Here is a 60,948-nt window from a genome sequence, read left to right on the forward strand (position 1 = left end):
GTGATAGCAGAATATCATAGAATAGGTGACTTAAAAATATTAATTAATTTCTTACAGTTCTGGAGGCTTGGAAGTCTAAGATCAGGGTGCCAAAATGGTTAGGTTCTAATAAATCTCAGTGGCCCTCTTCCTAGTTTGCATGTGGCCTTCTTGCTGAGTCCTCACATGGCAGGAGGAGAGGAAGAGAAAGAGATAGAAAAAGAGAGAGACACAGACACAAAGACAGGAAGTTCCCCCCCATGTCTCTTCTTATGAGGGTACTAATTTGATTATGAGAGCTTTGCTGGGATGTCCTAATTACCTTCCAAAGGCTCTGTCTCCAATACCACGTCACAGTGGGAATCAGGATTTCAGCATATGAATTTTAAGGGAACATAAATGTTCAGTTCATGGAAATTATTACAGGTTTTGAATTCAATGAAATAAACAAGCTGATTGTAATAGCATTAGACATTGAGTTTTCAATAATGATTCAGGGAAGGTGCATTGCACTTATTGATAATTCTGCACAAAATGTGTATTCACAAATATGTAAGAAGAGAATTCCGATTTTGGTAACATGAATAACATATCCAACATAGACTCCTCACCCCCTCAAAAATGCACAATAGTAGAAGTTAACAATAGCAACAACAAATGCACACAAATGAATAGGTGTACTCAGGAGAATTAGTAAAAATCCCAAATTTTAGAAAAAAAAAAAGAGAGAGAGAACTCAAAAGAAAAAGGTAAGCAATTTTATTAACCCTGTAACATCCTAGGGAGGAGAAAACCCTGATATAGGTCCTATAATCTAGTACTTAGGGTATGTTTCTTAGGGATAGAAACACAGTGGTTTAAAGCTGAAACTTGGGGCCCTGAGTAAAGCTAGAAGAGCATTAGAGCAGCCTCCTTCATGTAAGTGAGACTAAAAACAATCAGTCCATAAAAAAGCAAGGAAACTTGACTCTGATTGGGTCTTGGAGTGTGAAAAAGTCTCCAATTAGCAACCGAAACTCAGCCTATTCCACATGCAGGTGTGGAGTCAAATTTTAGCTATCTTCTATTAATCTATATATTTGTCAGCTTGAATTACCACAGCAAAGCACTTTAGTCTGCTTAAGCAACAGAAATTTATTTTCCCATGGTTCTGAAGGCTGGAAGGCCAAGATCAAGGTTCTGATCAATTCGGTTTTTGATGAGGGCTTTCTTCCTGGCTTGCAGTTGGTTGCATTTCACTATGTCCTCACATGGTTTTTCCTTGGTGCCTGCATGTGGGTAGGCAAAGAAAGAATGAGAGATGATCCACATAATTAGGAAATGCAAATTAAAGCTACAAAGTCATACCATTTCACATTCACTAGAATATCTATAATAAAATAACAGACAGTATTATTAATGGTGAGAATGTGAAGAAAATGAAACTCCCACATATTGGCAGAAATGTAAAACTGGTACAGCCAGTTTGGAAAAGTTTAGCGGTTTCTTAAAAAGTTAATCATAAACTTACTGAATTAGTTTCCTACAGCCATCATAACACAATACCACAGACTAAGAGACTTAAATAATGGAAATTAATTTTCTCACAGTAATGGAGGTTGAAAATCCAAGATCGAGGTGTTGGTAGTTTTGGCTTCTCTTGATGCCTTTTTGACTATAGACATTGGGCTTCTCATTGTGTTCTCACATGGACTTCTCTTCCTCTTTTTATAAAGATACCAGTCATACTGGGTTAGGGTCCCACTCTTATGACCTTGTGTCACCTTCATTAACTCTTTTAAGATGCTATCTCCAAATATAGCCACATATAAATTTTGGCAGAACACAATTTAGTCCATTACAAATACAATCCAGAAATTCCACCCCTACTTGTTTACCAAAAGGAAACGAAATAGATGTTTACACATATATTTTACACATATAAAGACATGTATGTGAATGTCACAACAACATTACTCTTAGTGGCTATAAACTTGAAATAATTTTAATGTCTGTGAACTGGTGAATACATAAACAAAATGTGATCTATCCAATGGAATAACAGCCATAAAAAACTACTGGTCTATGCTACAACATGGAAGAATCTCAAAGCCATGGTGAGTTAAAGCAGCCCCTCACAAAAACCTATGTATTGTATGATTACATTTACATGAAATATCCAGAAAAGACAAATCTATAGGGACAGAAAATAGATCAATATTTGCCTGAAGCTAGTTGTGGTACTAGGAATTAATCACAAAAGTGCACAAAGGAACTTTTGGGAGGGATATAAATGTTTTAATGTCAGATTGTGGTAATGGCTGCTCACCTCTATAAATGTCCTAAAAGTCATTGAATTGTACACTTAAAAATGAGTGAATTTTATGTTATAAATTATACCTTAAGCCGGGCGCGGTGGCTCATGCCTGTAATCCCAGCACTTTGGGAGGCCGAGGTGGGCAGATCACCTGAGGTAGGGAGTTCGAGACCAGCCTGACCAACGTGGAGAAACCCCATCTCTACTAAAAATACAAAATCAGCCGGGTGTGGTGGTGCACGCCTGTAATTCCAGCTACTTGGGAGGCTGAGGCAGAAGAATTGCTTGAACCCAGGAGGCAGAGGTTGTGGTGAGCCAAGATCGTGCCATTGCACTGCAGCCTGAGCAATAAGAGTGAAACTGTGTCTCAACAACAACAACAACAACAACAACAACAAAATATATATATGTATATGTATATCTTTGGAAAGCTGTGAGGAAAAAGAAACATTTAAGGAATGAAATAGTATAGGTGTTCATAATCCTTGCACTTTCTCATTCTCCTTCTCCATATGCCACATTCCTTTCTGAAAATGACCTGCTTATTTTCCAAGTATTTCTGGTCATTTAAAAAAAAAAAGCCAACTTTGAAATGAGCTATTGATCATGAGCCCTTGGTCTCAAGAGAAATTACACAGTCAGTGGTGACTTTCTCTTATGGAAGCATTCATTATATGGCATCTTTCTGTTTTGTTTTGATTCAAAACTAGACAGTGAATTTCTTTCAAAATGTTAAATAAACATATTTTTAAGCATTACTTTTCTCTGGTGGCAAATTAGAAGTCAAATGCAATATGCAGTTCTCATTAATGACCAAGGACACACTAGACATCATAATATAGGTAAGATGTAAATTTATTTTCTTAATAAATTACATGTTGACAATTACATTCATTTATAAATGTTCCTCCCAGATGTTTTCCCTTAAAGGAAAAATCATAGACCATGAGATGGTCTTTCACATTCATATTTCAATTAGAAAATTTCAAGTGACTGTGGAAAGGTTAATGCCACTATGATGCTTTCTCAAAGCCCAAAAGTCTTCACAATCCCTTTGGACCTGGCCCCATTTCCCAAGCCAAAAGTCATTTCCATCTGTATTCTGAGAGTTTCACTGAGCTTTTAGATTTGTATTGTGCTACTTACAATTTCATACAATTTGGATACACTTTTGCATCTAGAGGCAGTTTATGTCTTAGGCCAAACCCTGAACTTAATTAACTTACCATAAACCTTCTTACCTTATAGCTATATCAGACCATAACACCAGTGCCCAGTTTGTGAAATAGATGTAAGGCATGCAGTAGGAATCTCTTTGTGTGTCAGCTAATGAGGCATTCTTTTCAAATGTCAAAACCTTCTAGCAGATAGGCATTTTTAATCATTCCATTTTGATAGTACAGGGGACAAAGTTCAAATTATAATTGCCATAGGACAACAGTAAGAAGCAGATATTTTCCTAATTTCCTCGAATTACAAGTTTAAAAAATCAGATATTAAGTGATAAAAACAAAAACTGAAAAACTAGATTTGAAGTATGATATGATTAAAATTGACCAAACTCGGATTCAGGTGGATCTGAATTTAGTTTCAGTATTGCTTCTCATTAGCTATGTGAACTTGGGCAAGTAATTATTTTACTTCTTTAATCTTTTTTTAATTGATAGAAGGGCATACGAATATTTATTTCTAAGACTTATTCTGAGGAATGAGTGGGAGTTCTTAAACTGAGATATTTGAACTACTTTCAGGGTGATTGTGAAGCACTGAAACCGCAAGAAAACATGTGTAGGTTGTTTGAGTGTTCATAGCTTTCATCAGTTCTCAAAGGAATTTCTGTGTTCATGATCACTAAGAAGGGATACATAGGTGCTTGTAAATACAACTTTGATAACACTTGAGAATGTGTCAGTAATGTCAATAATCTATTTCCTTCTCCTTTCTGAAGCAAATGATCAGATTAAAATTACAAACAATATAAGATTTCATATTAAATACTGTTTTATACCACATGTATAGATGTTTTCAACAGACAATGAGAAATAACACTCAGTTTTGTTCTATACAGACCTTCAACGGATTGAGCAAAGCCCATCTACTTTGGGGAGAGCAATCTGCTTTACACAGTATACTGATTCAAATGTTATTCTCATCCAGAAACACTCTCACAGATACACCCAGAGAAATACTTAACCCAATATTGAGTACCCATGGTTCCAGTCAAATTAACACATAAAATTAACACTGACACAATAGATTATGAAATAACTGTCCCTAGAGGTAAAATACATGTTCTTAATATAACTTAGCAGTTATTCATGCAATAGTTTACTTCCTATATTTAGTCTTATAGAAACCACAATTGAAACACGTATTTCCTATGCTAAATGCTTCCATGTTGACTAAAGATTGCTAATATCTAGAACTTTTGCTTATAACCTGCTTTCTCCTGTTTTATTTTCCAATTATTATCTTTGTCGAGTTTTATTTTGTCTAATAGGTTATTTGTTCTTCCCTGTAAAGTTGCACTTTTTTTTTTTTTTTTTTGTAGTTTCTCGGAGTTTTTGCAAACCATTCGGCAATTTTCTTCAAATTTTTAAACTATTAATAAAGAAAACCTCAGAAAAGTATACAATGCTTACATTTTTATGCATTGAGTCAAGTTCAAAGTTAGTGACATAGAATTTGTAAACTTATTTTCAATGAGATTAAGTAAATAAATACTCAGAAACACACATAATTCTTACAGCAGTGACTGCGTGTCAGTTAACATTTCTAGGCTGAGCATTCCAATTCTGAAAACCCCAAATCTGAAATGCTTCAAAAGCCAAAACTTTTTGAGCATTGATATGACAATAAAGGAAATGCTCATCGTAGCATTTGGGATTTGGGATTTTCAACCAGTAAGTAAAATGTAAATATTCCAAGTCCAGTCTGAAATTTCCAAGATTTAACTGGTTTGGTGTATAACTTTAGCAGTTTTACCTAGTATAAACTTTAGATTTAAGACTTATTTTTCAGGGTCTTTTCACTTAAAGAGACACATTCTCACTTTTTAAATGAATCATTATTTTTCAGGTTCTTCTTATGATGATTCTCTTATCCTTTGAGTTTTTAGGTAAAATTTCATTTTTTTAAATGAGGTCTTTCTTGACCATAAAATGTAAAAGCACCAAATTTCACCCGCAGTGAAATTAATACTTTTTACTTCCTCAGACTCATCAGTATCTGAAGTGCTCATTTGTTTACTTATTAAGACTTTCCCTCTCTCAAAGGAAAGCACTTAGTACTTTCTATATAGAGACTGAGTATCCCTTATCCAAAGTGTTTGAGACCATATGTGTTTCAGATTTCAATTTTTTTTCAATTTTGGAATGTTTATGTTATACTTACTGGTTGAGCATCCCGAATATTCCAGTAAACATTTTCTTTAACCATCATGTACTCAAAAGGTTTTGGATATTGGAGCATTTCAGACTTTGGATTTTTAGATTTGCAATACACAACCTGTAGTAATTACACAATAAACACTGAATAAATAAATGAGCTAATTAATGCTTAAGATTATGTTGCTGTGTTAGTCCATTCATGTTGCTGTAAAGGAATACCTGAGACTGGGTAATTTACAAAGAAAAAAGGTTTATTTGGAGTCACAGTTCGGCAGGCTGCACAGGAAGCATGGCACCAGCATCTGCTCAGCTTCTGGAGAGGACCTCAGGGAACTTACAATTATAGCAGAAGGTGAAGGGGAGCCATGTATCACATAGCAAGAAAGGTAGCAAGAAAGACAGAGAGAGAAGTGAGGTCTCAGACTCTTAAACAGATCTTGCATGAACTCAGAGTGAGAACTCACTCACTACCATGAGGACAGCGCCAAAACATTCATGATGGATCTGCCCTCATGACATGAGCCAAATACCTCCCACCAGGCCCCACCTCCAGCACTGGGGATCACATTTCAACATAAGCTTTGGAGGGAACAAACATCCAAACTATATTAGTTGGTTGGAAAGATCATATGAAAACTCTTTGGAGTACATTGTAAATATACATATGCCTAAAATGAGTTTAAAAACTTTTCTCTGATGATAAGAAGAAATAAAATGATGAAAACCCCCAGGCGCCTATAAATTAAGGAGAACAAAGGTGGAACTGTGGTGAGAAGTGTGTGAGAGAGAAGACTCTGGAGGAATCAGAAAAGGAGAATTCAAAAAGTAAATGCTTTGGGAACATTGTTATCCATGATCTTTCTCATTTTTATACTGTTTGCAAACAAAGGCACTGGCTGCCATTGTTCCCCATTGTATTTTCCAGGCTGCTTGTATAGCAAATGGCCTTGGTAGATGTAGATATAATACCCCCAACTCCCAGAGCAAAGGGTAGCTTTGATAACTGTCTGGTATACTAAAGATAATGTCTCTTCCTGGAGCAAAGGTCACAGGAAATGTGAATGCTTAGAATCAGACAATCTGTATATGAAATCTGGTTCTGACACTTATTGGTAAGGTATTTTACCCATTTTGGGTATCAGATTTCTAATTTTGTGTGACAGTTTTAAGAAAATATGCCTCAAGAACTGTTTAAATAAATAAATAAAATGACATGATGACTTGTACCATGTGTCTTAGTCTGTTTTGTGTGTTGCTATAACAGGATACCACAAACTCAGTAATTTACAATATACAGAAATATTTCAGCTCATAGTTCTGAAGTCTGTGAAGTTCAATATCAAGGTGCTGGTATCTGACACATGATTTCTTGGTGTGCTATCCTATGTTGGAAGGTGGTAGGGCAAAATGAAGAGAGAGAGGGAGAGAGAGCCTACACCTGAAAGCCCTTTTACGAAGGCACTCAACCCTCAATAATTCTCCGTGGTCTAGTTATCTCTCAAGTCTGTACAATGGAAATTAAATTTTAACATGACTTTGGGAGGGACCAATCATTCAAACCATAACAGCACGATAGGCATATCTTTTGTGCACAATTGCTTACTATTTCTATCTTTGTTTCACCTTCCTTTTTCTCTGCCTTTCATCCTACCTTCTTTGAACTGTCTTTAGAAAATCAAAATGCCCCCATTTCCTTAGAAGATCACAACCCACCTCAAACTGATAAAGAAACTGACATTTATAGAACACATCCAAATATAATTATCCTAAAACTTTTTGGACAAAACAAACTAACAAACATAAATACAAAGCAGAGATTACAGAGGCTTAGACAATTAGTCAAACTCCTCTATCACAAAGTATGTCTTTCACCCAGTTATCTTTCCCTGACATACCAACCATCTATTGAGCACTCACCAAGTGGGTGTATTGAGAGAGAAGAGGAGATGTACTAGTATGAAATGAATTCAGCCCAGATAATAGGAAACCCAGCCAACAGTGGCTTGAACAAGTAAAAGGTTTATTTGACTCATGCAAAAAGAAGCCCAAGATAATTTGGTTTAAGTGTAACAATGCCATCAAAGACCTTTCTAATACGCCACCCTCAACATGCAGTTCTTCAGCTTCTAATATGCCATCCTCAACATGAAGGTCTTCAGCTTCAAGCTTCTCTCTTCTTGGTAACATCAGATGAACTGTGTGAATTACATACATTCAACTCTGGTACCTCTTGAACTCTTCTTTCAAAGTTCTTTCAAAATTCCCTAACAGCATTTACTGACCAGAGATCTCACAGCCTACTGGTACTTAGCCTCAGAGACATTTCACCCAATGGGGAATGGAGCTGTATTCCATTTCCAGAATGCTGAAGGTTGCCACCAGCCTTATACAGCTTTCTTTCCATCAGAAGATCCACGGTATTTTCTGTACCCTAATATTGGGCAAGGATCAGGCACCAAGCTCTTTCATGTTCTCTTGTCCTCTCAAGTAGAATTCTTTCTCTCTCTCTCTCTCTTATTTTTTACCCTAATATCTTTATTATGTTGAAATTAAACAGATTGTTGCAAGTGATCATATCTCAGGTTACATTCCTTTTCTTTCTCTGATAACATCAAGAAAGATTCACCATAATCAAGAATGGCAGTTCCAGTGGAAGGAATGACCCTCCTGATCCCTTGGCACAGGCACAACTAGGTGGAAGCCTGTCAGCTCCTAAGTTGAGGCCATGAGAAGAGTGTAGGTAGGAGGAAAAAACACAGTGAGAGTATTTCTAACAGGCTCAGAATTAGGCAACTGTGTACACATACAAATATATATACATATATATATATATATATATATATATATATGTATGTACACACACACACACATATTTTAGAAAACAAAAAATTCTGTGCCTGAGTAGTTACATGTAGCTACAGCAACTTCACAATGAATCCAGAATCTAGATCCCTCCATCTTTCTGTGTGACTAACCATAACTAATGTTTCTTGCTCATAGTTATAAGACAGCTGTTGATGTCCCACTCACAGTTATAAGACAGCTGTTGATGTCCTACTCACCAGTTAGGAGGATCGAGAAGAAGCTGCTTTCCAGGAAATTGCAGTCAACTTCCAAATAGATCTCTTTGGTCAAACATGTGTCACAGATCCAACTCTCTTTTTGTAAGGTAGTATGGGGAATAAAATATTTAAGTAGTAAAATTGGGCCTCTGCCAATAAGAAAGAAGGAGAGGATAGATATTGGGTAGATAACTAGCAGCATCCTCCATGTGATATACTGGAATGAGAGACATGCTAGCTTTGATAAATTACATCTGCCTCCATTTGTTAGTTCTTGTCACATATTGAATTATTTTCAATTGAATCCAAGGAATGCACTTAAATTACATTCAAGTTTTCAGTTTGAAATGAAAGTACCACATTTGTTCCACTCTACTCTTATTATTTCCACCAAACCCTGAATTTCTCCATTCCTTACCACTATGTTCCATGGTATTACATTCAAAGCCTCAGTCACAGCCCAATGAAATCCATAGCAGTCAAATGGTTAAAAATCAGAGTTCCTAGAAAATCCACCTGAGATGATTAGTTAAAGCAATCTGAAAAAGCAAGATATTTCACTGCCTGCCACATAATGTTTCTCCAGGCCCAGCCCCTGTAAAAATAAAATATCGTTAATGGAAGCCAACTCGTTACCCCATAAAATTACTACAACACATGTGCTTGAAAACGTAAGACAGATATTCTTAACTTGGCAAGCCACAGGGAACCACAGAAACGTTCTCCAAGAAATGATTTCATTTTGTTGGTTTTATATTTAAAGTCACATTTTTGGCAGGCAATCCCAAAGACAAAGTTCCAAGAGTAAACTGGCCTATGGGATAGAACTCAGACTTCTGGTCACTTGCCCACACGTGTTTAAATCACTTACCTGTCCTTGTATACCGGACATAATGATCTGGGAGCCTGGCTCTGTTCCTTCTAGTTGTAGACCTCTTTTTGCCATCTTTTCTTCTACCCTCCATACTGAGTGTAGTTTATTACTTTAGCACACATATGTGGGGTTATAAAACAGTCTAGATTTGAAGTGCTACTCTGGCACTTAAGAGTAGTGTAACTTAGACAAATTACATAACCACACTTTGCTTCAGTTCACACATCTATAAAATAAGCATCACAATAATGTCTATGTCATAAAGCTGTTATGAAGATTGAATCAGTTAATGTATTAAAGTTCTTAAAATAATGCCCAGCATGTAGTGTGATATAGGTGGTAGCTGTTATTATTATCACCCGGCTGGATAACAGGACATGACCTAAATTAGCCAGCAAAATTATTCCCTGAGGTAAGTCAGCCAAAACCCGAATAAAAAAATTCTGTAGAAATGTGTGTGGAAGCTGACAGATATTCCCCCAAATACTACAAATATAAGGGACTCAGCTGAGTGATCAGGAAAAGTTACCTGGGATTCAAATTCACTATTTCCTCTGGATGCTTAAGAACTGTGAAATTTTAGTGAACAGAAGATTCTCAGGGTTTATCTCATATAGTTCCTTCATTTTATAAAGAAAAACCCGATCTATGAGTAAATACAAGGTTACATAAGTAATTAGTGGACAGCTTCCTGGGCCCTGATGCAGTGACTTTTTTTCTTATATTAAGGTAAGATAATTTCTTTATTCCCTCTCAAGTGATGATGGGAAGAGAAAGACAAGGATCTGAAATAGGTTGTAAATCTCCATAATCTCTGCTTACAAAGAGGTCCATTCCAACTCAGAAATATTTACTTAACACAGAATCTTGAAACTGTAGAAGTCTTTGGGCTTGGAGCTTTATAACTGTTTACTCAGCTGATTATCTCCATTTCTTACAGTGAAATGTGAAACTTGTTTTTTAAGAGTGTATGTGCAGCTTGAAATCTTCAAGATAGGCAAAAAATGTGAGTTAGGTTTTCCCATTTGGGTGCCAAACTTACAATCTTAACCTTTTCCTCTTCTCATCTTTGCTTCTATTATTCTGATTTCAGAATAATGTCCAGCCCCATTATATACATTTCTGTAGCATTTTCATTTCCCAAGGGTCTTCCTGATTTGACTTATATTTCTCAACAATTGTCATTAGCTTTATCATCCTCACTTGACCAATGAGGAAATCAAACTTAGAAAGGATTCAGCGACACTCTTCTATGATCACATAAGTAAAGGGGAAGCCTGATTAAAAAACGACAACAAGAAACAAACAAAACAAAACAAAAAACAAAGAGACAGGTTTTCTGAGTCATTCTGTCTTTCATTTATTCAATATTATCTTGCCAATATGACTGTGTGTTTCCCATGTGCACTGAGGATAAGTGTTTTTTGTTTTTTTTTAAAATCACTCAAGATCCTTTCTTAAAGCTTAGCTTATATCCAGATCAGTTATGTTTTACTCTAACACACAGTAAAACTATTCAGTGTTATCAATGAGTTCACAAAGTAGTCAAAAGGTAAACTATACCTGAGATATCAAGTATAAAGAAATAAGAGGTTTTTAGGGTAACAATATAAAACAAATTATAAATGTGCTGAGGTCAATAAATCAGTGACCAGATAATTAGAGCCAATCAGAACCACAGACATAACTGAGAAAGACTATCTGTAGGTCAGCTTCACTGCTTCCCTCCCAGCCTTACTGCCCCAGTCACTCTACAGCTCCCAGGTTTAGTCACACCAGACTAGTTTCATTTCTTTGCACACCTCATGCAATTTCAACATGTCTTCCTACAATTTGTATTTCCTTTTCATCTTTTCTTGTGCTTCTATTTTTTAAAAAAAATGACTTACTTATCATTTTATTTATCCTTCAAAGTCTACTTCAAAAGTGTCCAAGACTGATAAAACTACTGTTGTTTAGGAACCCTCAACCAGTAACTGGGGCCTTCTAGGAATTTAAGAGACTCTAGGAAATAAGAAGGAAAAGTCAGTTAATAATAACTTCTCATCCTCATGAAGTTTCTCATCCTCATGAAGTCAGGAGACCATTAGAGACCAAGAAAGTGATGATGTGATGTTTCCTGCTCATCCCCTAATTCAACAATTTTATTGAGCACCAACTATTTTATTATTCTAAGTAAAAATGCATCATTAAATAAGACAAAAATTATCCTCTTATGATGTTTTATTATGATAGCAAGGCAGACAATTACATATATATATATATATATATATATATATATATATATAACAACACACATAAATATATAACTTAAAATTGTGGTGAGTGTAAAAACTCAAAAAGACAATAAGATTATATTTGAGGGAAATGTAGACATTTTGGTTGAATCTCCAGCACTTACTTCATCATCTCTTGATGAATAACAGCAATGCATGATTTGGAGAAGGATTTCAGTTCAAATGGTGATGACTCATATCTCATATTTATAAATTATTCCCATCTACTTTATCAATGATTGGTTCAAGCATAATCATATGACTCAGTTCCAGTCAAAAAATGTAAAACCAGTTTACTGCAGGCATCAGAGAAAGTTTAAAAACAATTTTTTATAGAAGAACCATAACAAATAAATAGTTTTATGGTATTAACAAGGAGCCTTGTGGCCCAGAATTTTCCTGAAACCATTTTTACCATCATGAAGGGGGAACCAGCTGTAGGAGGAATATAATGATATGGAAGCTGGACTTAAAAAAGGAACGAACTTGTTAGGGTACTAAGTCAATCACCTGAAACTCACCTGACCTCAGGATCTCCTCCTGTAGGATCTCATATTTCCTGCTGTTAACATAAACTTGAACCACATTTTCTTTTACCTGTTCCTGAAAACAAATGGCACAAAAGGCTAGATGGTCAGGCAAGATCTCTCTAAAAGGTGACGTTTGGACTGAAACCTAAATGATGAGAAGTAGCTAACTGACCAAAGATCTGGAGGAGTTGGAGACAGTCAGGATAAAGAGGCTAAGGAGTAAAGAAATAACAATCAGCTTTTTGAGGGACAGAAGGAAAGCCAGTGTGGCTGGTGAAGTGTGAACCAAAGAGAGAATGGGATAAGAACCAATTGAAACATACACAAGAGTCAGAGTTTTAACTGAGATTTTAATAGATTCAACGCATTTCTTCTTTGAAAGGTTTAGCAGAAATCGAAGTTTTTGTTATTCTTTCTGAAGTCATATATTTGTCATGACATCCAAAGCAAAGAACACCTTAAATGCTCTCCAACCCTCAGCTAAGATCCACGTCTCAAATTTGAAGATCCTAAATTAGGCGATTCTGACAGAATGCTGAGTAATATACACCCTTTTGTTGGGCTATAAAAATCCAAAAACATAGGCAGAAAAGATTTGATGGTAAAAAAATTATTGTAAGACAAATGGGAAGGGGAAAGAGACAGTCAATATTCTGACATCCGGGCATACAAACAATTCTGCTTAAGTTATTTTAAATATCCAGAGCCAAATGGACAATTAGAGACAGTGTTAAACTATCACCGTTTATCTTCATAGTTTATTATTGCTTCTAAATCCTTAACATATTGTAAAACTAAATGCTCCATACTTTACTCACCTGTATAACACTTGTACGTATTCTATTTTAAACCTAATTTTGTTTAGTTATGTGCATATGTATCTATGTCTTTCCCAGCAGATTGTAAGTTCCTGGAAAAGAGACAACTTTGAAATCTCTTTTGTATTCCCTCATCCTCTGACAGCTCTATCAATTTAATAGAAACTCAGTTCATTTTTGATGAATTAAATGCTCCTTAGTTGCCATTTAACACTGGCAGACAGGTGCTAAGATTCCATTTCTCAATAATTATATTATATAGAATGCATACTAGGTAAGCTCATTCCAATAGTTTGTGACAAAATTTTATATAAAAGAAGGATTCTATTTCAGTTTATAAATAATTACAGGCTTTTTTGGTCTAACTTCAAAATTTAACTGATGTCTGAGTTTCTGAAACCAACAATTCCTTCATTTGTTTCATAGAAACAACTGCTCTAAATTGCAAACAACTGTCTAAAAACGTACCCACATTCACATGGTACATTCACCTCATTCTTCAAATATTGGTTTCCTTAAGGAATCAGTATCTGGCACCCAACATTTGGTTTTGATGTCCTTCCTATGTGTTCGCAGAGCAACCTGGTTTGTATGACTCAACCTATGTAGTTCAGTCTTACTCTGATAGATACACAATGCATGTTTGGTTGATTAATCAAGAAAAAGTCTGTGACATCCAACTTCCTTCCCATCTGCAAGCTCTTATCAGAGAGACAGTCAACATAATAATGTCTGCCGTGTGACTGATACAATAAATAAATAAATAAATAAATAAATAAATAAATATTAATGCTGTTGATATTAGCAAAGTAGCATATATTATGCCAAGAGCATTCACACACATTATTTCGTTTCATCCTCAAGACTTCTTCTAAAGCCAGTGATCCTTCCTCTGCTCTTCTCCACTTCCATCTACAGGCTAAGGCAATGGAAATCGAAACTCAAAATGAGCTTTTTTTTTTTTTTTTTTTCTGAAACTGAATTTAAGTCTGAAGGATTCTAGAAATATATATATATATACACACACACACATATATTATATATATATATATATAATTCACTTGTGTTCAATGTACTCTATTTATTGAGTCTAAGAATTCCTTGAGAGCCAGGGGAATTATTTATTTATGGTATTCTTTTCAGCCTCCCACTGTAATGCCCAGCATGTGTTATGTGCCCATTAAAGGCCAATTGAATTTAAACAAGGAGGATCATTTCTTAAAATTCTCAACAGTGAGGCTACAAGTGCAAGAAAAATCTACTTTATTTTCTAGCCAAATCAAAGTTTTGCTTACTCAGATATTTCTTTTTTCAATTATTCTGCTTAACCAATATTTTACTGAAGTAAAATAAGTCATCAAATAAAATCAGTTTCTCTTGCAAACTAACATTTTTCGTTTTGCTTCACATATTCATTAGTAACCTTAAAGTACGCTATTTTAAATATATTATTGATATAAACTTATATATTTAAAACTGAGTATATTACCATGTTTATCTTGCTATTTGCTGGACATCTTAACAAGTAAACTTGATTCATTTTCAAGCTTTTGAAAGAAAATGTTCCGGCAACTGCTAGTTGATCTTGGTGAATCAGGACTAGCTCCCACAATTAACTTCTGAGATTTTAAATTTGTCAAAGAGAAAGTACAAATGACTTAATGTGTGGAAGAATGTCAGTGTCCACTGTATTTTGATCTGATAGTAAGCAACCTCAGTTCCTCTTCCTGGTTCCAACTGAGGTTAAAATGAAACTTTCTGGATCTGCTTCTGAATATTCTCTATTTTCGGAGATAAAAACTACTAAATTGTTGACATCTCAGTTGGCTCCATAACTGATATATTTCAAACTGTGTATTTACTTTAAAGTATTGCTTTACCTTTACAAATTTAATACACTTTAAAAATCCCTTGAAAATGTAAGTTTAGATTTTGTCATTATTGGGTAATTTGACATCGAATAAGGAAAATGAAATATTTTTATCTGTTTCAAACAAATGAAGATATAAAAGATGCTGCCATTTTTTCCCCTGGTTTATCATGTAGTTGCTGTTATACAAAGAGGAATGAATTCAACATCAAACATCTGTACTTCAATGTCAACATGCGGTTCAGTAGCAAACAAATGATTCCATGATTTACATGAAGAGCTAGCAGGTTTTAATTTTAGGTTGAATCAGTTTCTAGAACTTCTTCTAAAATTTGAGCCAACAATTCTGGGAAAATCATCTCTGATAAGTGATGAAGATAATATGTCATTGTTGTTGTTTGTTTTGTTTGTTTGTTTGAAAGACATCCTGGGATTCCTGAGGAACATAAAACAGCTAGAGTCACTATCAAATCAGGCTGGGATTCTTTAGCTCTAATGCCAGTCCATATCACTGTTGAAGCATTCTCACCACAGATTAATCTCCTGTTAAAGTGGCAATTTGAATATTTCCTCCAAACCTTTTGTTTTAATTATTAAATACAGTTGCCCAGAGAGATTTTTGTTGTTGCTGTCAGACTTTATATCAGGTAGGCTGTATTCTCTGCATTCCCTAAAACATTTCGGTATCTCAATAATCAGCTACTTGGTTGTCTTTCAGTTTCTTAAGAAGGACAGTCACATGTCACAAGAGAACTCAGCCAGGTATAAACAGACAATGAAATCAAAGCTGTACCAACCCCTTCCACCATAGAATCATGGACTTTAAGAAGTTTCAGGGACCGTCTAGCCCAATGTTTCATTTTACAGATGAAAAATTCTGAAGGTCACATTGGTTCAAGACTTTTTTAAGATCATAGCGTCTACTAGCAGGTATATCTTCTGGCTCCTAGATTTGTTCGTCCTAAATCTCGTAGTCCTCAGATCTTCTCGTTGCCATTCTCGTATCCTCCTGTGAAGGACTAGCATCTTCCAGACTTCTTTTTCATATGGCTCCTGCTGGTTTAGGCCACTGGGAGGCACTGGTAGAGGACTGGAGGACTAGAAGAAGAAAGAAGCAAACAGTGCCATAACAATATCTGTACATGGTAAAGCCATAATATTGCATTTTTCATATATGAGTATGATTAGAAAATCAAGATTTAGTCTATTAATCACAGATGGAAAATTTCAATGTTTCAAGGGGCTGGTTAGGTCACATAAATGAATAAGGCAGGCACAGTAGACACCATGGAGAACACTCAACCTATCTAGAGAAGACAGACTAACACACAGTTCCAGAAAACTACTGCCCTGCGAAAAGCTGGCCCATGCTGCTGACTTCTCTGAATTTTTCATTGAAAGGAAACACCTAGAACTGCATGTGAAATTTTCTTTTTTTCTAAGTGATAGCAAGCATTTCAATTTTAAAACACAACTATATGGACCAAATGCAATTTAACTGTGAGTTAAATCTGGCAGGCAGTTTATGATTCCGGCTTTGGGACAACAGCTCACCTCTAGGGAGGAAAAGTGTATTTAAATTTCACCAAGAAGTGCAGGATTAAAGCACTCACTGGAGTAGTTCCTTTTCCCCACTGCCCTGCACGTCGAATACGTGGTTATTTCAAATAATCATTCTATCTTGCTAAAACATCTTAACATAGCTGCTTAAATATTGCACTTTACTTAGTGTGTTTAAACACAGACTAAGCATGATCATACAGAGTTTTGGGGAGTTAAAAGGGCAACATTTGATAAAGACCATCAAACTGAGTTGCCAAAAAACCAAACAAATCCTGCTGTAAGTACATGGCATACCTTCAGTTATTATCTACAAATAAACCCTGGTAATGAGGTTTGGGATTCCTCTCAGTTGCATGTTGATGATAGATTCTCTGTGGAACTGACTCTAACCCATTAAGCAAGCTTGTTCCTGCCACCATGGCTGTTAATTTGACAAGACACTGTCGCATTAAGTAGAACAAACATGTTTTCATCCAGTCAGCCATCCAGAACCGACATGGCTGTTACTCTAACAACTGGATATTGATTGGAATCACTCACCCCTTCTGACCCTCCACTGGGAGGTGGAGACCAGGCTCAAGCTGGCTGAAGATTTGCCTCATTGGCACACATGGGTAGCATATTAAGGATAGCCACAAATTTTAAACCATTTAGCTCCTTGTCATGTTCATCCTTCAGGCACTGTCTGGTTCTCAGTTTCTTCAGTGGAGCAATAGGCTCCCAATAAATCATTGTTTATTAATTTTATAGATCTACACATCCATTTGTGAGGATGAATTTGTGCTGTTTTAGCATTTAAAACTTCATAAATGCAAAACATCATAAGGCACACAAAGAAATTTTACAAGAAGTCCAAAAGATAAAAAATTAAAACTTTTTAAATTCTAAAAGGTAGGATGGAGTCTTCCCTCTCTTAAACTAACTATCCACTTAGTTTTTGAATGACCAATCCATTTAACCCAGATATAATCTTAAAAGGCTATAAATCAAGCTAACTGAAAAAAAAATGATATTTACCTGATGTTAACTGTTTTTAATCTGGCTATTTTTAACCTGCTTATTAATATGGGTACCTAACATTTAGTAGAGCTTGCTTTTCACTCAGTCATTCATTTACCATAGATAAATTTTAACATGTGAAATTGCTGGGGTATCATTTACCTGTGTCTCTATGTCAATCTCAGCATGTGTTAGGCCCTGCTCTGTTCACTAAACTTCACATGCATGACAGCATCCCATGGTTGAAAAGGACCTTAAAGGACATTTAGTCAAATTGTTCACCAGACTCCCTTGCCTGCTCTGGAACAGTCTCAAGAATTGGGCATTCAATATTTTCTTGAACACCTCCAGTGTTGGTAAACTCATTAAACTCATAACCATCTGGAGAATTCTATTAAAATATTAGACATATATCCTCTGTTTTTTCTAGTATAGGTCAAATCCTTCTTCTGCAGGGAAGTGATTCAAATATCGAAAAATAGTAATGATATTCTCTTTCTGTCTTCTTCAAGAGATATGGTTTGAATTTATGTCCTCACCCAAGTCTCATGTCAAATTGTAATCTCCAGTGTTGGAGTTGGGGCCTGGTAGAAGGTGACTGGATCATGGGGGCAGATTACCCCTTTGGTGTTGTAGAGTTCTCATGAGATCTGGTGGTTTATAAGTGTGTGGCACCTCCCTGCATCTCTCTTCTGCTCCGGCCATGTGAAGTGCCTGGCTCCTTCTCTGCGTTCCACCATGACTGTTAAGTTCCCTGAGACCTTCCCAGAAGCTGATGCTGCTATGCTTCCCCACACAGCCTGCAGCACCATGAGCCAATTAAACTGATTTTCTTTATAAGTTACACAGTTTCAAGTATTTCTTTATAGCAAAGTGAGAATGGACTAATACACTCAGCTAAACACCTCAGTTCTTTGAACTACTTATCTTATAGCAGTCTGCAAACTGTGATCTAAGAGCTGTATCCAGCCTTTCACCTGTTTTTGTAAATAAAGTTTTATTAGAACAAGTCCATTCAATTACATATTTTCTAAGCTGCTTTTATACTACAATGGCAGAATTGACTAGTTGTGAGAGAGAGCGTACAGCCCCCAAATATTGAATAACCTGGCCCTTTAAAAAATAGTTTGTTGGCCACTGTCTTATACCATGGTGTGCTAAGAACCCTCATCATCTGTATTCTGGATGTCTTTCAGTTTTTCACTATTGCTATAAGCCTGTGACCTGCAAAACTCAAGAAGCTTGTGTTACTTGTTCTGGATACATTTTCTATTAATGTAGAAATAAGTCCTTTGGCTTACAAAAATTCTCCATCCTAAAGCACAAAGAAATCCTCAGTTAAACCATTGAGATTAGCCTGATTTATAGCAGAAAATATAAAGTTTTGCTGTTTTTCTCCAAGTGTATTCTCATTTTACTGTTCCATCGTTGCTTTAAAATATACTTTTGAGTACCTGTTATTGCAGAGCATTGTTCTAGACACTACATAAAATACTAAGACAGGGTTCTTCCCAAAAGAGTTTGCATCTGGTTGTATGGAGGAAAGTATTTATAAAATACCTGATATATTTGGGGTTTTACAAATCTCCCTTCACTGGATTATCAGCTGCATAAGGTCAGGCTGCCTTGTCTGCTTGGCCCTGTAACGTCTCCCCAGTGCCTAGAATGGTGCTCAGCATATGGTAAATTATCAGCAAATATTTGTGGGATGAGGGAAACGATTAGAAGAGGGAGACAAAATGTAATCAAATATTAAATTATGTGATAAAGACTATACAAACAACAGGAACTCTGGGAAGAAATAGATCAACATGGTCTGGACAGAGTGCTGAATGGAAACTTCATCATGGAATCTAGCTTCTCCTTTTAAAATAGATATCTCTTCTACAATCTGCAGATTGTTATTTCTCACCCACATCAGAATCCTCTAGTTGGCTTATTAAAAGGAGACATTCTTGATGCCTACGAGGACCTCCTGAATCAGAATCTGGCTGCCATGCCCAGAAATTATTCTTATGAATTCTAAAATTTGAAAACTACCCCTCTCAACAGAAGGTGACACAGTCTCTATGTGAATACCTCTAGTGATGAAGAACTGACACTCCCACAAGCTTCTGTATTTGTTAGCTTTAGTTGTTGAAAAATAATTTTTTACTGAGTTGCAATCTGCCTCCCATCATTTCTAATCATTGGTCTCAGCTGCATTCATTAGAGTCACAAGAGACAAATTTATTTTTTCTCTTGCATATGACAACTCTTCAAATGTGGAGAGTTCTATTAAATGTCTTCTCCTAAATCAACATGACTTAGATGCTCTTATCTTTGTAGTTGTTGTTCACTAGCAGAACTTCCCGAGATCTATCAGTTACTCCAACATTCTGCTGAGGTGCCAGAGGAACCCGGCACTCAGAGCCAAGTAAGTGGTTTGGGAATCTGCAGATGAATCTCTTTTCCTTCTATACCAAATGAAACTGTCTGCCACACCCATTCATCATTCACACCTAAAGCCAGAGTGTGTACTTCCCCCTCTAGCCCTTTATGTTCAGTCTCAGCAGACTCATTGGAAGGGGTTGAGGAGACACGTGTTCATAGATTGTGGATTCCCATCTCCACACCATTCTTAACACTCCTGTCAAGTTCCATATTTCCCAACATCCATCTTAAAATGTGTCTCCCAGAACAGACTAATGTAGAGGTCAAGGTCTAAGTCAGAGTTAGACTTCACCACTAATTAGCTGTGCAACATTGGATGGTTATTGTTTAAATTCTTTTACCCTCCATTTGCTTAATCTATAAAATAGAAATAATAGCACTGCCTCATATGGTTGTAAGAATTTAATGTGGTAAAGCAATCAACATAGTACCTGGTGGTATACAATAGGAAATATAGGTAAAGCAATCAACATAGTACCTGGTGGTATACAGTGAGTTTTCAATAAATGTCAGCCATTATTACTACCTTCTTGGTAGAATGAGACTATTACATCCCAGCAATCCTGTGAGTGTTGTAATATTTTTATTTACATTTCTGTCTCTTTGTGCAGATGGTGAACACAGGCAGGGGCCACATCTGACTTATCTCTAACTCCAGGTACTAAAGAGCCACTGGGGAGTCACGTAATCCAACACTACCTAAGTAAGTTTTCAACCTCTCCAGTATTTTGCATATTACCAACCCCCTACTTTGTGCTTCTAAACTAGGCCAACCTAATACATGCAACTCTGTGGGCAATCAATTTTAGAAAGCCACCATCACAACAGCCTCTTCTTCATAATTGTCTGAAATCCAGCTTCCCTGACCCTGCCCTTGAGCCTATGCTGAGTCCGTCTCCCTGTCTTACACCTGATCCCCTGGCTTGGTCACAAATTTTTACTTACATGCTCACTTATGGACATATGGACTAGATTTGAGCTTGCTCTCTGACTTGCCCATATTCTGACCCTTATGAGTAGCCATGCTGGTTTCCTGAGTTGCAAACTCCCAAGCCTAGAGCAGTACCCTGTGTTGGACGTCTGGCCAGCACTCCGGTCATGCCTGCCCTATCATCCCAGAGAAAAGCAGTCAGGGAATAAGAAAGATGCCACAATACAGGGTTTGCTACACATCAGACTGATCTGGCTCACCATGTCATTTTAGTTTCAACTCTTTTGCTTTGCAGACAAAGGGTAAGAGCAACACATCATTAATATGTTATTGCATTATCAGTGATGAGGTGCTAATAAAGTTAGTTCAACAAGACATGGGTTACACATAGGTAGGTCCCAGAAAATTTTATCAGCATCAGCTCTGGAAGCCAGGATGATGATGACATCAGGTCTTAAAAGCAAACTGCAGGGGCTGAATCTGACCTCCTTTGTCTTTGTGGCGGTGGCTCAACACCCAATCAATCTTACAACAGCAGTGTGATGCTTTGCGCAAAAGAGGCTGGCACAATTCAGCTGAGTGGGCGGGTTGATGGAAAGTGACTCTGGCATTGCTGAGTTCAAAAGGAATTAATGATTCATGAGAACGCTGCACAGGCAGGCAAGCATAGATCCCCGGATGAATGCTGAATGAGTCACAAGGGAGACCTGGCTGGGCTTCGAATCCCAAATAAGCAAGGAATTGCTTTTTGATGATGCCGAACTATAAATATCATCACCTCAGAAAACCAGGTTCTCCTCTTAGTGTCAGGAATCAGCAAAGAGGACTACAAGGCCAAATGTGTACGTTATTGACAAACATAATGCTTTACATAAAGAACACTGCCACTCTAAAACCAGTTGTGAAGCAATTTTGAATTTTTCTTAATATTTTAATTGTACTTTAATCAGAGTAAAAAATCATGGGTGGAATTCAAAAAATTTCATTTTTTGGGGCCACTTCACTGGCAATATAATTACAAGCATTTTCTCTGGTCCTAATCTGGGTTTGGTTATGAAATTGCTAATGTCTAAGTATCACATATCATAAAAATGAGTGTGTTTCAGGTTTGCCTGCCACTTTTTCACTCCAACTCCTTACATTTTTTTGAATTTCTTTCTTTTGACCACGGATGGAAAACAAAGAAACAAAAATTGTATTTTTTTGCCAAAATTTTCCAAAAAGCATTGAAAAAAATGTGTCCAAAATCCTTGGGTTTTAAATACTTGTCTCTGTTGTGCTTGTCACGAGCAGCTCTTGTGGAATCCCTCACTGCAGGACTTGATGAATTAGTGCAGACCTTGCTCACAATCAGGAAAGGTGTTAAGGGCTGTATCCTTGTGACTTATTCAATTCTGCAAGGGTGGATGGGCCTTATTTTCAGCAAAGCTGGGCCCACATAATTGTTACAATAGAGGAAGTCAATATCCTGCTTAACATCCAATATGGTTCTGTATTCATCAAATGCCTGGGATAGGGTGATATGTGTCAACACTGGAGCTTTATGTATAATTTTTTAAGTATATACAGAGACACATACGTACATAAACCTCATACAACACCATATTCTCACCATTGTGCCTTCAATATAACGTGTCAAACAATGGGACCTAATTTAGGGGTTAATAAATTATGTATGTAGAGACCTGGATCAACATGGCTATACTCAACCGTAATGTTCAGCAAGCTGATTAAACCAAGGCAGGTCTGAGCTCTAGACTACGTGACCAGAATTCCATGAACAGGGTCCCTGCATCATCTGGGAAGAATTCATCTACTTTCCCTGCTCTCTTCCAATTTCTGACTGTTCTTTCTGTAGTTATTTGTCAATTAAAAGGAAGGAGACAGTGTTGCTGCTACACTGTGTTCCTATCTTCACTAACATCTACTAAGAAAATTCCAGCACCTTGCCTGACAAATGCAAATAAATATTGTATCATTTTGATTAATCACAGTAATATACACAGACCACTCAACTTTTTTAAAAAAAGAATCACTGGCTTTTCAGGACTTTCTGGGAGTTTTTATTGTTTTCCTTCATTTTACGGTAATGTAAAGGAGAATCATGCTACAAAAATTTAATACTTATCTTTTCCTTGAATGTAATTTATACCATCTAAACTCCTCTTTGATACTTTAAAATTACTCTGTTGGCTCCTCACCTGGGATTTTTATAATATAAATAAAATGTTCTCTGCATTAAGACTTAGGCATATAAATAAATAAATTTATACATTCCTTTCTCTGAAAAGAGTTACAGATCGGAATGTACAATACATGATATATTTTTATTCTTACAATCTTCTCTCACAACATGCTTATACATTGTACATTAAAACCAGGTTTGGGCCCTGCTAAACTTCATCTGTGCATGTGACATATATTAATGTAAAAATCTTATTATTTTCCTCATAATAGAAGCACTTGAAAATTTGCTTAGAATCTCCAGAAGCAAATAATAGAAAAATTGGTATCTAAGAAAGTTGGGGGAGTATCAGAATAGCATTAAAAGCCTTTTTGAGTTTTAACAAAAAATGAAAGAAAGAAAAAAGAAAGAAAGAAAGAAAGAAAGAAAGAAAGAAAGAAAGAGAAAAGAAGAAAGAAAGAAAGAAAGAAGAGAAGAGAATGAGAAAGAAAGAGAGAGAGAGAGAGACCCTCCTTCAGCAAGGTGTTTAGAGGTTCAAGCTCTAAGATACCATGTGCCATCTGGCCTCAGCCCGTCTTCCCAGTCCTCTCTCTCCTCCTTACCCCTTCCACTAGCCTTCCTCTCCTGTCCTATTGGCTACTGTTTAGTCCCTGAATATATGCACTATCATACCACTATGACTTTGCCCATGCTGCTTGCTATCTTTCCACCTCCTCACTCCTCCTCTACCTATTGGGGTCCACTTAGTTTCTGAGATTTCATCCAAATCTCACTTTTTCTGTGAAATCGTCCTCAAGTATACCTTGTTCCACATCTCCTACTCACCCAACTAAAAAGAATGTCAGCCCCTGGTGCATTAAGTACAGTTTGTCTGTCTCCTTCAGCCTCTAGGACAGGAATTGGCATAAGCAGTGGATTATGAACAAATTAACCAATTGCCAATGTACAAACCTTACTTCAGTCTCTATGACCTTTCCTTTTAGAATCACACTTTGCATTTTATTATTTTTGTTTTTTAACTTTTATTTTAGGTTCAGGGGTACACGTGCAAGTTTGTTATATACATAAACTTGTGTAAAAGGGGTTAATTTACAGACTATTTCATCACCCAGGTACTAAGCCTAGTACTGAATAGCTATTTTTTCTGCTCCTCTCCCTCCTCTTAGCCTCCACCCTCAGGTAGGCCCCAATGTATGTTGTTCCTTTTTTTGTGTCCATGAGTTCTCATCACTTAACTCCCGCTTATAAGTAAGAACATGTGATATTTGGTTTTCTGTTCCTGCATTAGGTTTCTAAGGATAATGGACTCCAGCTCCATTTATATTCCCATGAAAGGTGAGATCTTGCTATATAGTATTCCATGGTGTATATGTCCCACATTTTCTTTATCCAGTCTGTCACTGATGAACATTTAGGTTGATTCCACGTCTTTGCCATTGTGAATAGTGATGCAATGAACATTTGCATGCATGTGTCTTTATGGTAGAATGATTTATATTCCTCTGGGTATACCCACAGTAAAGGAATTTCTGGGTTGAATGGTAGTTCTGTTTTTAGATCTTTGAGGAATCACCACACTGTTTTCCATTATGGTTGAACTAATTTACATTCCCACCGATGGTGTATAATTGTTCCCTTTTCTCTGCAATGTCACCAGCATCTGTTATTTTTTTCCTTCCCTAATTTCACAGTGAACTCTGCTGCTTATTGGTGTTTCAAGTGTCCTTGTCAAGCCCTGGATTTCTTCCTGTTGATGTAATATTCACGTTATCACCAATATTAGGCCCTCTACAATTTCTTTTGGAGGTTTCTGACATGTCTTAAGACTAGAGAACACCATACTGAGTAAGAGTTAAGAAACTGACAGTCTGGACCTTAATATTTTACTTACTTACTCCAAGGCCTAAGACAACCACTATTTATTTCTGGGTCTCTGAATACTCACTTGCAAAATTAGGAGGATACACTGAGTGTCTAAGGTCCTTTGCAATGCGAGAAAAATCTGTGGCTGGTAAGGTTTTCAAGAGTAGTGCCTCCGGTAGGAATAATTTCAGCTTGATAAAGATTTAATTTATTCATGTATTCATTCAACAAATATTCATTAAGTACCTATTTCATGTCAAGCATTTTTTCTAAGATCTGGGAATACAGCAATAAGCAGAATGTAAATGTAAATACCATCTATGTAGCTTACATTCTGATAGAAGTAGAGAAAATAAATTATAACTCATCTATGTATGTGAATGTGTGAATGAATATTTATTCTATCTTTCTATAAAATCAAGCAGTTTTAAATGCTGTAGCAGGAAAAAGTTTAAGAGCAGTTTAATGTGGAGAGAGAGGGAATATTGTTCAGGGCAAAGGTAGAAAGATAGATGGACCTATGATTTCATTCAGTATATCCAGTGAGAGAGAGAAAGACAAAGTGTGTGTGTGTGTGTGTGTGTGTGTGTGTGTGTCCCAGGCAGATGGGACAGCAAGTGCAAAGGGCCTGTGGGGTCAGAGTACGACCACTTGCTCAAAGAAGATAAAGAGGTTAAATTGCAATAGAATTAGACAGTGAATGAGAAATGAAGTTAAAGAGGCAGAGGTAGAAGAAATAGGTCACTAGGGCCCTGTGGGCCATTGTAAATGCTTGACTTTGAGTGCTGAGAGATTCTTGGAGGAATTAAAATAAAAGAGTGACAAACTCAGATTCAACCGCTTGGAAAGATCACTGTAGCTGTTGACTTGAAAATAGACAAGATATGGTCAGTGAAGTAGGTAAAGATAATTAAGAGGTTATTATAATAATCTACATATAAAACTACAGATAACTTGGACTTGGAAAGAAACCATGGAAATGGTGAGAGGCTGTTGGATCCCACTCATATTTTGAAGACAGAGCTGACAGAATTTCCATAGATTATTTATGTGCAGTGTAAGGCAGAAAAGGAGTTAAACATTGCAGTATTTGTGGCCTCAAAAGGGTAAGGAGATAGTTGGCACTTAGTGAAATAGGGAAGAGTGCAGGAGGAGCAGGGAAGGAATTCAGGAGGTTAGTTTGGGACAAGATAAGTTTGAAATGCCCCTCAAATATCCAAGTGGATGTTTCAAGTAGGCTGCTGGGTAAGAGTCTGGAATTCAAGAACAAGTTCTTTGCTAGACATACAAATTTTAAAATGATTAGGACAGAGATGGCTTTATGAGATCTCAGAATGGATGATATTACTCAGGGAGTGACTACAGATAGAGAAGCGAATAAATGCCCTAAATATCAAATACAGTCCCAGGACACTCTGAAAATAAGAGATTAAGATGATGAGGAGAAATGGGAAGGAGTGATGAGTGAGGTAGCAAGGGAGCCAAGCCAACACGTCCCTGAAGCCAAGTGAAAAGTGTTTCAGGAAGCAGATGGTATACTATGTCCAATGCAACTGAGAAGTAAAATGTGATAAAACTTGAGTCAACTCTCAATTCCCATTGAATTACTGAGAGTCTTTCTAACTGTGGTCATTGTAGATCCTGAGCAGATATACATGGCAGCCTGGGCCAGATATAAAGAGCCAACAGATCCTTGCCTCAAGGCCTCTTAACTTAGCATCAGGTAGGGGACTAGATAATAGCCAGCATATAAGCATTCCTCTCCACCATCATCACCACAACCACTATAACATACACACACACAAACTTGTCATATGTAATTCTAAATGTGAAAAGCAAATAACTTTGTAACAACAAAGTGTAACTTTCGTGTGAGTTATAGCACATCAAACGTTTGATGAATTACAAAGTATAACTTTGTAGCACTAATTGTTAATGTTGCTACTATGTTATTACTATTAACTACTTTTTCGACTGAGTGATTAGCAACTATCTGGCATTATTTTAATCATTTTACATATATAATTTTGTTAAAACCTCATGATGCCTTCTGAGATTATTATTAATATCACTCTGATTTTCAAATGAGAGTATGAAGCCTTAGAGAGGGGAGGTGGCTTGTCTAAGGTCACATGGCAAGTAACTGGCAGATTCTGTTTCAAAACCAAAAGTCTTCTTCTAGGTCTCTCAGCCAAGAAATAAGAATGGGAATGTTCAGGTCTCCTAAATGCCCTGTTCTTTGGATAACACATGTATTTTCAACTGTCTATTACCAAGTTTACTTCTTTGTGATTCACAATAGGGATGGGTAATCTGGAACTAACTCCAGAAGTTTCCTGATGTTTAAAATACAGGCAATAGCTAGCTTTGCCATCCTTTCTTAGACAGTTAGTCATTGCTGAAACAAAGTGTTCCATGGTTAGACTGACCCATGAGTAGCCAAGAGACATTTGAGTGGTAGCCTTCCATTCCCTCAAGACTGTAAAGCTGACCTAAATAAAGTTACTAGCTATCATTTCTAGAATTACATGACCATGTTTCCCAGCCTCTGAGTTTACTTTTAAGAAATAATACTCCAGAGGTTAGATATCAGACCTCTAATGACTGGGCAGTAGTTGGAACTTTACTATTATCAAGTATTGATTTGGTAAGATATGATAGAATCCTTTTTCTTAAGTGATTAGTGGTTGAGATGCCTACTTTGAAAATAAACAACAATCATACAGTAGAAATGCCAAGCCATTTGTTAGAGAGGGAAAGGAATCACTCAAATCCCTTAGTAGAAAGAACTTTAAAATGTCTACACTATTAAAAAACTGATTTAGAGCACCTTTCCCCCCAAAAAAGACATACTTATAAGTTCAGACTATCAGTTTACCCCTTTGTATGCTAAAAAAAATATATTCTTGGAAAATCTTATTTCATGGAGAATATAGTGAAATGACACTGAACTCCATGTTTGGTGAATGCCAAAATGCTGTTCTTGGACTGTTTTCATTATTCTTTATGCTCTTCCATTTCCTATGACAACCTTGTTCAGGTAAACCTTTGAAGTATTAGAGAAGAGAAAGAACAACTGACTCATTCTCAGCAAGGCAAGTATGGCCTGAAATTGAATTTCCTAACAATGTGATAGGTTGTACTGAGTCATCCATATGCTCATCTGGTCTCCTCTATTCTTCATCAAGACCTTCCACATACCATTGGAAAAAGTCTCACTGGGATCAAGCCTGTGATATCTAGCTGTAATTGTGTGTGTGTGTGTGTGTGTGTGTGTGTGTGTGTGTGTGTGTGTGTGCGTGCACAGGGATATCAGAACCATTGGCCTTCACTAGGAACAAGATTGGGGTCCTACTTCATTAACAGAACAGTCTAACTATAAGAGAGTTGCCTGATGCAATTTGAATCTGGGCTCTGATCTCATCTTTCCTTCCTCAGAGGCATAAGGTAACCAGAACACCAGATTTGAAGTCAGATACAACCAGGTCCAAATCCTCATTCTGCGGTCTTATTCCTGTAGCATCTTAGAAACTGATTTACATTCTCTGAGCTTTGGGGCTCTCATTTGATCAAGGGGAATAAGTAGACTCATGGCACGTGAAGTGTACTTATATATAGCAGGTGAACACATGTTCACCCCTTTATTTTGGACATCGGTGAAACTTGAGCAGTAGTATCTTTTGTCAATTTCTTTAAAATTATCATCCTGCTCTAGAAAGTAAAGTTATCAAGCTGTTCTTTACACAGTGAGAGCATTTAACTCATCGCTAGTTCTAAATTTAGAAACCACCTCAAAATCCGGTCAAAGCACTTACACAAAAGGATTTGTCCAGCTTTAACCAACTGGAGCTTTATAGGACTCAAATTAAAAGATGGGTGTGCTCAGGTGCCTCAAAACAACTACTGAGAGTGAAGGAATAATAATAATGACTAACAAATCTTAAGTGCTTATTACATTAATCATCATCTGCTGCTGTATAACAAACAATGCCCAAACATAAAGCAACAAATACTTATTATCTCTCACAGTTTTTGAGGGTTATGAGTCCAGAAGTGGCAAGCTGGGTAATCCTAGCTCCGGGTTTCTCATGAGGTTGCCGTCAAGATGATGACAGTTTAGTCATGTGAAATCTGTAGGGTCTGCTTATAAACTTGTTCACATGGTTGTTGGCAGGATTCAATTCATTGCTAGTTATTTACTGAAGACCTTAGTTCCTCACCACATGCGCCTCTCAATTCAGCAGCTAAGTGCCCTAGTTACATACAGTTGGTTTCTCCCTGGAGCAAATGACCCAAGAGAGCAACCAGGACACAGGAAATGACTAGCACAGGAAATGACATATCATGAAAACTTCCATGGCCTATTCATTGGAAGTAAATCACTAAGTGTAGCAGCTGTCAATGGAATGCGAACTAAGCTCCACTTTGAAATTCACCACACCTATTATATGCTCTGAAGCCATTCCAAGTATGTGATGTAAATTATTTCTATTTAGTTTGTACCATAATTCCATGAGGTTAGAAATTATCATATTCCCCATTTTGTAGATGAGATACATGAAGCTTAGAAAGTTTGATATTCACTCCAAGATGCAATAGTGCTGGGCTTCTAGACCAATCAGTCTGAATCTAGAGATAAAACATTTTGAATAATCAAAAAATTTATTTACTTCAGTAAAAGTTTTAATATTTTTCTTTGAAATTGATAATGTATATCTAGAGTATTTAGCATGCTTTAGTAAACAGAATTTTTGATTAAGCAGAATATATCATTTTCTGACAATGTCAAGTAATTAAATATTTACTGTTTATGAATTAAGATGTATTGTGACAGTTAAATCTGAGTCTACAACATTTTTCTATATGGCTTATACTTCATTCTCAAACATCTATCCCAGAAGACTATTATTTAAAATATAAGCAGTAGTGAAGAAATTTAGCCACATATTCAGGTACAGAAGTTAAAAGTTGTAAGAGATTCTAATGGATTCTGGTATAAAATTATCTTAGTATCTTTTCACTCCCTTTTTTTAATTCTCACAGATTTATTTCCAATTATCTCATAAACGTGAGGGGGGAAAAGAGCCCCAGTGAGAAATAACTTACACGGTCATTTAAGAGCTGCTTTTCTGCCAGCAATTGCTTGAGTTTAATTTACCAGGAGACAAAATTGCAGTTGTTGAGACAGTCAAAGCAGAAGGGGGAAGAGTCAATGATCCAGATCAAGGCTTCAGTAACGGGCAAGAAAAATGTCAGAAAGATGTTACTAGGATATGTAGAAGAAATGGGAGGGGAGAGAGAGGGAATGGAAGGGAGTAAAGAATGGAAGGGCAGAAAGAAAGGAAGGAAAGAGGACAATGAACAAATGAATGAATGTATAAAAGAATGGATGAAGGAAGAAACTGGGGCCTGCTATGATCTGATTTGTCCCCCAAAATTCATGTGATAAAATGTAATGGGCAATGTGATAGCATTAAGAGGAGAGGCCTTTAAGAGACGATTAAGTCATGATGGGGAAGCCCTCATGGATGGAACCAGGTTCCTTACAAAAGCCTAGAGAGAGTGGGTTCAGGTTTTTTTTTTTTTTTTTGTCATGTAAGGACACAGTGTTTAATCTCCAGAAGATGCAGCAACAAAGTAACATCTTAGAAGCAGAGAAACTTGGCTCTATTAGAATCTCAACATGCTGGCACTTTGATTATAGACTTCCCCATCTCCAGAAGTGTAAGAAATAAATTTCTGTTGTTTATATATTACCCCATGTCAGGTATTTTGTTACAGCAGAAATAATGAATGAAAGGAAGGCCTGAAAGTAAAAGAAGGGAAATAATGGTGTAGGCAAAATGCCCTGCGGTGTCATGGAGAACGAACAAGTTTTGTGCAAAAGCTTTCAATGGGCCTCCATTGTCTAGAGCAAGTATGAATGAGCAAACTACTGCCTACTGCCTGCTGCCTGTCCCCAAGAGGGTTAACAGCTGAAGGGTGACAGCCAGAGCTTGACAACAGCCTGGGGAATAAGTTATTTATTTCTAAAGTGGGAACTTGTAACTGCCCAATAGGTTCTTCCTGCCTGCTGCACAAGTAAAGACCACAGCATTTCAGTAAAGAAAGAGTTTAACTGACATGAGGCTGGCCACAGCACGTGGGAGATGGAGTTATTACTCAAATCAATCTCTCCGAAAATTTGGGGATGGAGTTGTTAAGTACAATTTGGTGGGTAGGGGGTTGGAAAGTGGGGAGTGCTAATTGGTCATATCAAAGATGAAATCATAGGGAGTGGAAGCTATTCTCCTGCACTGAGTCAGTTCCTAGGTGGTGGCAAGAACAGAAGAACCTGTTTATTGATCTGGTTGGTGCCAGGTGATCCACTAAGTGTGGGGTGTGCAAAATACTTCAAGCACTGATCTTAGGTTTTATAATAGTGATGTTATCCTGAGGAACAATTTGAGGAAGCTCAGAATCTTGCAGCCTTCAGCTGCATGACTCCTAAACCATAATTTCTAATCTTGTAGCTATTCTGTTAGTCTTACACAGGCAGTCTAGTCCCTAGGCAGGCAAGGGGTTTGTTTTGGCAAAGGGCAGTTACCATCTTTGTTTCAAAGTTAAACTATTAACTAAGTTCCTTCCAAAGTCAGTTTGGCCTATATGCAGGAATGAATGAGGATAGCTTGGAGGTTAGAAGGAAGATGGAGTCAGTTAAGTCAGATCTCTTTCACTGCAATAACTTTCTCAGTTATATTTTTTGCAATAAGAGTTTCAATCTTGAGGTCACAGCATAGAATCCTTCCCCATCCAATTATCCTTTTCTGCTTTAGACAGTACCATTTTTATGATGCTTTATCAATAAAGGGAAATATTTTCATTCAGAGAAGATACAAGACTCAAATCTCAGTTGTTTATCTGAAAGCTGAAGACAATACATGTATTCATCAAAACTAGTATAATGAAGATTCAATGAGATAAAACAAGTAAAGTATTTACCACAGTATCGATGTCAGCTGCAATTATTATTATTACTACCTATATTGCAGGCTTTTGAAATACATTTGTCTAGAAAAATGCTCCAAAGTTAAAAATGAATATAGTTCACAAGATATCCAAATCCTGGGTTTACAGCTATTAACATCTTTAAGCCTGCTCAATAAATGGCACGTCTGTAATTTCCCCAGGATTTGAACAAATTAAAAAAAATAAGGCCAAGGAGTGACAGGTGGTTGCCCATATATCTCATTTTGACAGATAAAAGCTGAGGAGGGCCAGTTGATGTGTGTATCTGGGAATTAGGCAGACTTACCAATCTAATCTCAGCCTCAGTGAACTAGGATAAGCTCCCCCTTCCTGTCCCTCACAGGGGAAGAGCCTAGCCTTGGAGGAGCAGAGCAGGAAGATTCTTTCAAAAACTAGATGAAAGTAGGAGAGCTGAGCACGCCTATACCCTGTTCACTCTTTTCAAATGTACTAAGCAGATAAGTCACTCCTCCTCCTTCTCTAGATTGAAGTAAGCCAACATGCAAGAAAAATGTCAGAAAGATGTTAATAGAATAAATAGATGAAGTGGGAGAGGAGAGGGAAAGAAGGGAATAAAGAAAGAATGGGAAGGAATAAGGGAGGGAGGGAGGACAATGAACAAATGAATTAATGTATTAAAAGAATGGATGAAGGAAGACATGGGGGCCTGCTATAGTCTGATGTGTCCCCCAAGAGATAGACTAAGGTCTGCAGATTCACTGAGTTCCCTTCATATGGAAGAAAACAACTAGCATGCTAGGTAAGTGTTCCCCAAAACAGATTTTCATAGAGAAATTCTGAATGTTCCCACCCCTGGGTCAGGCCTCAACTAGCCAGAACACTGGACCTTGGAACAAAGACACTAAAGGGAAATTCAAAAGTTCTTAAATTCTCTAGATTTAATACAGTGTGTACTCTATAACATTTTTTTTTTAATTTTAGTAATGTACTTTCTTTTTTTGCAACATACTTTTATTGGAGAGATCATTACCAGTTTTAAAGCCTGAGGAATCACTTTATTTTAAAAAAATGTAAAATATATAACCAAGGAAATAATTGCATTAACAATTACCACAATCAGAGAGAGCCCTAAACTAGTAATGCAAATATCTGATTTTCTATCCCAGTTCCACCACTTCCTAGCTAAATATCCTTGACTAGTAATTTAAACTCTAAATCTGTTATCACATCTTTAAAATGCAGAGGATACCAGGATGCATAAGATTTTTCACATGCTGCTGAACAGATCACTAAAGGATATATGAGAAAGCACTTTAAAGGTGTTGTGAATGTAAATATGGCATCTTCAAGAATGCCAAATATATTTTAATATAACAGAATTTTTTTAAAAAATCTAGTATATTGGAAACATAGACCAAGAAAAAGCATCAGTGTTTTAGCAGTATGTAACAACAAAACACAAAGAGAAAAGAAAAAAAAAAGATTCCATTTTCTCCCACTCATAAATCCATTAATTTTTCATGATGGGCTTGGCCTTGGAGAGATTTTACATAGAAGAGGAGTTTCTCATTATGTTGTCCAAGGACCAAATATTTGGGAATCAACAAATAGCCAAACAATTGGATATTTCATATAAATGTAAAACCACTGTATTTATCCTTTTTTTAAAAAAAAGTCAGACTGAATCTACCACGAGCTTCTTCTTTCAAATGCTTTTCATTCAAAAATGAAACAAAAGATGCTGCTGCTAAGAGCTTCAAGGTCTAGAATGCCTATGTGCTCCTTATTATAATTCCTTTCTTCAAAATAGGCATCTTGTGTCCCAGAAGGACAAGCCTTGTGTTCACTCAGCTCTAGGAATTGATTAATGTCTCAGGATGTGATGTATATTTAAGCCAAACTCGCGGCCTATTAGCAATTCACAAACTATGACTTGCACAGTGCTGTGCTCAAATCTATTTTGCATTACAAAATGTTTATAAATCAGCCTCTATTCCCAGAATGTTATATAAACACGTCAACAAATCACATGTGTATTAAGGGGAGAGAGGTAGAAGGCTGGGAATTTATCATAGCCTCAGGCTGTTCTGGGACAAATTAAATACTACCCTGGCCACCGAGGTCCCCAATAGGCAGTCGTTCAGAATGAACTGTAGATAAATTGAACTTCTCTTATTGGAGACAAGCCAGCAGCTCACCCAAATATGAAAAATTGTATCCCCACACTAAAAAAATTAAACCATGCTAAACACAAGCTTTTCATTTCTGCAAGACTGCAGTTTTCCTATTTCTTTAGAAAATGAAGATATTTTATGGCTCAAAAATAAGTCACAAGAAGTAGGTGAGTAACAGGGAGAAAGGATGGTGAGGACATTACCTATTTGTATTCCCAGCACCTGAGACATTTTTGTGGGGAGATCTGGGAAGGCGGTTTCAGATTAATTAAATATATATAGTCAACTATATATATATACACACACACACATACACAAATACATATATGTAATCGCATAGTTTAAATGTAGAGGATGCCAGTTTGCCTAATACATATATATTATGTTTCTAGCAGGTGAATCATTTTTCCTCTTATATTTGGAAACTTAAAATCATTTCCTCCTATATTTCCTCTTATATTTGGAAACTTAACTTAAAATCATTTTCCTCTTATATTTGGAAACTTAACAGGCAACAGAAAGTGGATAGAAGAAAGGCCCCTAAGCAAAGGGCTCACAAATTGTCCCTGAACCCCCGCCAAGAGATAATTGCGTAGATTCTGGTCTTCAATGGGATTTAGTCTCATACAACCCTCATTTTTCTCTGTTAATCTAAAAGTATGCAATTGGACATAAAACATAAGTGGTTTCTGTGCAGTGACTGGTGTGAAGATATGCTTTGAATATGAACCAGCTCTCCTAAAAGGTCTTTTAGTCAATTCAAAGGTTCATCTGATATAACACTTTAGCTTATAAAATAAGGTGTGTTCTTTTATATTATACATATTTTACCACAATTTTTCAAAAAAAGAAAAACTGGTTTCTCCTGGAGAAGCACACACACTAACTTATAAAGGGGGAAATGTTTTGTGTAATTGGATCATAAAATTGCAGACTTTCAGAGCTGGAAGGGCTGGAAACTCATCTGCTGCAGTTTTCCAGAATGTAATTCTACAAGCTAGTTATAGCTTTTACAATAATAAAGAGTTCCACAGTTGTAGTCATTAGTCCTGTTCATCGCCATCCAATTTCTCTGTCCTCTAGGCTCTTCCTATCTTTCTCCCTCTTAGTAGACCACAGTCATGTGACTAGTTCTGACCAATGAGTTGTGTGTGGAAATGAGATGCACCATATTTGGGAGGTAACCTTTAAAGACTGGTTTGAGACTCCCCTAAACTTCTTTTCTTACTAGCAAAATGACCTGCAAGTTTCATTACGGTGTCTACTCCACCAGCTGGTATCCCTAAGTAGCTATGAAAAAAAGAGCTCTTCTCCATGGTAGTTAAACTATGTTAGACATATAATGGGTAGGGGGAAACTTTCTTATTTTAATCTGATGAGTTTTTCATGTGTTTTTTTTATTTCAGCATAGCCTAGTCTATACTGATTTATACAATGGTCAGTTAAGTTTGAAGAATACAGATTTACACAAGTTTATTTACTATGTAAATCTATAAGGCTTCAAAATGCTAATAGGTAACATAAGTCTTCAAGAGAGGAATATATTAGGAAACGTTTATCACACCTGTTTGACTATGAGAATTTTTGCTTTGCTTTATTTTAGTATTTGTGTGTTGTGCAGAGCATGTGTTAGGATATCAATGATCACAGTGTTCCACGGAGCAATTACGGAAATCACTTTTGGTCCAATTTCAGCACTTTACAAAATAATTTAACAAAGTTCTAAGGAATGAAGGTCTTTTCCAAGGCCATCCTCAGTGAGGTAATCAGTGAGTGGCAGACATGGCAGCTGATGCCTCTTGGTCATGCCCTGGACCTAGTAGAGTAGCTTTACAACTAACTATACCAGGTGTTTGCCTCAGCTTCCCAAGTAGCTGGGATTACATGCACCACCACACCCAGCAAATTTTTTGTATTTAGTAGAGATGGGGTTTCTCCATGTTGGTCAGGCTGGACTCCTGACCTCAGGTGATCCACCCGCCTCGGCCCCCCAAAGTTCTGGGATTACAGGCATGTGCCACCACGTCCGGCCAATGATCAAACTTTTTACAGAAGTCTTTAAAGAACCACACCAGTGGAAACATTCATAACACCTTACCACCCAAATTAACATCAACTCAAAGTTATGTTTTGCCCACAGAGAATTAATATGAAGAAATACCTATAAGAAAACCTCAAAAATTTCACATCAAAGACAAAAGCCAGAGATTACAGAGTTAAAATATTTTTGGAGCTGAGGGGGAAAAGTCTCTCAGCTAGATCTTCTGAACCAGAGCTCCACAACCTCTTGCAAAAGATCATTTCCCCTGCTAAAAACCTGGCAATAAGAACCTCCGTTTTTTTGGTGGGGGGCGGGGGGGAGTATTTGACCAAAAATGAGATTTCAGCCAGAAACAAGGGGAAAAATTTCTGATTCACTGAACTTGTTAAGCCACTAAAGACACTGCTTTCCTTTGAAATAACTTATTTTGACTGATGCTACAGGCGCTAGTAGAATTTCCTTCCCTTCATAAAATCACTGTAGTTGCAATGATAGCTCTGAAGTTGTGGGAGTAAAGATCTGCTAAAACATCATTTGGATTTAATCACAATACCAGAGGAAAAGAATAAAAGCTGTTTTTTTTTTTTTTTTCCAACAACAACAACAGACTGCTGGATGGATATTGCCAGAAATTAATTGATCAAGAAAAGCTCCTAGAAATCTTTTTCTTTTTTTTCCCAAAAAAGTACCTTTTGTGACAGCTTCAAACTTGATCTCTGAGCTCCAGCAAAGCACAAATTACTGTGTGGCATTTTATCTCACAGATTAGAGCAGGTCCTAAATAGCATGCTGTGCCTTTCTTAAAATGCTGTCTCCAATGCAAGTTTTTTTTTAGCTTCTTTGAAATTTCTCGTATTGCACTGGGTTCTTCACCCAAGGGAAATGACATTTTTAGTTAAAAAGTAATAAAGTATAATTAAAACATAAATAATTTATAAAGATTTTGAAATAAGCCTGAAAATGGGCATGTGAATAAATTTGCACCATGTCTCAGGAAGTATATTGGTAGACATATTTGGGAAGGATGAATTCCAAGTACTGCCTGGAGGGGTCCAGACATAATGTCTAATACCCCAAGTTCTCCAAGTACTCTCTTGAGGTTTCCAGACAAACTGCTTTTTTAGTCACAGAGCCTCTACAGAAAGCCTGCTGCTGCATCACCTCATGGAGAAGAGAGAGTCCCACCACTTCTCGTCAGCTGCAGAAGCACTCTCTCTGCCTCAGCAAACACAAATAACTGCAGTATCTAGCCAGAGAGGTCCTTCCCACAAAACAGGAGGTGAAATTAGCATAAACAGGACTTGGGGAAATAATTGATTTTACAGACTGTGGCTACTATAATAAATGGTTTCCTTGGAGGACCTAAAATACAGATGGAAACCACAACTAAAATATGGACAGAAGCAGTAGACCTGAACCTGGAAGCCTACAAACCCTTTTTCTGTTATCATTCATTCACATATCCACCTCCTCTCCTCTCCCCGCAATAGGATACACACAAAAGGGCTACTTGTCAAATAGCAACAATTATGCAATGACTAAGCACCATTGCCTGCCTTCCACATTAAAATGTGATTTTAAAATAAAATAGAATTGGAGACCCTTTTCTTGCTCCTGCGTTGTGTCCAAGCCTTGCACAGAGGTTCATTTCAAAGCTCATTTTGCCTTCTTTTTTTTCCTTGTGACCCAGTTCTTTCATTTTCTCTTTGTCTCTGAGCGGATAAATGTATTCTCAGGAAAATATGCTGGATTTAACAGTTATTCTTCCCAGACCTGTGGCTTCTCAAGAGATAATTAGTCCACAATAATATGAAATAATGAATCTCTAATGGTGAGCTTTTTAGATTCACTACCATTGATTGATAAGGAGAGAAGGTAGACCTATCTACTAACCTAGTCATGAGTATTAGGTATTCACCAGTTTGATTCAGTCTCTCACTCACTCATTTATTTAACAAACATATTATGAACTCCAGTAAACCAATCACTGTACTCATTATTGATACAGAGAATCTTTAAAAGACACAGATCCTGATGTAAAGAACTTTAGAGTGAAGAGATAGATATCTAAACAAATATCTATAACACAAAGCAAAAAGACACAAGACATATGATAGAGGTAGCAGCAACATACTATAAAAGACAGAGTGAAGAAATAATTCTGATCAGGATGATTCAGGCCTCATTAGAGCCTTGAAGTAGGAGTAGCAGCTTCATACAAAGAGTAGGAGGGTAGTGCAAATGCACAGAACTGAGAAAACAGCATAAGTGATGAACAAGAAGCCTAAACATAGTCTGGTCAAAGCACAAAAGGTCAGATCATGGGAGTCACTGTGTGCTGTGCTAAGTACTTTGGGAAAGTCTACTAGTAACTGTATTAGTTTCCCACTCATGCTGCAACAAATTACTACAAACTGGTTGACTACAAGCAACAGGAATTTTTCTTCTGCTGTTCGGAAGACCATAATTCCAAAAGCAAAGTGTTGGCAGGGCCATATCTCTGAAGGTTATAGAAAAGCATTCTTTCTTTCCTTTTTCTAGATGGCAATTCTTAGCATTCCTTGGTTTGTAGTTGAATTGCTCAAATTCCTGTCTTCTTCTTCACATGGCTATCTTCCTTCTGCGACTGTCTCTGTATCTCTGTTTTCTCTTATCAGGACACCAGTCATTGGATTGGGGCTTACCTTATTTCAGTATGGATTCATCTTAACTAATTCCAATTGCAAAGACCCAATTTACAAATAAGATCACATTCTCAGTTTTAAGGTTTCAAGTGGACCTAAGTTTTAGGGAAACACTAATTAACTCAGTAATCAATGTCCTTTACCATATTTGAGGCCAGTGGTGGAATAACCTAACTGTTACAACTTCAATCAGGCAAATTTTGTGTCTAATATCTCTAATAAAATTTCCCCAGTAAAACAAGTAGGAATAGGAACAGCTCCAGCCTCCAGCTCCCAGCGTGAGCGACACAGAAGACGGGTGATTTCTGCATTTTCAACTGAGGTACCGGGTTCATCTCACTGGGGCATGTCGGACAGTTGGTGCTGGTCCATGGGTGCAGCCCAACCAGCGAGAGCTGAAGCAGGGTGAGGCATTGCCCCACCGGGAAGTGCAAGTGGGAAGGGAATTCCTTTTCTTAGCCAAAGGAAATTGAGACACACAATACCTGGAAAATCGGGTAACTCCCACCCTAATACTGCACTTTACCAAGGGTCTTAGCAAACTGCACACCAGAAGATTATATACCACACCTGGCCCAGAGGGTCCCACGCCCACGGAGCCTCCCTCATTGCTAGCACAGCAGTCTGAGATCTAACTGCAAGGTGGCAGCGAGGCTGGGGGAGGGGTGCCCGCCATTGCTGGGGCTTAAGTAGGTAAACAAAGCCACCTGGAAGCTTGAATTGGGTGGAGCCCACCACAGCTTAAGGAGGCCAGCCTGCCTCTGTAGACTCCTCTTCTGGGGACAGGGCATAGCTAAACAAAAAGCAGCAGAAACCTCAGCAGAGGTAACTACCCCTGTCTGACAGTTTTGAAGAGAGGAGTGGATCTCCCAGCACAGAGGTTGAGATCTGAGAACGGACAGACTGCCTGCTCAAGTGGTTCCCTGACCCCTGAGTAGCCTAACTGGGAGACATCCCCCACTAGGTGCAGACTGACACCTCACACCTCACACGACGGGGACGAAGCTTGTGAGCTTCGTCCTGAGACGAAGCTTCCAGAGCAAGAATCAGATAGCAACACTCGCTGTTCAGCAATAGTCTATCTTCTGCAGCCTCCGATGCTGATACCCAGGCAAACAGGGTCTGGAGTGGACCTCAAGCAAACTCCAACAGACCGAAAGCTGAGGGTCCTGACTGTTAGAAGGAAAACTAACAGAAAGGACACCCACACCAAAACCCCATTAATACGTCACCATCATTAAAGACCAAAGGCAGATAAAACCATAAAGATGGGGAAAAAGCAGTGCAGAAAAGCTGGAAATTCAAAAAATCAGAGCGCATCTCCCCCTCCAAAGGAACGCAGCTCATCGCCAGCAATGGAACAAAGCTGGAGAGAGAATGACTTTGACGAGTTGAGAGAAGAAGGCTTCAGTTGATCAAACTTCTCAGAGCTAAAGGAGGAACTATGTAACCAGTGCAAAGAAACTAAAAACCTTGAAAAAAGAATGGATGAATGGATAACTAGAATAATCAATGCAGAGAAGACCTTAAAAGAACTGATAGAGATGAAAACCATAACATGAAAGCTACGTGACAAATGCACAAGCTTCAGTAACTGACTCGATCAACTGGAAGAAAGAGTATCAGCGATTAAGATCAAATGAATGAAATGAAGCGAGAAGAGAAGTGCAGAGAAAAAAAGCATAAAAAGAAATGAACAAAGCCTCCAAGAAATATGGGATTATATGAAAAGACCAAATCTACATCTGATTGGTGTGCCTGAAAGTGACAGGGAGAATGGAACCAAGTTGGAAAACACTCTGCAGGACATCATCCAGGAGAACTTCCCCAACCTAGTAAGGCAGGCCAACATTCAAATTGAGAAAATACAGAGAAGGCCACAAAGATACTCCTCGAGAAGAACAACTCCAAGACATGTAACTGTCAGATTCACCAAAGTCGAAATGAAGAAAAAAATGTTAAGGGCAGCCAGAGAGAAAGGTCAGGTTACCCACAAAGGGAAGCCCATCAGACTGAAAGCAGATCTCTCGGCAGAAACTCTCAAAGTCAGAAGAGAGTGGGGGCCAATATTCAACATTCTTAAAGAAAAGAATTTTCAACCCAGAATTTCATATCCAGCCAAACTAAGTTTCATCAGTGAAGGAGAAATAAAATCCTTTACAGACAAGCAAATGCTTAGAGATTTTGTCACCACCAGGCCTGCCCTACAAGAGATCCTGAAGGAGGCACTAAACATGGAAAGGAACAACAGGTACCAGCCATTGCAAAAACATGTCAAAATGTATAGTCCATTGATGCTAGGAAGAAATTGCATCAACTAGCGAGCAAAATAACCAGCTAATATCATAATGACAGGATCAAGTTCACACATAACAATATTGACCTTAAATGTAAATGGACTAAATGGTCCAATTAAAAGACACAGACTGGCAAATTGGATAAAGAGTCAAGACCCATCAGTCTGCTATATTCAAGAGACCCATCTCACATGCACAGACACACATAGGCTCAAAATAAAGGGATGGAGGAAAATCTACCAAGCAAATGGAAGACAAAAAAAAGCAGGGGTTGCAATCCTAGTCTCTGGTAAAACAGACTTTAACCCATCAAAGATCAAAAGAGACAAAGAAGGCTATTACATAATGGTAAAGGGATCAATTCATCAGGAAGAACTAACTATCCTAAATATATATGCACCCAATACAGGAGCACCCAGATTCATAAAGCAAGTCCTTAGAGACTTACAAAGAGACTTAGACTCCCATACAATAATAATGGGAGACTTTAACACCCCACTGTCAACATTAGACAGATCAACGAGACAAAAAGTTAACAAGGATATCCAGGAATTGAACTCAACTCTGCACTAAGTGGACCTAATAGACACTACAGAACTCTCCACTCCAAATCAACAGAATATACATTATTCTCAGCACCACATCGCACTTACTCCAAAATTGACCACTTAGTTGGAAGTAAAGCAATCCTCAGCAAATGTAAAGGAACAGAAATTATGACTAACAGTCTCTCAGACCACAGTGCAATCAAACTAGAACTCAGGACTAAGAAACACAAAATTGACAAACAGGATCTAATTAAGCTAAAGAGCTTCTGCACAGCAAAAGAAACAACCATCAGAGCGAACAGGCAACCTACAGAATGGGAGAAAATTTTTGCAATCTACTCATCTGACAAACGGCTAATATACAGAACCTAGAAAGAACTCAAACAAATTTATAAGAAAAAAACAAACAACCCAGAGTGGGCAAAGAATATGAACAGACACTTCTCAAAAGAAGACATTCATACAGCCAACAGACACATGAAAAAATGCTCATCATCACTCACCATCAGAGAAATGCAAATCAAAACCACAATGAGATACCATCTCACACCAGTCAGAATGGCAATCATTAAAAAATCAGGAAACAGCAGGTGCTGGAGAGGATGTGGAGAAATAGGAACACTTTTACACTGTTGGTGGGACTGTAAACTAGTTCAACCATTGTGGAAAACAGTGTGGCGATTCGTTAAGGATCCAGAACTAGAAATAGCATTTGACCCAGCCATCCCATTACTGGGGATATGCCCAAAGGATTATAAGTCATGCTGCTATAAAGACACATACACACGTTTGTTTATTGTGACACTATTCACAATAGCAAAGACTTGGAATCAACCCAAATGTCCATCAGTGACAGACTGGATTAAGAAAATGTGGCACATATACACCATGGAATACTATGCAGCCATAAAAAAAGATGAGTTGGTATCCTTCGTAGGGAAAGGGATGCAGCTGGAAACCATCATTCTCAGCAAACTATCACAAGAACAGAAAACCAAATACTACATGTTATCACTCATAGGTGGGAATTGAACAATTAGATCGCTTGGACACAGGAAGGGGATCATCACACACTGGGTCCTACTGTGTGGAGGGGTGGGGAGGGATAGCATTAGGAGATACACCTAATGTAAATGACGAGTTAATGGGTGCAGCACACCAACATGGCACATGTATACATATGTAACAAACCTGCACACTGTGCACATGTACCCTAGAACTTAACGTATAATAATAATAAAAAAAGACAAGTATACTGGCTACTTCAAATGGAGCACAGACTGAATAGTCAATAAGGCATGGAAGGATGAAGCTGAAAAGGAAAGGGTCAATCATAACGAAGGTTTCAGGTGGAAGCCATAGTATGATGATGATGATGATGATGATGATGATGATGATGCTGATGGAACCTAACATTTGTTGAGAGTTTCCTATATGCTAGGCATTTTTCCAATTGCTAGTACTTTATTCATGTTCATAACAATCCCAGTAAGAAAGAGTTTATCATTTTGCAAGTGGTGAAGTGTTTACCATTTTTCAAGTGATAAAATTGAGGCACAGAGCAGTTACAGAGTCTGCCCAAGGTCACGTAATAATCAATGTGAGTGCTGGAAATTGAAGCCAGGTGATCTAATTCCAGATCCTGTGACATTAACCACTACAGTAGAACTGCCTCCCTACGAAACATGGTGATATTACATTTAACTAAGAGAACTCAGGAGACATCCTATTAGGGCAGAAGATTAAAAAAGGGGGAAATACATGAATTGGAAGAAGATTCAAAGAAATGTGTTTCCTAGCACTTACTTCACAATCACAATTACATTTGATGCATTAGGGTGAGCATTATCTCCCTAACAAAAATGTAACGTGGGTAAAAGATCCAAATGTTCAGAATGAACACTGTGTTATAGCACAGCAATACAACATATCAGGAAATTTTAACATATTATCAGAAGCAGAAATAAAATGATAGAAAACATTTTCCTGAGTTTCCCTTTGGACTTTCTTTTCAAATCTTTATCTTCACATTAGTCCATGACATAGATTCCATGTTTTGCTCCTCTGCAACTTGTATAGGTGACAGCGGAGGCCTTGGCCACTGGGATGAAGGACTGCAGTATCACATTCCACATGGCTTTTTTTTCTTCTTTGTTAGTTATCCTACAGAGTCACCCTATCATCAGAAAGGGTTTTGTATGTTGCATCTCTTTCTTTTTAAAGTCTCTTTTAAGCACAGATAACCTCTATTTAGCACACACTCTTCTTTCATCACAATAGGACTCTTTTGAAAAAGTCACCTGTTCTCACTATTTTTACTCCTTAACTTCACTCTTCTATCCATAGTAATCTCCTTCCACTCCCCTATAGTAATGCAATTGCCCTGCCTAGATTACCAATGACACTCTGAGGGGTGGCTTCTGATATTAGTATAGTATTTGATATTATTTCCCAAAACCTTAGTGGCTTTTGGAAGCCCCTTCTGGCTTCTCTCTTCCCTCTGTAGTTTCTTATGTCCCAGTTTCCATTTTGAGCTCTGATTTCTCTGCCCATCATTTAAATAAGTGGTTTTCAAACAGGATATTATAGTGTCCTAAGAAAGGGATGCCATGGAATAAAGACTTTGATAGGTGGCCTTAAAAATGAATCCCACTGATCTCTGTAGTATTCATGTCCTTGAGTAATCTCCTCTTCCTGAGGGTCAACTGGACTTACGGACTCTGATACAGTTTGCCTCTGTGTCCCCACACAAACCTCATCTTAAATTGTACTTTCATAATTCCCACATGTTGTGGGAGGGATCTGCTGGGGGTAATTTGAATAATGGGGGCAGTTTTCCCCAGACTGTTCTTGTGGTAGTGAACAAGTCCCATGAGATCTGATGGTTTTATCAGGGGCTTCCACTTTTGCATCTTTCTCGTTTTCTCTTGCCACCACCATGTAAGAAGTGCCTTTCACCTCCTGCCATGATTCTGAGGCCTCCCCAGTCATGTGGAACTGTCAGTTCAATTAAACATCTTTTTTCTTCCTAGTCCCAGGTATGTCTTTATCAGCAGTGTGAAAACAGACTAATACAAACTCCCTTCTAATGATTGGAATACCACAGATGTGATATGATGTCACTTCTGAGATTAGCCTGTAAAAGGACTATGGCTTCTATCTCTTGGATTGCTCATTCTGGAGAAGCCAGCCATCATACTGAAGGTCCATGTGACAAGGGACAGCGGCCTGACAAAATGCATGTGAGTGAGCCTGCAAGAGGGTCCTCTGCAAGACAATCCTTCAGATGAGACCACAGACATAGTTGACAACTGGACTGCAATATAATAAAACACCTTGAGACAGAGGCACTCAGCTAAGACTAACGCAGATTCCTGACCCATGGAAACTGCAAAGTAATAAATATTTGTTGTTTTAAGCTGCTAAATTTGGGGTTGATTTGTTATGCAACAATAGACAATAATACAGGACCCTACATGTTAGGCTTCATCATTCAGGTCATCTGTAATATCTTACTTTCACTCCCCACTATTCTTCCAATAGCCATTTAAAATTCCCTAAAATTTACTTTCTTAATATACCTTGGATTTATATCCCTTATTTCTACTATCACTCTGTTAGTTCAGGCCACCATGACTTCTGCCTTGATTATTTTAACACACCCATAGATAGTCTACCCATATCTATACAACACAGAGGTGAAGAGCTCAGGTTCTTATTTCAGACTGCCAAGTCTGAATTCAACCTCTGCCACTTACTATGTAAGTAATATTAGACAAATTATTTAACCTCTCTCCTTAGTTATATCATCTATAAAATGGGAATATTAATATTAACAGTACTTCATGCAGTGGTTCTAGCATATTAGATTTTGCTTGTAACATGCTTAGAACACTGCCTGGTATAGTGAAAGCTCTCAATAAATGCTGTAGTTATTGAAAGGGAGTCTAACATAATGGTAAGAACATGGACAGCCAGACTGTTAGATTTGAGTTGTTATTCTATCATTCATTATCTGAGTAAACCTGGAAAAATTGCTTTATAGCTCTGTGTCTCCATTTCTGTATCTGTAAGACAGAGATAATAATAGTACTCAAGAATAAAATTGTTGTGAGGATTACATGAGTTAGTGTCTAAAAAGCAAGCTGAAAAAGACTGGCATTGAACATTACCAAGTGTTTTCAATTATTACTATTGCTGATCATTCTGCTGCTTTTTGATTCATTCATTACCTTACAAAAGTGATATTTCTTAACATCAGATCTGATTATGGCATTCTCCTGTTTAAACCTCTGTGATGGTCCACCCATTAGCCCCTACGTGGCCTAACAGAACCTTCATAATCTGGCAAAACTCTCAAACCTCACATGTCTCCACTCTTCCCCACTAAACCTTAAACTCCAATCAGACTAAGCTGCTCGACCTTCCTCAGATGAGCCATGTTCTCCTATATTTCTCTATCATTGCAAATGCTCTTTTCTAGCATAAATACCCTTTCTACTATACTGCCAGGCTAACTCCCACTCATCCTTTCAAAATTCCATTAATAGTATTATATTTCACAGGAATCTTCTGTAACCATCACTGACATTCTTTGCAATACACATGTATACACACACAAACACACACGTAGGTGGATCCTCCATTAAGCACACATAGTTCTCTGTGCACACCTCAATATCTAATATCTAAGAGATTGTAACTAACTATGAACATTTCCATTTCTCTCCACTAGACATGAACTACGGAGTCCCCATCCAAGGCACTGAACAAGTACATCTGGAACATTGTAAGCACTCAATAAATATTTCATCAACAAATAAATGAAGGCTCTAATTTACCATTTCCTTTTTTCTTTGAGAAGCCATATGAACTTCCTTTATTGTGTTCCTACAGTTGACTTTTGTGGCACTACTTTGATATGGGGGTGGCAAAAACTAAAAGGGTTCTTCGTAAAGATAAAATAAGAACATGCTTTCTAGACAACTAAGAACCCTGAGAGGCTCCAGACACTTTGTACCCATGTGTTCAACCCAATTCAGGGGAATTAAGTCATAACAATCTCTTTAAGCCCATATGTTCCATAGTTTTGAGAAGGTGCATACCTGGCTAGAGTCTCTTATTTTAATTCCCCATTCCCACAATATACTATAAGAATTTGGGGCAAGGCACAGTGGCTCATGCCTGTAATCCCAGCACTTCGGGAGGCCAAGACAAGCAGATCATGAGGTCAAGAGATCAAGACCATCCTGGCCAAGGTGAAACCCTATCTCTACTAAAAATATACCAAAATAAGCTGCACATGGTGGCACGTGCCTGTAGTTCCAGCTACTCAGGAGGCTGAGGCAGGAGAACCACTTGAACCCGGGAGGCGGCGGTTGCAGCGAGCCGAGACCACACCACTGCACTCCAGCCTGGCGACAGAGCAAGACTCTGCTTCAAAAAAAAAAAAAAAAAAAAAAAGAATTTGTATGAAATTGAAAGTGTTTGAGTACTTCAAACAAAAGCCTCAGACCAAAAACTCCAATGTGGTAGGTTTTGTATCTCATCTTTCAACAACTCTCTAAGTAGGCAGGTGGCCTTGTATTGGTACTCCATTAGCCAGGCAGTGTATTGATTTCCAAATGTGGGGAGGGTCAAGGTCTAAATCACTTCAAAAGTACCAAGAAAAATAAGTAAAGAGACCAAAGAGTTTCTTGTCTTTTTAGATTTAATCAAGGAACTGCTAAGTCCCTCGTTCTTAAGAACCTATAACAATGAGGAAGTTATGCTTTTTTCTCTCCCAACACCACTTGATCTTTTTATATATCCTGAAAAAGGAAAATAACTGATGAGAAATGACATGTACTGCTGACAGAAATGGGAAAAACTGTCGAGGTCTCACCAAAAAATGAGCAGTGTCAGTGTTACTAATAAGATCTCCCACTGAATTCCCTCATTTCATAAAGGTTCTATCTATGTGAGATGAGCAAATTTTTTTTTTTCAAACAGAGCCTATGTTCTATAACTAGGATAGAGAAATGAAGGGAAAACATACCTATAAAACTGACTTAAAAAATAAAGAAAAGCTCTCCCTAAATTTGTAATACAGAGAAATTGAATCAATTTTTAAGAATGTATTTTCATTACTAGAGTAAGTAGATCAGGGTAAGAGTGACAGACAGTATTTGCATTTTTTTGCAGTATATACATAGTGAGATCTCTGGCATTTCCTTTACACAAATAATTTTCCCACAGATGTTTGCTTGAAGTTTCTATGCTACCGCACAAATGGAAAATAGAAGCAATAAACAAGTGATTGGAATGTTTTATGTAAGAAAATACAACTCATAAAAAGTGATGGCAAATAGCAAACTAAAGTGTTGATCAGACTAAGAAACAATATTTCAATTTAAGTTAAAAACTAAGAAATGTGTCCAATAAAGTATATACAGAGCTACACAGTGTAATTCAACTCACTCTGTACCATAAAATCACTCTAAAATATAGAGGGAAAGGAGTTAATGCTTTTCAAAAAATGCTTTGCACTCTTATCTTCAAATCTGTGATATATCCTTGTTAAATGATCTCCCTGTAGAAGATACTGACTTTATTAGATCTCAAATGATATATTAATGAAAGCCAGTCTTGCCTGGAGAGGATATTATCAAGATATTTATTCGGCAAGAGGATGATATCACAGATGATAGAAAGGACAGTGGAGGAATAGACAAGGGTACTGAACAGATATGCGACAGAAAAGGATATACAAGTGGCCACTTGGCACATGAAGAAGCTGTTCATCAGGGACATGCAACTTAATAAACAATGCCATGCCACTACGCACTCACAAGAATAGCAAAATTTTAAAGGACTGACCATAACAAGTGTTGGTGAGAATATGGAGCAATTAGTACTCTCGTATATGGTGGTGAGAATATTAAATTGTACACTTTGAACAAAAGTTCTGAGAGTTTCTTATAAAACTGAATATACATTTTATGATTCTTCACACCAAGATAATTACCCAAGATAAATAAAAATGTATGTTTACAAAATGCCTTAATAAAAATTGCTTATAGCAGCTTCATTTATAATTAGCCAAAACCTGGACAGAATCAGAATCAATAGAGTGTTTTAGTAAACTGGTTCACGTGATCGTGGGGCTAGCAAGGCCAAAGTCTGTAGGGCAGGCCAGCAGGCTGGAAACCCAGGCACAAGTTGATGCTGCAGTCACAATGCTACATTTCTTCTTCAGCAAAGCTCAGTTTTTACTCCTCAGGACTTCAACTGATTGGATGAGGCCCAAAGACATCAGTCAGAATAATATGTTTTACTTAGAGTCAATTGATTGTAGATGATAAATATATACACAAAATACCTTCACGGCAACATGCATATTGGTGTTTGAGAAAATAACTGGGTACTATGGCCTAGCCAAGTTGACACATACAACCAACTATACAGAGGTCTTGCATGAGATACTATACTGTCTGATTTTATTTATTTAAAATTCTAGGAAAGGAAAACTAACCTAGAGAAGCATCAAATTAGAAGAAAGTTTGCCTCTTGGGGTTGAGTGAGGAGTGATGAGAAAAGAGCATGAGAAAACTTTCTATGGTGATGGTAAGTTTCTATGTATTGAGAGGAGTTTGAGTTACACAAGTACGTGCATGTATGAAACGTCAGTGAATGTACACTTGAGATTTGTTCATTTTATTTTGTAAATTTTATAACAAAATAAAAAATCTGTAAACAACATTCAAATCTATTTAATAATATATGTGATGACGTATTTAGGGAGAAAAGTACTGATATAAAATGAGACTGATGGATGGATGTAGCATTGAAGACATAGATAAGTAATAAGGTGAGTATAGTAGAATGTTTATGGCAAGAGTATAGGTCAGGAGTTCATAGAGGTTCACTGTAAAATGCTTTTGGTTTTGCTGTATGTCTAAAATTATCACAACAAAATGTTGGGAAAACAAACCAATCTCTCAAAATAAGTTATACATATATTTTCTTCAACCAACTGGAAAGCAGCATTTTATCAGTGGTGAAAACCATCTAATTTGAGGTTAAGTGACCAGGTTTCAAATCCCAGCTCTGCAATTGTGCTGGTTATACAGCCTCTACTATGCTATTTAATATCTCTAAGACCTAGTTTAATCATTCGTAAAATGATAATAGCAAATGGGATTTGCGCATCTGGGTGCACGTGTGTGACCAAAGTATTTAGTGTGGTATATATTAGGTGATCAATGTGCTTTGTGGCACGGTTATCATTATATTGCCTGAAATGACTTTTCTCCACACTTTTCCAGTGACCAAAATGGCTGACTGGTCTCTTCTGCTTGACTAACCTTTAGACAGGTTCCTTCCTGACTTTAGGTCCCTGACTTCTATTTTATTAGAGGGTTTGCTTTAGAAAGCTTGTAACTGTAAATCCTTCCTCTGCCTTTTAGAAATGTAAATCTTCTCCCAGTCTCTTGCCAGTTTTATGACCCAGGAATGTCTTTCTTTAGGATCTGAGAGCCATGTATTTGAAACACAATCATCAAGGAAAATAGCGCCCCTATCTCCCCTATCTCATAGTCTCTCTTGGGAGAGCAGGAGCCTAACTTTGGTGGGCAGTTTGTTCCATGCAGTGCAACAATGTCCTATCACATTGATATGAGAAGTTTGTTTTCTCTTTTGGACAAAGCCAATTGGCAAATATCGGTGGCCTATGACTTATCTCTAATGTCCCACAGTACTTTTCCACTAGCTCATCCCAGCACTTAAAATCCCTCCCTCCTTTTGTTTCAGTGGAGTTGAGTTCAGACTGAGTTCTTTCCTCTTTTGCCTATTTAAATAGCCTGAATCAAGTCATCTTTGCCTGTTTAACTTTGTCCCATGCAATTTTTTCTTTGACATAGGGTAATTGTTACTTATCCTTTTAAGGGTCAGCTTATATGTCACCATTTTAAGGAAGCTTTAGCATCCTCCACATTACCTTCCTCACAAAGATTTGATTGCCTTCCTCACTCTCACAATACTTGGTACTTGCTTCAAATAAGATATATTTGTTTTTGTTTATCTGCTTCATCTCCCACACTGGGAATTCCTTGATATGCAAGTGCTTCTTGCATCTCTGTATCTCAGCTTCCAGAACCACCATTATTCCATAATAAACATCAATTAATGGTGGCTGAATGAATAAATAATCAAATGAACAAAGATATCAGGTCCAGTTCTTGCCATAACACGACGCTGAGCAAAGGATGACCAGAAGGCTAGCAACTGCTTATTTAATGTCTGATGGATCTGAGGCAATCACGAAGAACACATTATCTGATAAATGTAAAACAAACAATCTGTACTGAGCAAGTGGGAAAAGAATACCCATCCTTCTCTTGGAATGCATCTCATTTTATGCTGTCTACTAGTTTCTAGCATTTTTGGATTTTAAACATCTCCCTACCACTAAGCTATACTTTTGGTTTAACAAATTTATACATATATGTGTTAAAGCATTTTTATTTTCTTTTAGATAAGGAATAACATTACATCTTAGCTCAATTGCTTAAGCTATAAGTGTGCTAAACTGAATGTTAGAGCGTTGTGAGTTACATGTTTGCCTCGACAGTGTTTTTCTAAAAAAGAATACAATAACCTGTCTTTTATGCCTCAAAGTTTGTGCATACCAGGAAAAGACAGATTTCAAAGCTGATAGAACACATAGTTTCACCACGTACACAAGTAACACATGCTGCATTTATTGGGTGCTAGGTAGTAGGAAAGTATTGAGGTAAGCACTTTATAAGCATTATTTTATTTAAACACCAATTCTGTGATTCAGATATTATTTTTACTGACCAAGCTCATCTTGAAATCTTCCTTTGCTCACTTTGTCCTATCCATGTGATCTTCTTTCTATTCTTGAATTTCCCACCTCTGAGCTTTTGTATTAGCTGTTTTCTCCATCAGAACTCTATTTTTTCCTGCAAGTCTTCCTTTGGCTGGTTCCCTCTCATCCTTCATGTCTCAGCTTAAATCTCATCTTCTTACAGAGGCTTTTCCTGACCACCCAAGCTAGAGTCGCTGCCTACTCTCCCCAAGTCAATTGATAGGCCTTCCCCTTGAATTATCTTTATTATATCAGTGGTTCTCAAAGTGTGCTCTACAGCCCTGTGAGAATCTCAGGCTCTTTTAGGGCATATGTGAGGACAACCGTATTCACATAATAATACTGACATCTTATCTGCCTTTTTTGCTGTATCTACATTTGTACTAATGATGTAAAAGCAATAAGAAAACAAGTAAATAAGACCCTTGGTGCCTTGGCACGAATCAAGGCATTGGCCCCAAGCTGTGCTAGTGGTCATTGTGTGTTTCACCACCATGCAATTCTAGATACAAGACAAGCAATCCCATTACTGGGTATATACACAAAGGATTATAAATCATTCTACTATAAAGACACATGCACACACGTGTTTATTGTGGCACTATTCACAATAGCGAAGACTTGAAACCAACCCGAATGCCCATCAATGATAGACTGGATAAAGAAAATGTGACACATATACACCATAGAATACTATGCAGCCATAAAAAAGGTTGAGTTCCTGTCCTTTGCAGGAACATGGATGAGGCTGGAAACCATCATTCTCAGCAAACTAACACAGAAACAGAAAACCAAACACCACATGTTCTCGCTCGTAAGTGGGAGTTGAACAATGAGAACACATGGACACAGGGAGGGGAACATCACACATCATGGCCTGTTGGGGAGTGGGGGGCTAGAGGAGGGATAGCATTAGGAGAAATACCTAACGTAGATGATGGGTTGATGGGTACAGCAAACCACCATGACACATGTATACCTATGTAACAAACCTGCACATTCTGCATGTGTCTCCCAGAACTTAAAGTAAATAATAATAAAAAAGAACGAAAAACAAAAAGCGTCACTTAAGAATTTCCTTGACATACTAGTAAAATCTGTTACTTTTATTGAACCTCCACCCTTAAATACACATCTTTTCAATACTCTATGTGATGAAATGGGAAGTACACATAAAGCGATTTTGCTGCACAACAAAGACAATGATTATCTCAAAGTAAAGCACTTATGTGATTGAGTTGAGAACTGAAAACTCAACCATTTTTCATGGAGCAGCATTTTATTCAAAAGAACAACTGAAACACTTGAGTATTTGGCAGACATTTTCTAAAAAATAAACAAAGTGAGTCTGTCGTTTCAAGAAAAACAAGTGACAGTATTTGTTGCCAGCGATAAAATTTGAGTTTTCCAACAAAAATTAGAATTTTGGAAAATCTGTATATGCCATCATGAGCTTGAAAGCTTCCCAATGCTTAAGACTTATCTGATGATAACACTGGTCATATTAACAAATGTTTTCTGATATTTTAAAATGAAGTATGTCAAAATTTGGAAGATGTGCATAATTCAGTAAACTAATACTTTCCACATGGCCAATACTTGATAGTACAAAATCATAAATGCATAAAAGATTTACTCAGAGTGCGAGGCCAACTGATGGCTTTTAATGTAACAAAGTATGAAAAGTTCATTGATATGATTTTAGACTTTACATTGTAATTAACATTAAGGAAACAACCACTTGTCAAGTTGTGATGTAGTATTGGGGAACAGCCACAATTACCTGAAAATGCTATTATAGTAGTCTTCCCTTTTCCAACTACTTATCTGTGTGAGGCTGGATATTCTTTTTTTAATATTTATTTTTTAGACCCAGGGTCTTGCTCTGTTGCCCAAGCTGGAGTGCAGTGGTGCAATTATGGCTCAGTGGAGATTCAAGCTCCTGGGCTCAAGCCATCCTCCCATCTCAACCTCCCGAGTAACTGGACTACAGGCACGTGCCACGATGCTGTTTTTGTTTTTCTTTCTTTTGTTTTGTTTTTTAATTTTTACATCGACAGAGTTTCACTATGTTGATCAGGCTGATCTCGAACTCCTAGATTCAGGTTGGCCTCCCAAAGTGCTAGAATTACAGGCATGAGCCACCATGCTATATTCTGTTATGCACATATTAAAGACACTTGCAAAAATGTGGAAAATGACACTCTTCCCACTAATTTGTTTTTAATTTGTAAACCATAGTCATTTTCAATGAAAAATGTCTTTATGTTAACATGTAATGGGATAATTCTTGTTATTTTTAGATAAATTAATAATTTAAGAATTTTGTTTTAGTTTTTAATATGATAAATATCAATAGATATAACCTATACAAACAAAATTTCCTTTGGGTATTTTGTAAATTAAGATTTTTCAAAGTTCCAAGACAAAAAAAATTAAGGATCAGTCATTTATAGCAGATATCACCAGCTTACATTCTATTCTATATTTTTAGTTATTGTTTATTGTCTGTCTCCATCTATCAGATTATTAGCCATGAGAAGACAGCTATATCTGTCTTGTTTGTTAATATCTTCTGTGCCTAAAAGAATGACTGGCATATACTAGGTGCTTCATAAAAATATTTGTTGACATGAATGAATCTTAATTTTAAGGATTAAGAAATGGCATCTGAAAGAGGTTTTCAGTTATGTACCTAAGGTCACATCACTAGTAAGTGACTGAGGAAGCATTCAAATACAGCTTTGTCTAATTTCAAAGCTCATGCACTTAATTAAATTATTCAATGAAATTGCCTCTGCAGTGAGGATTTGGAGGTGGTCTTATCACAGCGATATTTAGCCTTAATGTCAAAAGACTTGTAGTCTTTACAAACTTCTATAGTATTTTGTCTTAGACATGAAATTATTATAAAACTACAAAGAACTTTAGAGGGTATTTCAACTTCTCACAGAGTTGGGTCATACAGTTACTTATTTATACAACTAAGGGACTGAGCCCCAGAGCTTCCATCCATACCCATTAGGGCAATATGTTGTGGAAACAAAGTCATGAGAATCACATGAAGTTACTTTCATTTCTTCTGCCTCATCCCAGATTTCTTTTCTAAAATCCCAGATGATAAGTAAAGGCATGGAAGAAATGGAGCCTGGCATGGTAAATTGAGGGCTCTGACTTTCTGACCCCAGCAAATCTATTTTTCCATCGCTGACGATTAGGCCACACATCCTTTAGAGGTGTGCCTTGATCAATGACACCCAGCTACACAAAGCAGGCCCTGCCCTCTGAGTGACCACTTCATCTAAAATGGATGCAAATTCTAGCTTTTCCTGTACTAGGCCGAGGTGCAGTGTATAGGTCTTTAGAGACCAAGGTTCTTTGGTAAGGCCCTTGCCAAGTCTCTTTTGTAATTGAATTGCTTTTCCTTTACATTTGATACTTAAACCAACAAATAAAAATGTTTTATTTCCAAATCAGTTCAAATGTTGCAAGGCAGCAACCAGAGCAAATGTGACTCAAATCATCACTAAAGAATATGTTCATGGGAATGTGTACATGAAACATAGCTGAGTAGTTGTAGAATATAATAAAAAGGGGCACTGTGCCTCCTATACTTTGCTGTCACTGTGCTCAGGGCAATACCTATTTCACACCAATTCCAATGCCCAGGGAAACATCCGTGATCAGTGCTGGCTTTAAGCACTGAGTGGCTACTTAGGGTGGTAAGCTCCCCAGCTTCTAGCATAGAGCAGATGATCAATAAATAATCATTGAATGACTAATTTTCCACAATGCCAGTACATATTTCAAGCATTCACCATGAGTTCGGCCCCTCTAATCTGGAAACAATATGCTTGTGCTGAAGATCCAACAAATCCTGCAGTCTGTAGCACAGAAGGTTAAATTCATAAATCCTGGAGGTTTATGTACTTCTGTTTGTAAAGATGATAATATTTTACCTTTAGAGAGATGTTACATCCAGATCACTGCCGTCAGATGAAAATATCGACTTAGCCTACAGCCCTACTACAAAATATAAAATCGTAACATCTAGAGAAAACAAACACATTGTCATTTGGAGGGAGGGGTGTGGTTAGGAAAGCAACAAATAAGCCAGATAATTAACTCAAATTGACTTAATAGAAGGTTTAAAGTATCTTAATTGCTACTGTCTGAATGTGTTTCCCCGAAATTCATGTGTTCAAACCTAATCACCAATGTGATAGTATTAGGAGGTAGGACCTTGGGAGGTGATTAGGTCATGAGGGGAAAAACCCTCATGATGGGATTAATGCCCTTATAAAAGAAGCCTCAGATAAAAGTTGGGGTGAAATCGCAGCGTATAGCAGATGCTACAAGATCGTACCACTGCACTCCAGAGCAAGACTGTCTCAAAAAAAAGAGGCCTCTGAAAGCTGTCTTGCACCTTCCACCATGTGAAGGACACAGCAAACAGTTGCCATCTATGAGCCAGAAAAGGGGCCCTCACCAGACACTGCATCTGCTGGTGCTTTGATCCTGGACTTGCTAGCCTCCAAAATCGTGAGAAATGGATGTTTGTTTATAAGCCATCCCATTTATGGTATTTTCTTATAACAGCCTGAATGGACTAAGCACAAGTTATTGCATTTTGTAGTTATTTTTCCCCACCCTTGGTATTACTCTTTTATTTCTGTATTTCAATATATGTATTATCCAGACATTAGCACAAACTAAGTACTTAATAATTTTTGTTGAATTAACTTAATACACTGGTTCTCCCATTACGGTTTGAGGATCCCTGGAGGCAATGGTGTGCTGGAGCAGCTTCTATCATCTCTTAAGGACCCACTGTCAAATTTTATTTTTTATTATTATTTAGTTTAGTTTTTTGAGACGGAGTCTTGCTCTGTCACCCAAGCTGGAGTGCAGTGGTGCAATCTAGGCTCACTGCAAGTTCCACCTCCCTGGTTCACACCATTCTCCTGCCTCAGCCTCCCAAGTAGCTAGGACTACAGATGCCCTCCACCATGCCTCGCTAATTTTTTCTTTTTTTTGTAGTTTTAGTAGAGACAGGGTTTCACCATGTTAGCGAGGTAGGTCTTGATCTCCTGACCTCATGATCTGACCGCCTCGACCTCCCAAAGTGTATATTTTATTTTATTTTAAGTTCCAAGATATATGTGCAGGATGTGCATGTCTGTTACATAGGTAAACATGTGCCATGCTGGTTTGCTGCACCTATCAACCCATCACCTCGAGATTAAGCCCCACATGCATTAGCTATTTATCATGATGCTCTCCCTCCCCCAAACCCCAATAGACACCAATGTGTGTTGTTCCCCTTCCTGTGTCCATGTGTTCTCATTGTTCAGCTCCCACTTATGAAAGAGAACATGTGGTGTTTGGTTTTCTGTTCCTGTGTTAGTTTGCTGAGGATAATGGCTTCCAGCTCAATCCATGTCCCAGCAAAGGACATGATCCTGTTGCTACTTATGGCTGCATAGTATTCCATCATACACATGTACCACATCTTCTTTATCCAGCCTATCACTGATGGACATTTAGGTTGATTCCATGTCTTTACTATTGTGAATAGTGCTACAATGAACATATACATGCATGTATTTTTATAATAGAATAATTTATATTCTAATATCCTGAATCTACAAGGAACTTTAACAAATTTACAAGAAAAAAAAATACCCTATCAAAAAGTGGGCAAAGGACATGAACAGACACTTCTCAAAAGAAGACATTTATATGGCCAACAAATATGAAAAAATACTCAACCTCACTGATTAATAAGGAAATGCAAATCAAAACCACAATGAGATACCATCTCACATAAGTCAAAATGGCGATTATTTAACAATCAAGAAACAACAGATGCTGACGAGGCTGTGAAGAAAGAGGAACACTTTTACACTATTGGTGGGAATGCAAATTAGTTCAACCATCGTGGAAGACAGTGTGGAAATTCCTGAAGGATCTAGAACCAGAAATATCATTTGACTCAGCAGTCCCCACTGTCAAATTTTAAAGAATTTTGTGAGTCAGTCCTTAAACATAATCATTATTAAAAAGTATATTATAAAAACATTCAATTAAATTATATTAACATAAAGATAATAAATATTCACAACCCATCATTTCCTAATCATTTTACTACAATCTTGTTAGGCTCTTGCAGTTATTTCTAGCTATTGTATTTGTATGGTAGAAACACTATATAATAATGTGCTACTGCCTGTCTTTTCCCAACTTTGCATTATCAGCCATGTTGGGAGTATTTACACCAGAGAAACTGGCAGTGCTACAAAGTGGCCTTTCTCTCCTTCAATAATGAACTGGTTTTTAAAACACTGTCCACAAGTGGAGCAGCACACCACTTACTGAGAGTTCTCAAGAACCTTTCCGGTACTAGGTCCTCTCTTTTTGTATGAGTGGCTAGATTTCTTCATGTATGTTAATCAAAGTAACACTCTAAAACAGATTGAATGCAGAAGCAGAGATGAGACTCCGACTATAAGTTCCCCATTAGTTTTCAAAAAATGGAAATCTATATATCTCTTCTCATTAATTTTCCTCATAAAAATGAGTTATTTGGGTTATCATATAATGTTTTACTATTTTAAAATGAATTAGTATTTTTATTTCTAATTTTGCATTTTAGTATGATAAATAGTGATAGATACAACTCACAAAAATGAAAGTCCTTGGGGTCCTCAATAATTTACAGTGTGAAGGAGACTGAGATCAAAAGTTTTCATTTTTCAACGCAGTTAATTCCACACCTCGCTTTTTTTGACTTGGCGTAGTTAAACCAGAAAAGCAGGTCTGTATTCTTACGGCTTTGTGACCTTGGTAAGTTAATTCTTTACCTCTTCAAATCTTCATTTCTCCAACTGTGAAAAGGCAATGTTGGAAAAGATTTTGTCTCAATGAATCATTTTTTTTTGCTTTTAGCTTCTGTAACTACGAGAATTATAAACGAGCTTTGCTCCTAGCCTGAGGGCAGTACAATTATTTCTGCTTTGTCATCCTTTTTGTACCTCCAAATCCCATCATCACTGTCTTTAACAATCTGTTCTGCCTAAACTCCTCCCCCCACCAAAGATTTTTCATTGCATTACATCACTGTGCAGTAATTACAGAAGTTACAATTTCCAGCTGTCCAAAAAAAAAAAAACCGTTCTGCACTAAACTGCATGCATGCAGCACATACAAAACACAGTGCAGACCAAGAAAATGCCAGTTTAGTGTCACCCCATCCATCAGGTGGAAAAATGAAATGCCTAAAGCAGGCACTGCGACCGAATTTAATAAAGCATACTATTACTCAGGCCCTGCCTTGCATCTCCTCACTGAAGCGGAGTGAAATAGAAAGACATGTGCTGCCTATGCAGTTTCTCTTTTCTGTGAAAACACCACGGATTGGTATCTGCTTGGCGTCCTTAACGAATGTGTGAATATGTGTCTTAATTCCAGGTTAGTGCGCGTCTGGTTTGCCTCCGAAATGACTGCGGCAGAATACAAACAATGTATAAAATAAAAAGCCTTTGCCAAGTGCGCCAAGACTACAGCCTTCACTTACGAATCACATCTGCGTCTCCTTTCCCTTTACGCACCCGCAATAGGATCAACATGTGAAATCGCACCCCAGTCTGCCGGGAATTTGATTTCCACTTCCCCTCCCAACATCAAACCACCACGAAAACCAACCCTTCCGGGCGCGAAGCTGCACGTAAGGTGGGGAAGGCAAAGAGACTGCGCGGCGAGCGCGCACTGTGGGGCGCGCCCGCCTCCCGCCGCAGACCCCGGGGTGAACTGCGCTCCACGGAGGCCTGTGCTGGGAGGAAGCCGAGGAGTAAGAGATGCGATAAAATGGCTGCCAGGAGGGGGTTGCTCTGTGCTAAGGACAGCATGCCCTCCCCAAGGGATCCAGTGTGCTCCCAGCCAGCCTCCTGGCAGCGGCCGAGACGCCTCACATTTGGGGCGCATCCCAAGGCCAAGGCGAGGCGACTTTCACAGCTTCATTTAGCTCTGCAGAAGGTCACCTCCGTCCCCACCCCCATGCGGCACGTGCGGCAAGGCATCGCCATGGCAACCTTGCTTTCCGCCCCTCTCTTGTTATTGAACAGCTGAGACACCCAGCGTCCCTGAACTTGTTACTGCACAAGTTAATGCGGTCCTCTGAGGGCTTGGTTTCCTAACTATTGTTCTTTGGGCAACTGACTGCTTCCTGAAACAAAAAAAACAAAACAAAACCCTACGCGTGTGTCTCAGACGTTCTCCCCACCACTCCTGGCCACAAATGTGAGCGAATCCGGTCATTCTCCTCCTAGGAAGCCCAACAGAATAAGCTGGAAGGAAGCAAGGATTCAAGTCCAACCGTGATTTACTGACACTAATGTTGTCACCATTTTGACGTTTGCAGCCTTCAGTTTCACTAGATATAAACCATTAATAGTTATATGACTACCTCTCTCATATATTGTTGGTGAGTGAGTAAATTGATGCAATCTTCCTGTAGGCAAATTTTTCAAGAAATAAAGAGGCTTGAACAAAATATAGCTACAAAGATACTCATAGCAGCAAATGTTTATAATAGTTGTTTCTAAATCAAGCTAAATGTAAGAAAACAGTTGGTTAAAGTAATGAATACAATGAGATAACCACTGGGTGACGCGATTACAGGTGACTTTTTCTTATTCTTTGTTTGACAGTGGTAAGAATTATATAAGAACAAAAACATGTTTTGTTTTATTGTTTCAACAGGTCTGATGTGGTTTATAAACATATAAACGGATAATTACTTATAGATTATACATAAAAATGTTTTCATCAAAGGAAAGTGTGATTAAAATGGAAGAGCTCTGGATCACTTAGATCATTTGTTATTGTTTTTGTTTTTTTTCCCCCCTCAGATAGCAAAGTATTTGCATTTGGTTTGGGAAAAATTATTTTTAATTATTTATGTTCTACCAAAGAAAACAAAATGATTTTCCATTGAACACATGATAATATTAAGAAATACTCAAAATCATCTTATTGTCATAAACCATTAAGGATAAAGGCTTTCATTTTGTTCTTGTTCTCTGGCTATAGAATTTCAGTTCAAAGAGCAGTTGTTGTTTTAAAATGGAAATTCATGAGTGCTGAGAAGCCTGGCTGCAGAGCCAGATTGTGCTCAAAGTGGAATCTTTCAAAACCGCCTTATCTGAGGTCCCTGCACCCCGGCCCTGAAACAGCAGGGAGTAGCTTGTCATCTCATTTACACAGAACTGCGTGATCCTTCAGGGTAACCACTTTCT

General features: G+C 37.6%; 2 long non-coding RNA genes across 4 annotated transcripts; one reads left to right on the forward strand and one right to left on the reverse strand.

The window, feature by feature from the left end:
- Positions 1-12,736: 12,736 nt before the first annotated feature.
- LOC105487024 (uncharacterized) lies at positions 12,737-59,699 on the reverse strand. Of its 3 annotated transcripts, none has more exons than XR_003019269.2 (3): positions 59,357-59,699; positions 58,337-58,539; positions 12,737-16,192 (listed from the first exon to the last, which is right to left on the reverse strand). It is a non-coding gene; the product is annotated as an uncharacterized lncRNA (long non-coding RNA). The 3 variants fall into 3 exon arrangements; XR_011610757.1 differs by having other exon boundaries at positions 59,263-59,362; XR_003019268.2 differs by having other exon boundaries at positions 59,229-59,362.
- LOC105487023 (uncharacterized) lies at positions 20,701-49,387 on the forward strand. The gene is made up of 3 exons (XR_011610758.1): positions 20,701-20,792; positions 46,517-46,570; positions 49,280-49,387. It is a non-coding gene; the product is annotated as an uncharacterized lncRNA (long non-coding RNA).
- Positions 59,700-60,948: the final 1,249 nt, after the last annotated feature.

Source organism: Macaca nemestrina, chromosome 12, assembly GCF_043159975.1.
Source record: "Macaca nemestrina isolate mMacNem1 chromosome 12, mMacNem.hap1, whole genome shotgun sequence".
Taxonomy (NCBI): Eukaryota; Metazoa; Chordata; class Mammalia; order Primates; family Cercopithecidae; genus Macaca; species Macaca nemestrina.